The sequence below is a fragment of the Pteronotus mesoamericanus genome, unplaced genomic scaffold, assembly GCF_021234165.1.
Source record: "Pteronotus mesoamericanus isolate MK-2021 breed Mesoamerican mustached bat unplaced genomic scaffold, CSHL_Meso_final contig_90, whole genome shotgun sequence".
Classification (NCBI taxonomy): domain Eukaryota; kingdom Metazoa; phylum Chordata; class Mammalia; order Chiroptera; family Mormoopidae; genus Pteronotus; species Pteronotus mesoamericanus.
This window is the reverse complement of record NW_026555277.1, coordinates 29,391,536-29,445,292: the sequence shown is the minus strand read 5'-3', so window position 1 is coordinate 29,445,292 and position 53,757 is coordinate 29,391,536. Positions and strand designations below refer to the sequence as shown.

General features: G+C 48.9%; 1 protein-coding gene and 1 long non-coding RNA gene across 3 annotated transcripts; one reads left to right on the top strand and one right to left on the bottom strand.

Moving 5' to 3' along the window:
• Positions 1-26,184: 26,184 nt before the first annotated feature.
• Positions 26,185-34,940, bottom strand: COMMD9 (COMM domain containing 9). Of its 2 annotated transcripts, XM_054585896.1 has the most exons (6): positions 34,864-34,940; positions 33,299-33,424; positions 31,282-31,421; positions 29,425-29,459; positions 28,483-28,586; positions 26,185-26,992 (listed from the first exon to the last, which is right to left on the bottom strand). In XM_054585896.1, exons 1-6 carry the CDS (start codon positions 34,912-34,914, stop codon positions 26,852-26,854), a joined length of 597 nt encoding a protein of 198 aa, XP_054441871.1. In that variant the 5' UTR covers positions 34,915-34,940; the 3' UTR covers positions 26,185-26,851. The 2 variants fall into 2 exon arrangements, with proteins under 2 accessions (XP_054441871.1, XP_054441872.1); XM_054585897.1 differs by lacking the exons at positions 26,185-26,992; positions 28,483-28,586 and adding an exon at positions 28,700-28,988 and having other exon boundaries at positions 34,864-34,927.
• Positions 32,256-33,766, top strand: LOC129080460 (uncharacterized). The gene is made up of 3 exons (XR_008530184.1): positions 32,256-32,305; positions 32,725-33,076; positions 33,616-33,766. It is a non-coding gene; the product is annotated as an uncharacterized LOC129080460 (long non-coding RNA).
• Positions 34,941-53,757: the final 18,817 nt, after the last annotated feature.

Below are 53,757 nucleotides of genomic sequence, written 5' to 3'. Positions count from 1 at the left end.
CCCTAAACTCATGTGTCATAGTTTTTGCCTACCCAGCCGTAGTTTTGGCTCTCGAGTCAGAACCTATTTTTCTCATGGTTTACGTAAACTGGCCCCAGTTCCCTCCCCTCTCCTCCTTCAGGCCAACAGCTGACTCAGAGGTGGCCAATGAAGAACTCTCACTCTTTGGTTCAATGATGGGCGATTGTCCCAACCTAGGCCAATGAGTGTCCTCCTTGTCCACAATTCTCTGGAAAGATGGTATCTCTTCAGTGGAGCTGAACTAGTTGCTAGCCTGTCCATTTCTCCTTACACCTGGGCTTGCCACCTGTAGGCAGGGCTCCCCTTTGTTTTTGCCTCTGTTCCCCCTGCATTACTTTTCTCTCCTCCTTCTTCTCACCACCTCACAGCTGCTGCCTTTTCATGGCCATTGATGTTCCCAAGTCTGTGCCCGCTGCCTTTGCTTTCTGCATCCCTCCACTTCCTCTTAGTCTACCTGGGAGAGCAGAGGCCTTGTCCCCTTTCTGTGCTCCTCTGTACCCAGTGCCTGGGATATTTCCACGTAAGACAAAAAAATCATTAAAAAAAATGATTTTTGTCTTTCTCTGAGCTTTCCGTTCACACTTGCCAAGAAATGGGAGCTGATAAGTTGAGCCCCATCAGGTCTGCGTTTGGTCAGGCAGCCCACCATGGTCAGTGCATTCTGGCCAGTATATACTAGGGCCACCTGTTTATGAAGGACTCCTTGCAGGAACCTAAAGCTGCCAGAAAGCATTGTTTTTATTTTCAGGCACAGCCTATTCAGTAAAAATAAGCTCTGATGGGCAGATTCTGACCTGACCCCCTGATGGCCGCTGCCTCCTGGTAGTTCTGCTCTTGTGCCATTTCCTCCCCCTAAGTGGGGGCTGAACTCAGTGACTTGCCTCTAACCCGGAGCATACAGTCAAAGTGATGGGATGTCGCTGCTGTGACTCAGTCACTGAAGGTGACCTCTGTCTTGCTGGTATTCTTGCTCCGGTTCTTCTTCTATGCCTGCCCTGATGGAGAGGAACTGCAGGCCACCTCCAAATGACTGCTGGAAACTGAAATCCTAGGAAGAGCCACATGAGTTGGTAAGTGCCCCTGTCCCAGCAAACACTTGGCCTGAGACCATGCTGTTCCACACCTGACTTCAGCCTGTGAGAGACCCAGAAGCAGAGGACCCAATGCAGCTGTGCCTGGTTTCTCATCTATGCCAATTATGAGATGATAATTGTTTGTAGTCAGTAAATCTTGGAATCACTTATTATGCAACAATAAATAACTATACACAAGCCAGATCATATATCAACTCAATATCATTTCTACCATTATTTCTTAATTGCTACCTCTATCTTTTTTTTTCTTTAATCCTCACCCGAGGATATTTCCACTGATTTTAGAGAGACAGGAGAGGGGTGGGTAGGGGGAGAGGGAGAGAGATTCAAATCTGGAACTTGGGTATGTGCACTGACCAAAAACCACGCCTGCGACCTTTTGGTGTTTGGGACAACGCTCCAACCAGCTGAGCCACCCCACCAGGACTTGCTAGCTCTTTCTTAATTCAGGTCCTCCGGGGCCGGGCTTTTGGGTGACAAGGCCAGCTCCCCCTCAGGGGCAGGGGCAGGAGAGTAAACGTCTGCAGGAGATGCCCCAGCCCCGGCTGTTTCCACTGCAGCCAAGACTGCGGCTCCCAGCGTCCCTGGTCTCGCGTGCTCTGTGGCACCGGGGCTGAGCACTGAGGCTTCATTGCCCCGGGAGTTGGTGCAAACCCTCTGGAGAGAGTCTTGGGGCCAGCAGGTGACAGTGTCGGTAAGAGGATGGCTTGGGGATGAAACCTCCTTCACTCTCAGAGAGTGGTCTGTGTTTGGCCTCAGGTGGCCACCAGGTGCCTGAGGCCAGCCTGAGCTGCCTGCGCTCCCAGGCTCCCACCCCTGCTTGAGTGATGCCTGTCCACGGAGCCCAGGAGGCTTGACTCCTGAGTCCCTTCCACCCTCAGCCAGAGCCAGGGCACAGGTCTTGCCAGCACAGGGTGAGGCAGAGGCAAACCGCTTGCTGCTCTTCCCCAAACCAGCTCTCTCCTTGGGAACACCAAGCACCAGAGGAGGCCCCAAACAGAAGACAAGCAAAGCGGCCCTGTTGAAAGAGAGCGTCCTCCCAGTCCATCAATAGATTAGGTGGCTCCTCAGAGAGCAGCCGGGAAACCAAGGACGGCAGAGCCCAAGGGCCTGATGTGTCCGTCCTCCCCAGGCGGCCGGGTGAGTGGGCGATGGGGGCTGTCTCTCCCCAGCAGCTGCAGTGGGCTTGCCGCCCCATCCGTGGGTTGTGTCTGAGGGCCTTCCCTCTGCCGACCTCTGGGCTGTGGGCCAAGGGGGTGGCCTGGGTGGGTGGGGTCAATGTGCCCTGGTGGGCCCGCAGAATCTGTGAGCTTGTCACTCTCGTTTGTTACAGGAGAGTCCCAGGGTAGATTTCGGCCACTTGCTGGGGGCAGCTCCCAGAACAAAGCAGTCCAGCCTGGCTGCGGCCCTGAGACCGAACCTATCGCAGGTCACTGGCAGTGTGACCTTGGGTGAACTACCCCCCTCCTGGCCTCAGTGGCCCCTTCTGTAAACGTGCAGTAACTTATTCACTCTGGGTCAGCGCCTGCCTTGAAAGGCTTGACAGGGTTGGGATTTGGGCGCGATTAGTGAGACACTTGCCTTAGGCATGAAATGTAAGTTGCCAGAAAGCTCAATAACCAGCAGAAAGAATATTTTAGTGCAAGGTTTTTAGAAATCAAAGTGAACTCAAAAAAAAAAGTTAATGCTGAACAGCCCTGGCCGGCTGGCTCAGTTTGGTTGGAGCATCGTCTGATACACCAAAACGTTGAGGGTTCAATCCCTGGTCAGGTCACATATCTAGGTTGTGGGTTCTATCCCTGGTCGAGGCTCTCTCTCTCTCTCTCCCCCCCCCTTCCTCTCTCTAAATATATCCTCAGGTGAGGGGAAAAAAAAACTTAATGATGAACAAAATGTCACAATTCTAAGCAAAGACAGAACCTGCTGAATATAGAGTTGCAAACATTAGCAGCCTTTCTGACAGGCTTCTCCAAGGGCCTGGGGAGGTGGGTCAGAGTCCCTGATGGCCAGCTCAGGCCTAAGTTCAAGTGCACCATGTCTCATGCAATGGCTAGACATCCAGGCTTGGGGGTCCCGCAGAGCCTCTTCTGAGACCCACCCTCACACTTGCCAGTTCTGAGACCACTCTAAGCCTCCGCTTCCTCCCCTGTGAAAGAGGAAAAACATAATACACTATCTCCACCAAAGGGTTGTTGCAATGCAGGTCACCTGACCCAGAGTAAGCGCTCGGTCATTGTGGTATCATTTAACAAACGTCGGAATCCACATGAACAACTCCCTGGACTGGGCTGAGCATAAAACGGGCTGGCCTTTTGCCGCTGCCTGCGCGCTGCCGGCACGAGCCCTCCAGAGAAGCTGCGTCTGCCAGCTCTCCAGTTCATCAAATGCACAGCTGGCCCGGGAGCCCCCGGGCTGGGGCTGCCTTTCCTGCTGTGTCTGCTGCCATCTGGGCATCAGAGGGAGCACAGAGGGAGGGCCGGTCGCCGAGGCAGGAACAGCTGGGGCAGAGGCCTGGGAGAGTCCTGGGCTGCAATCTGCTTGCTGCACACTCATTTGAGATGCATGGTTTTTGGCAAGGAACAAAATAGCATCTCCAGGGTAGAGCCAGGCACTATAGGACTTCCTTTTTGGGATGCAGCAAGCATGGGGATTGGGCCCAGTTTTGGCCAGTGAGCAGCACCGATCGCTGAGCTGTCCAGTGTGAGGACAGCTCAGGTTACTCCAGCAGGACAGAGGAGGGCGTTGACCATTTGGGGTAAACTTGTTCCTTCTGATGCTTCTGACATGAGATGCAGGGAGAAGGGCCTTGAACAGGAGTTACGAGTAAGTGACCACATCCATCTGTTCGTTTAGTAAGCTGCAGGCACTCCCCTGAGCGCAAGGGTGACCTGCAGGAGAGGAGGAGCAACGTTCTGGCAGAGGGCAGGGTTCTCAGACTTGACCACGTCTCAGAATCCCCTGGAGGGGCCGAGCTCTGATGTGCTGGGTCTGGGATACGGCCTGAGGGTTTGCCTTTCTCACAAGTTCCGAGGCGGTGCCGATGCTGCTGGGGAGGATGCCCCCCTCGGAGAGGCACCGACACTAGTGGTTATGGGCGCTGGGGCCAGGCTGCTGGGTTTGACTTGAAACCAACTTGGCTATTACTGGCTGTGGGATCTTTGACAACTCAGGCTCTGTGTGAATCAGTTTCCTCACCTATAAATTAGGGGTGATATTGGTAGTCCCTACTTCATGGCTTCTGAGTGCAAAGCTAGTTAAATCACTCAGCAGAGCCTGGCTTGTAGGAAGCCCTTAATGTGCTTTAGTGATTATGATCTGGAATGTTTAAACATTTTACAATAGGAATTATTACACACGTGCTTTTGTAAATAAACTCAAGATGAGTAAAAAAAAAAAAAAAAAAGCTCCCTGTGTATTCAAACATGTCCAAAATGTTGTCATATGATTTCAAGAGGTTTACAGATCCACAAACACTCATCTGTCTTTATGTCCCTGGCTTCGTAGACTATAGCAGCCGCCATTCTGGAGCCTCCACTACATTGCATGAAGTGTGGCAGATAATTTCTATTCTAAATGACTTCATTAAGTCCCTATAATCCCTTTGGAAGTCAGTCATCATCATTCCTATTCTATGGACAAAATAATTGAGGCTCAGAAACTTGCCGAGGGAGCCTTGGAGTCAGGATTTGCACACAGACCCGTCAGACCCTACATCACATGGCTACTGTTTGCTTCCTTAGAGCTATCACATCACCAATGTATCTAGAAGAATATATTTGGCAAAGTTGAAGTGCTTAGCACTGTGGGGAGGGAGAACGGTTACCCTTGACCTCAATGGTCTTATATCTAACTGAGGAATCAGGAGGAACATAAAATTTGCAAAATAGTACAAAATTACAGACCAACTAATGGGTGTGGCAGAGAGTTGACATGATTCCCCAGACGTTCATTTGTTCTTCACATTTCCCAGCATCCCCTGCATGTCTCTTAAGGCTGAAAGACTGGATCCTGGCCAGTGACTGTGGGTGGGCATCATATAAGTTACATCCAGGCTTGACCCTTATAAACGTGTTTCATGATTACTCCTTTCTTTTCCTTGCTTCCCAGCAGTGATTTTAGAAGCCATGTGTTCCAGGTGGCTTAACTCAAGATGGAGGAGGACCACCCAACCACTATCAGACTGAGGTGGGAGGGAGAAATGAACCTCTGTGGGGGAAGCCACTGATATTTCTGGTTACTGCAGCATAATGAAGTTTCTCCTGACTAACCAAATGGGAGAGCCATAGTTGTGAAGTGAGGAGTTCCAGGAATACGAGTGAGTCCTGAAATATTTAGGTGTTGAGTCACCGGAAGGTCTCATTCTAGCCCTGGTGAGTCAAAATATTTAGGGATGGGTCCTGGGAGTGAGTCTTTCTTTCTTTCTTTCTTTCTTTCTTTCTTTCTTTCTTTCTTTCTTTCTTTCTTTCTTTCTTTCTTTCTTTCTTTCTTCCTTCCTTCCTTCCTTCCTTCCTTCCTTCCTTCCTCCCTTCCTTCCTTCCTTTTCTTTCTTCTTTCTTTCTTTCTTAATGAGGTGATACTGAGGATTGGCTAAAGTTTGGGGAGGCTGAAACTGTGATCTTCTAGGTACCCTAGAAAGTCTCCCATGACAGAGGCACCAGCACGTGATCATCTAGAAGACAGGCTGGGAGGGAGGGGGAAGGCATTGCCTGGGCTCAAATCCTGCCTCTGCCTCCTTCTACCTGTGCAATGTTGTGTAATTTTAGCATCTACTTCACAGGGTTGTGATGATTATAAGAGTTCATGCATTAGTTATCTCTTGCTGCATAACAAATTACCCCAAAACTGAGTGGCTCAAAACAACACCATTTATTATCTCTCACAGTTTCCATGGGTCCAGAATTCAGGGGTGTTCTACTGGGCTGTTCTGGCTCAAGGTCTCTCACAAGGATGTCACTCAGATGTTGACTGACACTGCATCATCTGAAAGCTCAAGCGGGGCTCAAGTGGGGCCTTCACACACTGTCCCTTCCACCATATAATTTCCTGCTCACACACATCAGCCGTAATCCAATGTGGGAGGGGAATAAAAAGCATAAGAGTTCTGAAGGTGAGGACCATTGGGTGCCATCTGCGAGGATGGACAGAATTAGAATATCATCTAATATCTGAAATGCTTCACATAATGCCTGAGAGGATGAGCATTCAATAAACATTAGCTAATTTTATCACGAATAGAATGATCAATAAGCTCTAACTTGGAGCTCTGGCTCCTCTACCATCTTATTGTTCTTCCCTTATTCCTCAAGAGCCCTCCTTAGTAGAGTCCAACTCTGTACACAGCTGTGTGCTTGTTGGGCTGAGCACTAAGCTTCCAAGGGGCGGGGTTCCCATCTGGGTCCTTGAGAGGCCTGGGGTAGAAGTACTGTGATGGAGATGTGGAGAGATGCAGGGGAGAAAAAAACTGATGAACAATGAATTCCTATATGGGATGTCCCATTTAAGAAGGTCTGTTTGGCATTGCCTTGCTTCAGAGGCATGGGCTGGAGTGGTGAACGACACAGTGTCTGGAGCGAGACTGCCTAGAGGAAACTCCAGGGCTCATGATTAGTAGCTGTGTGACCTTGGGCAAGTGACTTAACTAAGGCTAATACAAATACTAATAATAGTTATTACTATTCACAAAGTCATTTGACTATGTAATATGTAAATTCAATATTCTAAACATCTAAAGGCTCCAACTACTGTCTGGCTCATAATAAATGCTCGAAATTATGAGCTATTATTCTTCCTTCTCCAATCAACCAGGGATAGAGGTCAAGGACCAGATAAAGAGACAAAGAAATCAAGATTTGTGTGACGTCCTCAGACCCCCACCCCTGACTCCTCAACAGCCCAGTCACACAAAGCTAACGATCAAAGGCCGCCTTCCTTCCCCGACTGTCCCCCAGACTCCAGTTCCGTTGAACTAGACTGAAAGTGTGTCCTTGATACCGTGAGTCACCAAGCCGAGCTAGACACCTTCCGCGGCTCACTTCTGTGACTGTACGTCTGGTAGCAGTGTTCCCCTGCCTCCATATTTTCTGTTTTTGTTTCCCTTCCCTAGTTCCTTCTGTTTGTTTCAGACAATCCCGGGAGTTGCTGAGCGATCTCCCTTCCTTCGACTGCGGGGAGACAGGGAAGCAGGCTGAGGCGGAGGGGCCTGGCTAAGGAGGCAGGTGGAGGAGATGAAAGGGCTCCCCATCAAAGGAGAAAGGGGCGTCAGCTGGAAGGTTTCCCATCCTCGGAGCCCGGGTCTGCGCTCTAATTTGTGACCCTTAGTTCAGTTTCAGAAACCAAAACGAAGGGGCTACTGGGCCTTTGACTGACGAACGTGTTTGTTGAAAGGGTTCAGAAACACCGACAAGACACAGCTCGCCTGGAGCTCTACAGAGAAGGAAGTTCAAGGGGTGGACTCCACAGGGAACATGACAAACATGGCTCTGGATATCCTGGCGCTAGTGTCTAGGGGGAGGGGGCAGACCACACCAAGCAAGATCGTTGCGCATGTGTGATGCGACAAAGACGGCCCTGTCACGGTGCCTGGGGGGCTACGTTGGGTGGGGCCGTCAGGAAGGCCTCTTTAGGAAGGGCGTGTTTGGGCTGAGCCCTGAGCTGCCCTGTGGGGTCCAGGAGAGAGCATTCTGGAGAGAGGGATGGGCCCATACCAGGGGCTTTAAGACAGATCAGAGTGAACAAAAGACAAGCGCCCCCGGGGGGCAGACAGGGACTTTGAGGCTGGGATGGGCATGCCATTGTCATGATGAGCCGTGTGCAGGGGTAAGCAGAGGACTGATCGCCCCTGACCGTTTGGCCACCAGGTGAAGAATGGATTCTAGGAGCAACAGGAGCCGTGGTGTGGCCCCTTAGGGTAACTTTAGGAGTCTACTGTTACCCCAAATTCATGATAGTGGTGAAATTGGAGGAAACGGGCAAGTTGGAACTATATTGTGATCATGGTCCCAAGTGAACTTGCTGTGCCCCAGATGCGGGCGATGAGGAAAAGGAAAAGTCAGACAGGTTCAGGGGTTCAGGGCTTGAGTCCAGTGGGCTGTCCACCTGCACAGGGTCTGTCTCAAGGCCACTGACCCTGTGAGCTGACCTAGCAGTTGGAACCCCACCGCTGCAGAGAAGAGAACCTCTCCTTACAGCTCCCAAGGGACCAACCTCGAAGGACATCTGCTTGACGATGCTGCAAAGTGGGGTCCTGAGGGAGAGGGGACTGGGTACAGCCAGTCCCGCACTGTCCAGAAAATAGAAAGATTGGGGGAGAGGCCCTGGGATAACCCCCTCCTCCCAACATGAGACCCTCTCTGCAGCCTCGGGCTCAGCGGATGAGAGGACTAGGCCACCAGGGGCTGGTCTTCTTGAGCAGCTGCCCCCTACACCCAGCCATTAGTGTAGCACTTGGAAAGCCAGAGGCCTTGGGAGGATTGGAAGAGAGATGTGCGCTGGGTCGGGCCAGGAAAGTATGTCGTGAGGACCTGAGGTTTGTGCAGTGGGGGCTGCCGGGCCCTGGCAGCCCTGGGGTAGGTTATCCATGGTGCCGGAGTTCTTGGTGTGGATGGAATGCAGGGCCCCGTCACCTGCACAAAGTTCAAGGGCACAGGGACCTGGAGGATGCCTGAAGGAAGCGCAGGTCACCACCCTCGCTGACTTGACCTCCTCATCACCCTCCTTCTTGCAGCCCCACCTCCTGCAGGGGGAGCTGCAGGGCGGCCTCTGAACACCACGGGAGGGTACCATTCCTGGGGCCGCTGTGCTGGCTGGGAGGGCGAGAAAACAAGGGAGACGGGGCTCCATGGTGCCCGAGACTTGGTTCTCCCTGGGGCTCCTGGCCCCAGGCTGATCCCTCCTCCAGTAGCCCATGCAGAGAAAGGATTTGCAAAGGAGGTGTTGAAAATGTTCTGAGGGCTTAAAGATCAAAATCCACTTCAAAAGTATAAAAGAATTAAGAGGACTGTGTTCAGGAATTTGGAAAACAGAGATTTATTTGGAGAGAATTGTTGGCAAGTCCATTCACTCACACACTCACACACTCACACACTCACACACTCACTCAACAGTTTTTGAGATGCCAGCAATATAGCCAAGAGGGAAAAAAGGAAGGAGGAAGAAGAGAAGAGGAGGGGAAGGACTGAAGGGTATGAAGGAAATAAGGGAGGGAAGAAGGAAGGAAAGGAAAGGGGAGGGGAGGGGAGGGGAGGGGAGGGGATGGGCCCTGCTATATATAGATGTTACACCGCCCCCAGAATTCAAATGTCTAAACCTAAGTCCCAGTGTGACGGTATGAGGAGACGGGGCCTTTGGGAGGTGCTCAGGTCATGAGGGAGGAGCCCCCATAAATGGGATCAGTGTCCTTATAAGAGACCCCAGAGAGTCAAGCTGAGGTCACAGGAAAAAGACAGTTGTCTATGAACCAGGGAGCAGGCCCTCACCAGACACCGAATCTGCCTGCATCTGGAACTTGGACTTTGAGCCTCCGGAACTGTGAGCAGTAAATTTCTATTGTTATAAGCCATACAGCCTGTGGTATTGATATAGCAGCCTGCAAATAGCAAAAGGTGATAACAACCTAACCGTCCACTAGAAACTGGCTAAATTATAGCCCATCCGGACAATGGGATTCTACGTACCCTAGAAAGGAATGAAGAGGCTCTTACATACTGATTGAAAGAGACCTTCAGGGTAGATTGAGTGAAAAAAGACAAGATGTACAGAGCACACCATTTCTTGATTAAACTTTGACCAGACATTCCCTGTAAAGGCTAGATAGCAAATATCTCAGCCATTGCAAGCCACAGATGACCTCTGTTTCATATTTTTCTATATTTTGTTTTGTTTTGTTTTCTTATAACCTTTTAAAATGTAAAACCCATTGTTTGCTCTCAGACTATACAAAAACAGGCTGTGAGCTGGCCTTGGCCTTGGGGTGATCTGAGCTGCCGGTTGGCTGACCCTTGGATTTAAGTCTCTCTTTGAAAGAATAACCAGGCAACTGATACCATCAGCACCCCTGCCGAGGGGACCCTTGGACGGGGCATGACAGAGAGCTTTCATTGTGTGCACTTTTGTACCTTATGATAGTTTTTTGATCATGTAAATGTATTACCAATTAAAAAATAAAGTGAACCTTGGCATTAAAGTAGAACTTTTTTCTCTTCACCAAGGTCCCCAAAGGCCAAGCACAGAACAGTAAATGTCACGTATCCCTGTATTCCATGCTGAGACAGGATTTGCAGAGGAGGTGTTGAAACTGTTCTGAGGACTTAAAGATCAAAACCCACTTCAAAAGTATAAAAGAGTTAAAAGGCACATGTGCAGGAAGTTGGGAAGTGGAGATTTATTCGCGGGGAGTTGTTGGCAGGCTACGGGGCTCATCTGGCCCCCTCATTGTCACGGGGATGGATGGCGCGCAGCCTCTACCCGCTCCCCGGAGCCTAATGAGGCGCTTCAGGGAGGCCGCGCCCACTCCTTTCCATCCTCTATTCTTGGCCGGGCCGCCCCTTCATCGGGCCGCCCCTTCATCGTAAGGTGCCTCCGCCTGGCGGACCCATCTGGGGCAGCTGCCTACTCAGCAGGGGCTTCAGGCCCCCTGCATTCCTGGCGGTGCCTTCGCCTAGATTTTGACTTCTGTTCTCTGGGAGAGGACCCTTCTCTACACTGTCAGTTTTGAGCTTTAACATTTCCAGAAACGAAAAAACACTTGACTCAGGCCCGAAGGCCTTTAGCAGTGTGACCTCCAGCAAGTTACTTCACCTCCCGGTGCCCCTGCTCCCTGGCCCAGCAGACGGAGGGTGCCTGCCCACCGCAGGCCGACTCCCGGCGCGGGGCGCTGAGGAGAATTTCTCTGCCCTCTCAGCAGACTCATTGCACAGGTCCCAGCGGGTGGGTCAGAGATAGAAATAGGCTTCTGAGTTTGCCATGGAGAAACTCAAGCTGCTCAGGAGGACTCTGGTCAGTGTAAAGGCGCCTAGATGCCTTCGGCTCCTTCTCGAAACCCCACTCCCTGCCCCCACCCCACTCCCACGACAGAGTCTGAATTTATGCCAGGATCAAGGCTGAGCCAGAAGCCCGCACCCAGAGCAGCACACCCCTTGGCACCTGGGAAGAGCTTCCTGAGGGGGCCTGACCCAGAGACTCAGAAACACCTCTTCAGTCCTGGCAGCTGCCTGGTGCTGGGCTTGGCGGAGTGGAGAATGCAGCACAGAGCCACTCAGCAAGGAAGCAGCAAAGATCAGTTCCATCTTCCAGATGCGTGTAGCAGCGTGGGGAGCAGAGGCTGGGCCAGCAAAACTCCCGGGCAAGCTGAAGGCTCAGGTCTTTTCCAGGGAGGGGAGTGGGCGTGGGGTAGATAGACCCCTCCTGGTCACTCAGAGAGGCTTCTCATTCATGGGGGATGTCCCCTGGGGGGCTTTTGTTTGCATCTTTTTAAAAAACATCCTCACTGAAGATATGTTTTATTGATTTTAGAGAGAGAGAAGGAGAGGGGAAGAGAGAAAGAGAGAGATGAGAGAGAAACATTGATGGGTTGCCTCCTGTATGCATCCTGACGAGGGGCTTGAACCTGTAACCTTTTGGTGAATGGGACGACACCACAACCAACTGAGCAACCCGGCCAGGGCTTTTGGTTGCATCTTAGACATGACATGAGTGGGACAAGCTTTCTGGTCCCCAAGACAGCTTTCACTCAACTTTGCACGGAGGACATACCATGTGCCAAGTTCTGAGCTCAGCATGGGGGACCGAGGGGCCTTGTCCGGCTGCCGGATCTGCTTACTTTGAGGACTTGTTCTCTTGAGGATTCTGTGCCCCACCCAGGTCTGGGTCAGCATTCGGGGGGAGTTAGACCTCTGGATAGTCCTTCCCTGCCACCTGGCCCTTCTGATACTGAGCTACTCCCTTGATTTCTTGGTCCAAAATTTAATCCCTAGATGGTGTCCATAGTTACCAGACTCCTTGTGGAGATTACTGCGTAAAGTATATAAAAGTTTAGTCACTGTGTTGTACACCTGAAACTAATATAATAGTGTATGTCAATAGTAATTAAAAATAAATTTTAAAAAATTAGACCCCACAGAACAAAGCACTGCCTAGGATTGTTACTGAACAATCCTAGGACCCGTGGCAGGAGGGGGGTGCCCAGATGCTATTACCAAAACAACACCCTCCTTCCCCGGGACCCCTCGGTTGTGGGTCCCTTGCCTGCCACCCTTGGACTTATGGCTCCGAATGGCAGAATTGTCCAGTCAGGGGTACCGTCCTTCCGAAGAAAAAGAACGGAAGTCTGGGGCTTGGCCAAGCAGGCCTCTCGCGGGTCTCAGCACCATCCACTGTGTCGCCGCAATCAATAGCTCTTAATCCATAACCATGTGTGTGGCACCTTCTCCTGGCCCACTGGCAAGAGTCCTTTCTCCCCTCTTTCTTCCCCCGCGGTCTTCACACTGTTCCCCAGAGTCTGTGTCCCTTTGTCTCTCCTTCCTACAGGACCCTATGTCTGTCTGTCTGTCTGTCTGTCTGTCTGTCTCTCTCTCTCTCTCTCTCTCTCTCTCTCTCTGCTTTTAAACCTTCCTGATTAGCTTTGGTGACACGCAAAATAATCCTCTTTGCAAATGAGGAACAAAGCTATCCTGTTATTGACATGCAAACTGACTTCTCAATGGCCCTGCTCAAGGCTCCCATCCCCCATGGTGCCCGCCCTGGGGTGGGGAGAATATATTTTTCTTGGACACCCCAATCTCCAGACCCCATTACAAAATACCCTTTGGGGGGGCCCTGGCTGTGCCCCGTTACAGGATCATGAAGGCCATTGTGTCACCTGTGGCTTTTTCCCCCCACCCAGGCCTGTGCTCTTGTCTGTACTGAGGCACTCAGTCTGGTCTGAGGTAGGGGCCGCTTTGCGTGGAATCGGGGACTGCTGTCCCACACAAGCTGGAGCCTAGGAGAGGACCCATAAGACTTGGCCAGAACACTGGTCATGTGGTTGATAAGCAGGACCCAATAATGACTGTGAGGGCCCCTGGGGGAAATCAGGCCTAGAAGTAAATTACACTCCTTGCAGCAGGCTTTGTTTCTCCCTCAAGCTCTGTTAGTCTTTTATCAGATAACCAGCTCAAGGCTGGGAAGGAAATTTACAAAATTCCTGGACCCTGACCCAAATCCCATCTGGCACCATAACGTTTGCTTATCTCACACCCAAGCAATTTGGTGTGTTGCTGCCATTATCTTCTTTAAACATCACCTGTAAGCTTAAATTACTGATGTAATTAGATTACCTATACATTCCTGCGACCTGTCCCCGACTCGGAACCCTCTCAATAAAAGCCATTTAGCACGGGGGTCCTTGAGAGAGAATCGCCTTCCACTTTCCTTGACAGGCAAACGGTGTCTGGAACGACTCTTTCTTCCATCCGCGGCAAATTGGGGGACGTTGCGGGCCCGAGTCCCCCATAGTTTGATCCTTTCCATCTTGACTGGACCCTCATACGCCCGATGAAGAAGCCGGAAAAGGCGAGCTCATGTGAGGCTGTGAAGGGGCAGGGGTGGGTCCTGTGGGGTTTGGAATGCACCCTGAGGACACGGGAAAGCACTGACAGGCTCAAAACAGGGCAGGGACACAGGGATCTTCCATTTGTTTACTTTGTTCAGTTAACACAGACCTGCTGAGCACGTGCTCTGTGCAGGCCCGTGTGACACTCGAGATAAATTGTTGAACAAGGCAGACAAGCATCTCGTCCTCATGGCGCGTTCCAGTGGGAGACAGACAACGGACAGGTGAGATAAGTAATGTACACATACATTCATTAAATTAATAAGACTTCATCTTGGGGAGTGGGAGGGAAATAAACAGGATTCTGGGATTGAGAATGAAAGAAGGAATCCTCTTTAGAGAGAGTAGCCCAAGGAAGCCTCTCCAGACAAGGGACTTTCTGGCTGAGCCCTAAAGAAGAAGAAGCTGGGCTTCTGAAAACCAGGGGAAAGAGGCAGGGGAGTGTGGAGGCAGCAGGTGCAAAGGCCCTGTGGCGGGAAGAGCCGAGAAGACCTTCGGACTGATGGGAAGTCGGTGTAATGAGGAAAGCGGCAGGAGCTCGGGAGGAAGAGGTTAGCAGAGGCCGTCACACTTAGAGGCTACTGAGAAGTGACGGTGTAGTGAACCGACCGGGTGCAGGGAAGGAGAGAAACAAACTCATGTGAGGATATTTGGAAGGTGGAACCAATGGCCTTGCAATGGACTGAATGCGCTGAGGATGGTGCGGCCCCTGGGAGAAGGAGGAAGAGGCAGTGATGTTCCTCACATTTCTGGCTGGGGCTGTTCTTTGCCAAAATGGAGGAGCCTGGGAAAGGGGATCAGCTGTGGAGGCTAAACAAGATCCAGTTTCCTTTCTGGAAAGCACTGAGAAGCTGGACACGCCCAGGGCAGGGAGCCAGTTCAGGGCTGATCGGGTCTCCCAGGGGAGAGGTTCAGATGAGGGCGACCTGGGGCAGTGTCCGCGGGGGTGGTGGGAAAACCAACGTCCCTGCTACCCAAGCAAAGAGCCTCTGCCTCTCCCAGTGCGAGGGGCTGCTGTCCGCGAGGAGGCTGAACCAGCCAGCTGGGGAAGCAGTGCTCTTTGGAGAAAGTTGAAGGGAAAACCACAGTATGGAGAGGCGTATAGGTGAGTGATGTGGCACATGGGGTCCCAAGAAAGACCAGGCAGAGGCTGCAGCTGCGGATGATGAGGAAAGGGAGCACCATCTGGGCAGGGAGAAGGCCATCCTGGAGAACTGATGGCCCAGGAGCCAGGGTTCACAGGGGAAAGGCAGGGTGACCCTCTGCATCCAGGGTGACCTTCCTGTGCGGCTTAGGATGGAGCATTTGGAGAGGCCAGGGCATCACGCACTCTGGGATTCCCACCCTCTATGCCACCGTGATCTCCCCCTCGAGAGGGGTCCCCAGCCACGCAGTGGAACCACCTCTCTTCTCCACGGCCTCCATGCCGTGTGGCAACACCCGCTCCAGCCCACAGGCAAGCCCAGGCAGCAGGGAGAGGGGCTAGCCTCACAGCCGTGGGGGAGAAGGAGGTGCCAATCTGTCACCTCGGGACACTGTCAGGATGTTCATTCACTCATTCCTGCCTGCACACCTCGATGAATACCGACTGAGCACCTGCCCGTGGTGGGCAGTGTCCCAGGCACTGGGGACAAAATAGTGGACACGACCCAATCTCTGTCCTTGAGAAAAGGCAGGCCAACAGCAGCATGATGCTGATTCCTTCCTTCCTCACCCTGTCCCCGTGTCTGTCCCCAGAGCTGTCCAGGACCATCACCCAGGGCCCACTCCCTCGGGCCCCGGGACCCTCCCAATGTTCTGATGTAAGCCCATTTCTTTCATCGTGTCTCATGAGACAAAAGTGTAGGGAGAAATCAGGTTGTGAAGAATGCTGCCTGACATTTTTCTGAGTTTGGCCTTTATTCTGAGAGTATTAAGAAGCCAGTTAAGTAGGAAGGGCATTAATTTCCATTTAAAGAAGACCTGCTGCTATGAGGAGGAAGGGTGGCAGATGAGGAGAGAAGGGCAAGGCTGAAGGTAGAGAAACCAATGAAGAGGATTTGGAAGAATCCGGACAAGAGATAACAAGGGCTCTTCTCTTCCTTTCCTTGCCTGCCAGTTCCTGTCACACCCAAGCCACTCTCAGAAGAGAACCGCTGCGACTTTTGACCTGTGGAAGGGTTTACCCCAGCAGAGGCCTCGGTAGGTGTTTGAAGTTTAACCAGCATTGATTGGGAAGCTTCCATTCCTCCGACACCTTCATGTATAATTAATTCCCTCTAAGCTGCATTGCCAGGAAAAATTAAACTTGACCTCTCTTTCTTAGAGGTGAAGAAACTGAGACTTGGCTCCAAGCCCCCCTGATTTTGAACCTTCGCTCTACCACCTGCCCAAGGTATTGTTAAAAAGAAGCAACAGTCCAAAATGGAGCCACTTGGGCTAAGCCCACAACAACAAACAAGGATTTAAACCCTAAGCTGATTAGAGTTACAACTTCTCCCAGGAATGTACTGTAGTTTTAACCAGGCAGTCTGGAATTTTCTGCTAGGCACCAATGAGATCATCTACACTTGGGGCTTCCCATCCCCAGAGGAAGATGAGGTAATCCTCCGGATAGGCCCTTTTTGTCCCCAAAGGGAGGTGACCTTGCCTGAAATCATCCTTTATTATTATTTGTTTGTTTGTTTATAACTTCCTTGTCCTGCCTTTTAAAATATTTCCCTTTCTGTAGCTCTCTGCAGTCCCCTTCTACTTGCTAGATGGGATGTTGCCCAATTCATGAATTAGTTCAGTAAAGGGAATGACATCTTTAAAATTTGCTCAGTTGAATCTTTATTTAAAATAATAGCTTAAAATACAGTACAAGCCCTTGTGGGCTGAGCCCTGGACTTGCGTAGTTAGTTGCTCCTAATAAAGCCCTACTCACAAGCGTCATATCTAACAGGCCTCAGTGGTGGGATTTCTGGTGCGCACCACCCAGGGACAGACGCAATGAGGAAACAGGGTGTCTTGGGAGCTGAGCCTTGGTAGCAGGCTTGAATGGGCCCCCCAGTGGGCCTGCCCAGCCTCCGACTCCCTCCTTCTCTCTCTCTCTTTGTTGCTCTGGGCCTGTGGGGAAGAGTTCTGTAGGGAAAGGGCCTGGGCGTGGGGTCTTCCTTTGCAGGGGGCTTCTCCCCTCGCCCGTGTCCCAGGAGTGGCCGACCCCACCTTTCCCATCCTTCTGGCCTTTGTTTTCCGTCTGAGGCCGGGGTGGGACGATAAGGAGAGCGGTTGCGCCACCTGCTGGCAAGGCTGGGCAAGCTCTAGCTGCGCCCAGGTGCGGCGTAAGCAGTCACATTTCCCGTTCTGTGTGGCTTTCGGGCATAAGCACAATATTGACTCGCCAAAGAGGATATGACAAGTGACCTCTTCAATAGGAGTAACCTTGGGAACGGAATCCCATCTCAGCTGCTGGCAGGAAACAGGGCCCACAGGGCTGACTATTAAACTGTGCCCGCAGGTGAACAGCGAGGAGTCAAGGCAAATACATAGCCAAGTGCAATGCAGCGTGATGAGAGGAATGAGGCGGGCTATACAGGCAAAGAGAGGCGGTTAAGCTGACTTCCTAGGTCGCTTCCGGGGCTGCTCCTGAACCCCGCAGGGTGGACGGAGAGGAGACATTGAGACGGGGGATACCTGGAAGCGTGCGCTGCCCTCCCTTCCCGGCCCAGGGCTCCTCTCTCTCCGCCTGCACTCTCCCGGAGTTGGACGGAGCTCGGCGCCGTCCCTCGGCTGGCCCCTTGGAATCTCTGGTTCTCGGACCCTGTAATCGCGGCCGGAGCTCGGCACGCTGCTGTCGCCCCGCACTATCAACCTGCCAGCGGCTTCCCTCCTGCCTTCACGCAGGGCGCCGCTCCCTTCCTCCTCTTACCCCAGCGACACTGGAGTGGCTGGGAGGCTGCTGGGCGCAGCCACCCGCATGGCACAGATCCCGAGGTCCGTCAAGGCCAGAGCCGGGTGGCCAGGTGGGGGCGTGGTCCCAGCGGGTGAATCCGGGCCCAGCCGCCACAGGCCCCACCGCGGGTGTTTGGCTACATTTTTTTAGGGTGAAAGGACACGCTGCTGAGTTAGCCTTAGGACGAGCGGGGCAGGTCAACGTTAATTCCGTCTGTCTGCCATTCTAATCAATTCAATAGAATTCAACCCTCACTTACTACTACAGGTCAAATCCTGCGTGCGTTTGTGGAATGGGCATTTATTGGACGGTCTGCTGGGTGCCAGGCACGGCACTAGCTACTGTGGATACCCAGCTAAGGAGACATGGTCTCCAGCCTCAAGAAGCAAGTCCCCCACCCCTTCCCCAGCACGCACCCACACCCGGGCAGCCTTTCCGTTCGCTTCCTCCGGGAAACCGGGTCTAGGAAAGCAACAGAAAGCCATGTTAACCTGCTCTATTCAGCCTCGTCTTTTAGTCACGAGCCTCACTGGCTTGCCCGCCGCCCTGTGGGCTGTGGCTAGACCCATGGCTGCTCAGCTGGAGAACGTATTTCCCAACTTACCTGGTAGCTACATGTGCGCTATGGGACTGTGGCCAATGGGATATAAGTGGAAACACCGGGAAGCCCCTGGCTACATGCTTCTCCTCCTTTTTCTTCTTCCCCATGGGCTGCGGTATGGACTTGGAGTGTAGTGACTTTGCTCACTGGTGGCTGGTGAAGCAACGAGATGCAGGAAACCTGGGTGTAAGGATCATCCCCTGGGGCAGAACTGTCTCATTTCCTCACACCCTCTACCAGCCCAGATGTCCACGTGAGGGATGAACTAAATTCCCCAATCCATGGGAGCTGGCTGTTGTTCAAGGAGCCAAAACAATATCCCAATGCAACGAGGCTCACTCCCAGAGGGTGAATAAACCAAGGGAATGGCTGGCATAGGCGTTTTGCCAGTTCCTGAAATCCTAACCAGAGGCCATCCCTGAGCCGCGGATCTAGTTTGCAGCTAGGACCCCAGTTCCCGCTGACGTCCTAAAGTATTTCTCAATTCATTCATCGTTCACCCTGTGCGGGTGTACTTCACTGTGTGGGATGTGTCCAGGGCCCTATGACTAGTGCAACATTGATACCAGCAGCCAACGACACCCCCTTTTTTCAGTCAGGAGTCTACTTCCCACTTCACTGTCAATCTAGGATGTGCATTACCTGAATAGATATCTTATCTCCACTCGCAGATAAGGCATTGAAAACCCATCAGAATCTTTCCCCAGAGCCCAGGGCTGACAGCAACTCAGCCTCTCAGACTTCCCTTTATGAGCTCTTGACATTTCCTTAAAGGAAGAATGATTCTCTCTCCTGGGAGATTAGGGTCCTCCGGCACCCACCAGGGAATGCTACTAGGAAGTCTCTTATCCTTTCTTAAAGTAGTTGTTAAAAGGACAATTAAACCGCAGAAATGTGAGCACTGAAGAAGTACAGAAGTCACCATCATGCAGGTAAAAGAATGTTTAGGAATTAGCAGTACGTGGAAGTCAGGAGGTTCCTAGCTCAAACAGTTCTTGTAAATGTTCAACCACTAGAAAACTTTCAAAATGCCAGGTAGTCAATGGTTTCTAGATTCAAAATATATCTATATATATTAAAAGAGTAACAAAAACCATCTCTTATTTCTGATACCTCAGCTTCTTGAACAAAAAGATGGAGAGCCTGTTGCACCACACTGGACTCATTTCCTGGAAATTTCTAAATACCAGACCACAGAGCTTGACTAATGACTTTTGGATGGGGCGCCTGCTGTGTGTTTGGAGAACACTGGCTGGCGTGGGAAAGACCCAAACGCCTGAGCCTTACGTCAATATCTTTGGTCCTGAACATCACCACAAAAGGGAGGCGAGGAGGACAAGATGACCCGGATAGAAGTGGGAAGGCAGGTTGGATGAGGAAGCGCTTACGGCCACCGGATGAAGGGAAAGCTCTGGTTGTCTGGGCAGAATTGCAGGTTTTCTTTTCCCTACACTGAGGCAGGAAGGGAGAAGCCAACAAACAGCCTTTGAGTGTCAAGACTCAGACCTGGATCCCAACAGAGGCCTGGACCTGGCGGAGCTGCCTTGGCAATAAAATGCACAAACACTAAAATGAACGGATGCTCCACTGTCCTGCGGGGGCTGGAGCGGCAGGAAGAGATCCAAAAACTACTTAAAATGCTTTGCCACACTGCTGACAATGTTTCTCATGAGAAAGGGTGCTGAGGTGGCAAGTATGTTATTATTCGCAGTTCTTTCATTTGTACATGCAAACCAGCTTAGGCAAAGAAAAGGAAACTTGGTTCAGATGATGGGGACAGCAGTTATCAGAGCTAAAAGCAAACACCCCGTTTTCCTTTCTTCCTGGCACGTGGTGGGATTGGCACTCTCTGCCCTTTTGAAGTTAGATGTGACCATGTGACCTGCCTGTCACTTCTGGGCAAAAGCTTTAAGAGCAAGGATGCAATCTGCTGTATTCCCTTGTCCTGTCTCGGTGATTGCGAAGGCACACGCTGAGATGAAGTCTGCAAGGTCTGGGGCCCCGTAGTGACCACAGCGAGTAGGGCACTCACCTCCTGTCCCCCACCTCCACCAGCTGTGCAGCCAAAATAAACTTTGGTTGTATTCAACGCCACTGCAACCTGGGAGTTGTTTGCTACTGCATCACAAGCTTGTATTGAGTGGATTTCATTTTCTGTATTCCTGATGCTCTGGAATCTGGGGTCTTGATCCTGAAGAGGCTGTTCCTCCTAGGGTGAGCTAATCCCTAGACTGCAAACAACTCCCCACGAGTACAGCTTTGATACACAAACCAGCCAACCCGTAGTCACACCTGCAGCTACAACTTTTTTAAAAATGTATAAATCATGTTTATTCTATTACAGTTGTCTCACTTTTTTCCCCTTTACCCCCCTTCACCCATCCCACCACCCTCCGGCCCCGTTCCCACAGTCAATTCCCACTCTCTTGCCCATGTCCATGGGTCATTCATACATGTTCTTTGTCTAGTCCCTTCTCCTTCTTTCCACCACTGTCCTCTTTCCCCCTCCCCTCCGGTCACCTTCAGTCTGCTCCATGTTTCCATGCCTGTGGTTTATTTTGTTCATTAGTTTATTTTGTGGAATAGAGTCCACTTATAGGTGAGATCATGTGGTATTTGTCTTTCATCAGCTGGCTTATTTCACTTAGTTTCATATCCTCCGGTTCCATCCATGTTGTCACAAAAGGTAGGAGTTCCATCTCTTTCTTTCTTTCTTGCAGGTAGATTTTTAAAATTTTTTTAAATGTCAAAGTTAAATATAAAATATTAAAAAATTTAAAACCATTATAAAGTCTCAGCAATTAAAACAACATGACACCAGCACAGAAATAACCAAGTAGATCAATGAAATATAATGAGCATTCTAGAGACAAACGTATATATCTAACAATGTAATATATGATTAAGTTGATATTTCAAATCAATGGGTAAAATAAGGCTTATTCAACAAATAAGGTGCATGGACCACTATTGCTTGAAATAAAACAAATATAGAGCCCTATTTCACACAGTATACAAGAAATATTCAGGTGAGTTAAAAATCAATATGTAGAATCTAAGGAGTTTTAGGAGGAAATACAAAATAATATTTTTCTTACCCTGAAGTAACATATTCAAACCCAGAAGCTATAAAGTAAAATATTGACAATATGACTATATTAAACATTTAAGACTGTACAGTAATATACATATAAAAAAGTTAAAGGACAAGTAATAGAATAGGAAAGTATTTGCAACACATCTAAAAAAGGGTTAATGGTTTGTTTTGGGGTTCTTTTAGGGAAAAAATTCTACAAACATTTAATCAAAACAGGGATAAAGAATACCAAAAAGTTATTTAAAACTTTTTTAAAATAATAGAAATAGGCAAGAAATATACAAAAGCAGGTTTAGTTTCAACAACTAATAAAGGAACAAATAAAATAACACATCATTGTCACAATAAGATTAATAAGTATTAAAAAATATTGGTAATATCAAGTATTGGCGACCATGAAAGGAACTGGGTATTCATAGACTTTTTTTTCTTCATCTTCTTAAAGCAGTCCCTTTAGCATATCTTGCAATGCTGGTTTGGTGGAGGTGTATTCTTTTAGCCTTCTTTTGTCTGGGAAACTTCTTATTTCACCTTCCATTTTAATTGAGAGCCTTGCTGGGTAAAGCAGTCTTGGTTGCAGGCCTTTGCTTTTCCTGACTTGGAATATTTCTTGCCATTCCCCTCTGGCTTGCAGTGTTTCTGTTGAGAAGTCAGCTGCTAGCCATACCGTGACTCCCTTACATGTTACTACCTCTTTCTCCCTTGCTTCCTTTAGGATTCTCTGTTTGTCTTTGATATTTGCCATTTTAATGATGACGTGTATTGGAGTGGGCCTCATTGGGTTCCTCTTGAATGGGACCCTCTGCGCTTCCTGGACTTGTGACTTTTTCTCTCCTCCAATGAGGGAAGTTTTCCATCATTACTTTTTCAAACTGGTTCTCTATTCCTTCCTCATCCTCTTTTCCTTCTGGTATCCCTATTATATGGATATTATTACATTTCAGCTTGTCCTGCATTTCCCTAAATGCCTCTTCATTCTTTTTGAGTCTTTTTTCTTTTTCTTGCTCTTTCTGGGAGCTTTTTTTTCTACCTTGTCCTCCAGCTCGCTGATTCGATTCTCAGCTTCATCTAGCCTGCTTTTGATTCCTTCTACTGTGTTCTTCAATTCAGAAATGGTATTCTTCATTTCCTCTTGTCTCTTATTGATAGTTTCTATGTTCTTTTTCATGCTGATATAGTTTGCAGTAAGTTCCTCATAATTTCCTTGTAGTTTTTTGTAATTCTCTCTGAGCTCAATGAGCTCATTAAGCTTCCTTAGAACCGTTGTTTTGAACTCAATATTTGATAGTTTACTTGCCTCTATTTCATTTAGTTCTCTTTCAGGGGATTCCTCCTTTCCCTTCAAATGAGGGGTATTTCTTTGTCTTCCCATTATTTGCAGGACTCTTCTTTTTTGCTTCTGCTTCTTAAATTGATCTCTCTTGATTTCCTCACTTTGTGGTGTGAATTTCTATGGTTGGAGACCACTGTTTTTACTTTCTGGATCTACCTCTGACGATGTCAGGTGCTGACCCCGTCTGACCTTAGGCAGTCTGTTTGAGGCTTCTAAGAATCTACTGTCTGTGGCTGTCTCCTTCAACTGTTAATCTAGTCTCTCTGAACTCAGTAGATCACCCTTAAATAGCTCAGGGTGGGGAGGAGTACCCCCTGGCGGTGGGGTTATTGGTTCCTCTCATGCTACTGCCGTATAGCGGGGGGGCGGGGGGGAGTCTGCACTGGGATCCCGCCAGCTACTCTCTCCTTTCTCTCCCCAAAGCCTCCCTCTCCAGTCTCTCCTCAAGTGTCTCCAGAACTCTCTGCACCCCCTTTAGCCAAGGATCAATTGTCTGTGGCTGCCACTCTGCACTCAGCAGGCAGCTTAGACAGCACAGGGAGGGGTGGAATCCCATCTGGGGGCGGGGCTTTGGGGTCCTCTGATGCTGCTGCCACTCAAGGGGAGTGGTCTCTGCCTGAGCAAGATGGCTGCTGCCCCATGGGGAAGGCATCAGCACTGGGACCCCGCTGGCCACTCTCTCTGTTCTCACCCCAAAGCCTCCTTCCCCAGTCTCTCCTCAGGTGTCTCTAGCCGACTCTGTCCCCACCTTTGCCGGAGACCAGGGTAAGTGGCTTCAAACAAAAATTTATGTGTTGGCCCTTTAAATGGTTCTTTGCGTCTCCAGCTGCCTGTCTCTGGCAGAGAGCAACCTTGCCGCTTTTTGCAGCTGGCTGTTTTCTGTGTAGTTTTTGGGCTCTGGTGCCATAGGCTAGAGATCCCTGCTTTTGGTTTAGACCCCACTCTTCTCAGGGGGATCCGACTGGCCATTTCAATATCCTTCTGGTGCTGCCGCCCGTGGGCGCCCCGCCTGCCTTCTTGAGTCTCTACCACATTCCTTACCAGTCAGATTGCGCTAAAGCCGATTCTTCTGTCTCCAAGGTTACAAGGTTCCTCTCTCGCTTTTGTTCAGTTGTTTGTTCCAGGTGATTTCTCCACAATTTAGTTGTAATTCCAGGTTGGTCCTGGGAGGTCAGTGTGACTTCCACTCACTCCTCCACCATCTTGATTCTAGATATGACTTTTATCGATTACCAAGCAAATGCTACCCTGGCCCTGAATCACCCAGGACCACATACTGCACAACTAGGGACCATTCCTGTAGCCCAGGGCCTGACAACATTATCTAAAGTAGCCAATCCTAGGCTTAGTGCACCTACCCTTCTTCACCCATTCCTTCCTGAGAACACCCCAATAAAGCCCTGCTGCCCCCAACCAACCCCAGCCCTTCCCTACGTGGCCCTTTGTGCCTGCCCATGCCTCCTGTGTCTAGGGATCCAACAGTATAAACATCTTCCTTCGTGACAATTATTTGTGTGTGTGTCTTTCCATCCCTGATTGAAGCGAATCCTGGGCACGTTTTCCATCCTGATGGGAACACTGGGAGAGAGATGGAGGTTGGTATCAGGCACACTGGGTTCCCCCCACTTCACAACCTCCAAGCTCTGCTTTTCTCTCGGCTAGCCTCTCCAGCAGGTGCACTTTCTCTGAGTGGGAAGATGGTCCCAAGCATCCCGGCCTCACTATCAGAGCCAAGGCAGGTAGTGGTCTTCGCTGCTGATTACAGTAGAAAAAAGTTGTAGGGGAAGACTCAGATTGGCCCAAGTTGAGTCATGTACAATCATGGGACAATCTCCATGGGGCACGCGTACTGATCCACACAGAACCAAATGCTCAGTCCCACGGTCAAGCCTGTGGAAAAAAGCCCTGGGCAGCCAGGGACACAGTTGCCACTGAGGTTTATCATTGCCCTTCTGTGGGTGGCGTCTGGACACCCAAACCGTGCTGCTGCATAAAGGATAGCACACAGACAGTACTACTAGGAAACCAGGCAAGTACTGAATGAGAGAACTCCCTTTGAAATCAATAGGTAGAAGTAGGGTCAGGCCAGCCAGTAATACTGTGCCCAAAATCCATCTTCCCTGACAGTGGTAAACAAGCACCTTAAATGAGCACATGAGAAAAAGGGGAGCAATCGTTTATTGAATTTTCTAGCTATTGAACACCTTCTCCACATCATGCTCCCTGCTGGTCTGTTTAGGTGGATCTGCGTACAGGAATGCCCAGCTCCCCAGCACCCACGTTGGGCTCCCTGCTTCAAGCTTCTTTTAAAGAGGCCCATAGGATGAGATTTGAAGATCTCTGTGGGTCAGAGACCCCCTCTGAAGAACAACAGAGAGGAACGAAGACAAGGCTCTCAACCTGAAATAGCGAGCTGCCTTCCATGGTCCATGAACTCGTCATCGAACGTAAAAAACATAATGTTCATTCATCTCCTACAGAAAGGATCCACAGCCCTCATCAAAGACTCATGGGTGGGGCCCCCAAAGGGTTAAACACTGACATTTTAACAGAAGGTAGCTCAGCTTCCAGGTGCTAGAGGACAAAGCGGAGTCTGGCATTTTTTTCCTTGACCTTCCTGGTGTCTCACCAGGTGGGCCGATTTCTCATCTCTACCTCAGTTCTTGTATTTTCCAAATGGAGCTTAAGTCAGAGAACTCCACATCCCTTGCAGAGCCCTGTGTGGCAGAGAAAGCTAGAAATATCTGGGCCCAAGTCCTAATGAGGCCATTTACCAGCAGGTGACTTAACCTCAAAGAGCTGACGTCCTCATCAGCTGTGGGAGGATAACACCGTTATACCAGCCCCATTACAGTAGATGAACCAATGAAAGCAGAGTGCTTTCTACTTTCCTTCCCATTAATAATGAAGGCTAACATCATCAAGCCCTTCGTATTTGTCGTAACAGTATTAAGTGCTTTTAGGTACGTTAAGTCATTTAATTTAAAAGTTGGGGAGGAGGGAGAATTGAGGCTTAGAGGTCAAGCCCTCACCGCCCGCCCCCCACCCCCCACCGCCCCATGAAGCGGTGGAGCTGGCTTCCGCCCCTGGCTGCCTGACTCAAATCCATCCCCTTAACCCAGGCTTCTCCCCCGCCCATCTCTTCCCACCCCCACCACCCAAGGCCACTCAGAGAGCAAGCTACAGCTACTGGAGCCATCTGGGTTGGGGCAGGGGAGCCTTACACGCTGAGTTCCTATGACACGTCAGGCATGTGACAGACGATCTTGTTTGGTTAGACTGGAAAGAGTGCTTTCATGCCATAGCTCTTCCGACAAGCACATGCTGTCAACCTTGCTTTTGCTCTACCTGAGATGCAGGGAGGCGGTGAGGGCTGTGTGCCTGGTTTCAGGTCACACTGTGGTCACGAGCTTAGCTGGGAATTAGGAAGTTGGGGTCACCCTTATGAAGGACAGGCAGCACCAGCCTAAGGCAAGAGACTCAGGCTAAGGGCAGAAGCTACAAGGAATGTGAACAGCATCATGAAGTTTTCACAACTGTTTATTCTCAGCCTCCCCCCCTCCTCCACCCTGGGGTGGCTGCATTTGTGAAGGGGGCCCCGGCTTCATGCAGAAGGGAAATGGCCCCCCTTTCAGACTTCCTGTGCCAAGAGGCAGCCCAGCAGGGCCAAGGGAGCTGCAGAGGCTCTGGACGTAGGGCAGGTGGGCCACACTGCAGTGACCCTGCTCTGTGGGGTCTGCCCAGTTTCTCTGACAGAAGTGGGAGCCACCGGTGTTGCCCACCTGATTCCCTCCACGTGCTCCAGGGCTGGGAGTGAACCAATCTGCGCCAATGCTGGTAAGGAACTCATTGGGCAGGCTCTCCAAGCGGCCAAGCCAAGGCAGCGGAGGAAGCAAAGGTTCCCTCGTCTGCCACTGTGGTAATTAAGTCACATGTATGAGCCTTTCAAAGATGTAGGAGCCTTTCGAAGATGAGGCTTCTGCTCACCAGCCCCAGAAAGAGGACAGAGAAGATGAGTGAGAACAGCGTGGGGGCGTGGCTGCTGCTTCCCAGTGCAGCTGCGCCTTCTGTGCCTTCTGGTCGGCAGCCCCTCTCGTCCCTACCATCCCGCCTGTTGTTGGCTGCAGCTGCTGCAGCGGGGCAGCCCACCCGGTGTCGCGAGGCGCTCCACTGCTGACAGCAGCTGGGGCTGGCAGCTGGCCGGGGTCATTTGTTGGCTATGGCAGAAAGCTGGTCTCGGATGCGGCCCAGCCCGTCCAGCATAGTGTCCAGTGTTTCCTTACTCAGCTCCACGGTGACAGCTGAGACAAAGGGTTTGTCCCCGCACAGACTGGGATCTTCTTGGATCTGAAAAGAGAATATGGTCTCAAAGTCAAAACCACCTCACTCCCAAACGCCCTGTGGGTGATCCCTGGACCCGTGAGCCCCGCCCTGTTCAGGGGAACCTCTGAAGAGGGCCTCTCTGCTCAGAGCTACAGACAGTCCAAGCCCAGGAGTCACTTGGCAACCAGAGAAGGAAGACGCCGCCGCCGAGGCTGGGGGTCAGCTTCCATTTGCAACGAGTGCTCAGGGCAGGTGTCAGGGAAGCCAAGGCTCACTCCCGCCTTGGCCAGCAGTCAAGTGAGAAAACATCACATGTTCATACTGGCAGTTTATACAATGGGCACTAGGGGTACAGAAGGATCCAGTGGGATGCAGGACAAATATAGGGATGGGCAAAAGTAGGATTATAAAGAACTCTGTGCCAAACTGTGCTTGAGCACAGCAAGTAGACTGTAAGAATGTGTACATAACGGAGGGCGGCAATTTGAGCACTTCTCAGTCTACCTAATAAAGATCTGTAATAATCATAACCATACGAACCACTGTAAACCTGCTTTTGCCCACCCCTGTATTATAACTTCTATCTTTTTAAAAAAGTAAGTTTTACTAATATGTAATAACTGAGTTGTTACAGGAACCTTTACATTTTCATCATCTTGTAAGTGTTGGGTTTCTGAGTGGCTAAGTAAAAACAGCCTCCTGTTATGTGGTTTTAACTAAACAAACCCTTAAAATGGAAACATGGCTTAAAAAGATTCCTGAAGAGAGCTCTCAAGTGATTCCCTGGCCGGTGTGGCTCAGGTGGTTGGGTGTTGTCCCACAAAGTGAAAGGTCACTGGTTCGATTCCCAGTCAGGGCACATGCCTGGGTTATGGGTTCGGTCCCTGGCTGGGGCAGATTATGACAGGCAACTGATTGATGTTTCTCTTTCACATCAATGTTTCTCTCCTTTTTCTTACTCCCTTCCCCTCTCCCTAAAAATAAATAAAATCTTATTAAAAAAAAAAAAGAACTGTAAAGTGAAGATAACACCAAAGAGGCAAGAGCATGGGGACAAGAAAATGAAGAAGTGACACATCTCCAACTGCTAACAGGAACTCTGGATCAGCCACGTTCCACGTAGTGACAACCTTATCACACTGCATGAGAAGGCGGCTGAAGTGTACCAAACCATCCAGAAGGCCATTTGATATCTGAGCTCTTATTCTTAATACTAAACTTTCCCCTAAGGGTATAAGGTAACCTGTAGGTATTGGCAAATAATTTTTAAAATTTATGTTTTGTGCTTGTCTTATTTTAAAATTTCCACTCTCAGTGTATGCTTTATCATGTCTACGTTAATACAGTAGTACACATGTACTTTTTAAATATTGTATTTGGGGGGAGTTCAAGTTTTTTTATTTATGGAGTTAAAGATCCCCAAGCTCTGGAGACCGGTATTTTCGATGGCCCACAGGAGCGCCGAGTCAGTGCCACCCCTTCTTTCCTCCTGGTGAGGATGACAACAGACGTACCTTCATCTGGAGCAGGCAGGTGGGGACGGCCATGCGGCTGATGGTGTCGGAGGCGGTTTTAATGTCGACTCTCCAGTCCAGGTCAACCAGGCGTGGCAGAGAGACTGTTGGGGGTGGGGGACAGGCCAGCTCAGAGCTCACACTGCCAGTGTTTACTGAGCCTTCGCTCTGTGACCAGCAGCTCTGAGGGCTGTCCGCGTGTAACGCGTCTCAGCTGCACTGCAAGTCCCTGAGGGGGGCAGACAGGCGGGGTCCACTGCTCCGTGCCACCCGCACTTAGCACCAATTCACGGTGGCAGTGTCTCCAAGCCTCTGCCTGGACACCCAACCCTCCAGATGCCAGGGCAGAAGGAGAAGTGACACAGGTAGAGAAGATGAGGTTGTGGCCTGGGTCTTAGGGAAAGTGTGGCTTTCACAGTAGTGGACAGAGCTTTTGCTTGACAAACAGACTTGGCTTGAAGATGGGCTCTTCTGCCTGCCTGACCTCTGAGCCTCTGGTTCCTCATCTGTAAAACAGGGATAATCTTAGCCTAGTTCCCAGGGTTGTTGGGGAGAGTAAATGACTTAATGCAGGTAGAATTCTTCAGCATGGTGACTGGCTCCAAGTAAGTTTCGTGATCATTTATTAAACATACACTTTCATTCAGTCTTTCAAACTGATTTTAATTATGGTTTTTTCCTAATGGAAATGTCATTATTTGAAGTATTTCACTTAATGTCTTGGATATTTATGTTTTGTTTTGTTTAACAACATGCCTATATTAAGTTTATAATAAAAAAAATTTAAAAAGCAGAATCGAAAAGGAAAACAACACGCCCTGTTCAGTTGGGATTAGGTTACCTCACTCTGATTTTCGGTTAAAAACTCTGGCCACCTGGCAGATTCAGGGCTGGGGCTGGGGAGAGGAGCGAGGAGGACAAGGCAGACTTCTTGATACTCACTCAGATTTGCTTGGGCTTCAGTTCTCCAAGTAGATCTGTTTCAGAGAGAAAGAGCAGGTAAGAATGATGGCAAGGGGGTGAAGACAGCGTCTTCGGACGACAAGAGGGGCCCCTGGACCTGGGCCTCTGCTCTCCCACTTTGTAACCTTCAGGCCTGTAATCACCTCTGACAGGAAAGGACCACAGAAATAACCTCATTCCAAGGAGCAGTTCTTTGCTGTTTGCTTTGTTAAAGCTTAGTGACCTTAAGGGCACAAGTGCTACTAGTTTTCACAACTTAAAAAAAAAAAAAGGAAAAGGCTTAATGCATTGTAACCTTATCGTGCCATCATTCTCAGACACAAAACAGAGAAAAGGGCAACCTGTTCCCTTTTTATTGTGCATCTACTACACAAGGCACTGCATCTTATTTTTTAAACTTTATTTATTTTTAGAGAGTGGAGAAGGAAAGGAGAAAAAGAGGGAGAGAAACATCAATGTGAGAGAGAAACATCAATCGGTTGTCTCTCTTACGCACCCCAGCCAGGTCGGAGCCCGCAACCCAGGCATGTGCCCTGATCAGGAATCGAACTACCGGCAATCCCTTGCTTTGCCAGACACAACGCCCAACCAACTGAGCCACACAGGTCAGGGCCAATGCAGTACATTGTATGCCAAACACACCCACACAGGCCTGTCTAATGCTACAGCAAACAGTAGCACAGTGAGATGCCAAGCAGAGTCAGAATACGATGTGATCACATATCAGGAAGCTCCTTTATAAACAACAAAATCCTTCAACAATAGGCATTTTCTGTTACTATTATCAGAGAGGTCTGTTCAAACCTGCTGCTAGCCAGTAGTTCATCAAATCTGATTAAACTGTATGTGTTTTAAAAGGTTTTGCCCAGCCACAAAAATATACAGATAATCCACAAAAAAATAAATATTGATCAAAAAACATACGAAAGATATTGGACATGACTAGTAGCAAAGATATACAAATCGACGTGAGGTACCATTTGCCATGTGTGAAATGGAAAAAATGTTAAAAAAAAAAAGGTCCCTTAGCACTGGTGACAGGTTCGAGCAAGGCCCACTCGTGTCTTACTGGTGTAACAACAGTCGGGCAACCCTTCCGACGGCCAGCGCGACAGCATAAAGCCAAAGCCTCAATGCGTCCACTGCCTTTAACCCAGCAATAAAATAATGAAGCAGGAGAACAAAGTTCTATGATGAAGTGTTCACAGAAGTGAAAATGGCCAATAGCATAAATGTCTAATACTTGGGAATTTCTTAATTATATTACACATAATTTCTTCATATAATGGATACATTTAACCATTAAAAATGTTATTGAAGGTGAGTATTTATTGACCTGAAGCACCATTAACACTGTGAACTTCAAACAAGCAAGTTATAAAATGGCATTGTCCCACCGTGTTAAAAACAAAACCGCTAACCTCTCTCTAATTAAAAAAGCAAACAGGTCTTGAAAGGCTAACCCTCTGGGCCATAGAATTAGGATTTTCTTTTTGCTTTCTTGTGTTTGCTTTTCAAGAATGAACCTATTGCCCTGACCAGTGTGGCTCAGTTGGTTGGGCGTTGTCCTGTGAAGTGAAAGGTCACCAGTTCAATTCCTAGTCAGGGCACCATGACATGGGTTGCAGGTTTGGTCCCCGGTTGGGGCACATGTGAGAGGCAACTAATTCATGTTTCTCTCCCTTTCTTTCTCCCTCCTTTCCTTGCTCTCTAAAAATAAAAAATATATACATATATATTTTTTTTTAAAAAAAACAAAGAACGAACCTACTCTTTCTAGAAGAGGAATAAAACAATATAGGCCTTACATGGAACTCTCAAGAAATGAGCACTTACACGTGTTCCAGGATGATTTTTGTCAGCAGGTTTTTGAGGTTCTGGTGGAAATTTTCAGGAAAGAGAGCCAGAATTGCCTCGGCGGAGGCCAGGTCACGGAACGCCGCCAGCCTGGTGAGGCGGTGCAGAGCCTGGAGCAGCTGCAGGAGAGATGGGAGCCCTGGGCAGTAAGAGAAAGCGGGCAGGGGACAGGGGACAGGGGCAGGGCTCTATGCCCGCCTGCCACACACTGCTACTACAGCCACTCAGCACAGCCTCTGGGGTCCTGAGGCCTCTGTTGCAGATGCTGGCCGATGCCCGCATGCCTCAGCCTGTCCTGAAGTTTAACCCTGCCCCCCCCACCCCCACCTTTAGACATAGGAAGCTATCAACTTGCCAGAAACTTTGCTTTCCAGCAAAGAGTTACTAAGTACCCTTTCCTACTACATAGAGTCTGACCTTTAGTTAACTTCATAGCCCAGGGATTTTCAACCGGTGCGCCCCCACACTCTTTAAAACACGCAGTAACTATTTAGTCAAGGGCACCAACCTCTTTTCCCTTAGATTGTGAAAGAAAAGGAATGACAACAGTCAGCACAAAACAGCCATTCATTGTGAATCAATCAAAAGTATATCTATTTTTTTTTTTAATCAGATGGGCAAAAAATATATATATATATTTTCAGGGTGCTGCAGAATTCTAGCAATCCGTTTGTACGCGGAGCTTCCCAGAGTGTGACTGCGTGCGCCAGGCCAGAACCCCAGGCTGTGGTTACTAGACTGTTACCAGTGGTATTGGCTCCTGTGGGGTTTGGGCGTTGAATCCAGAGTGGTAGGAGCGTCGTGACCTTGCCCCTAGACTGTCAACCTGGGAGGACAAACAGAACCAGCAGCTCCAGGCTGGCTGTGTGTTCTGCCCTGTGGAACGAGAGCCAGGAGGCTGTGCTCCACCCTATGACCTTCCAAGTGAGTCCGTAGCCGGTGTGGCTACGGTCGTTGAGAGGACAGAACAATGCTTAGTGGAACCTCGGAAGACTCTCCGAAGGTAACTTCTGCTTTGGAGCATTCTCTGATGCTTTGGGAGGTTGCTCGGCTACAGACAGGCACAACCAGAGGTGAGGGGACGTTAACCCTTCACTGAGGAGGAGTGGGACCTGGTGAAGAAATGCCCTAATCTCTGCCCTCCAGAGCACAGTTCTGGGGGATGTTTCACGTGGTTTCTAACAGGCTCCGAAGATTGGGACCCAGGTGCCCAGAGAAGAAACCGCTCATTAACATGCACCCTTTTATAGGTCTGTCTCTCTTCCCTGTTTGATTTTCCCCACTTTCTCTGTGGTGTCCAGAATCACCTCCCAAATGACTACCTGCACCCAAATCTTTGCCTCAGGGTCTACATTTGGGGAACCCAAAGGAACTTTCCAACTCAATTTGATAATCTTACTTCTGCCTTTTACTCTTTTGCAGCTAACTTCAATAAACAAAGCTCCAGAGTCAAAAATAGTAATAACAACAACAACACAGGCCAGTTTGGATGAACTCCTGGGTTAGGGCGCTATGTAACGTGAGTCCCTTTACTCTTCCTCTTGGCCATCTGCTGAGATCAGGTGAGGTCCAGCCGCACGGCCTCCCTGAGATCACTCAGGCCTGGGAGCTTCTGCCCAATGATCCCTGAGAAGCTTGCCTGGGCTATCAGACCAGCAATTAATGAGCATCAGCGAGTGACAGGTTGGGAAAGAAAATCATGAAAAGGCTGGCTCTTGGCCACACTTCTAGGTAACAAGACTGAAAAGGAAATGATCGGGAGCTCTGATGCTGGGTAAGTTCTCCCATCCATGCTTCATTTACAACAAGGAAATAAAGATTCCAAACAAAGGTTTTTAAGGTCACTGACGTTAAAAAAAAAAATCTATTTTGTTTTAATATCAATAGACATTTAAGGGGAAAAAATTTCCTTGGACACAGAAATGACTGGAAGGTCAAGGAAAAGACTAAGGAGTTAGAAGCCCCGTGGCCAAAGGTCATTTCTGACCACACTTACTTGTTCTGCCTCCTCTTGGGTCACAGACAAGCTGGAACACGTGATATCCAAGAGTTTTTTCGAGCAAAGGGCTGAACTGGAAAAGCTCTCTTGGCATAGCTGTCTGACAACATCTTTCGAGGAGGCCTAGAAATTAATTCATAGATGGAAAAGAAAATAAACAGTCAATGAAAAGAGTCCAAGATTTGGAACACAGTATTGTCTCTATATGATGTAATGGTGTAACACCCTTGAGACTCCAGATTTAAAGGTGAATAGGGCACTTTCATTTCTGGAAAGATGGATTTGAAGTACTTTTCCTTCTTCTTCCTGTTAAGTACAACAAACATCCCTGGGAACTAGATAGAAAACAAACCCAAGATGATTCTGAAAGAGGAGGAGAAGACAGACCTGCTCTGGACCACATGACCAAGGAATGACATGGTGGTGAGTTCCACGGGTTTTCTTTTTGTTCATCTATCTCAGACATTGAGCTAAAGGAGAGGGCAACCAAGGATGCTAATGGGTGCAGAAAGAAAAAAGCTCCAACAAATACCTGCTCTCTCTCGCGAAGGGTCCAAGGAAAGGGCAGCCTAGCAAAACAGAAAACCTTAGACAATAACTGCTCTACTCCAGCCAAACACCACAATAAATGTGGCCCTAACCCTCACCCAGCATTATTACTTCTTCATTCATTACTACATCCAACGGCTATTTATTAAGCACATGCTGTGTTGGGGATACATCTGTTGGCGATACATTTGTGAATAACATTAGGTGCCGTTAGGGATGAAGAATACAAGAGAATGCTGGGAGGATGGTTAAAACAACAGAGCGACCATTGCGTGGCCCAATGATTAATGTTGTGCCATGAATGATGAACTTGTGCCCCGCAAGACTGCTGAGTATAATTAGCTCTCTTCATCAGGTGTTTTGGGGGGTGGGGGGAGTCCCTCATGGATCTTACATTCTTGTGAGAAAGACCAATAAATGCATAATGTCAGCTAATGATAAGAACTAGGAAGGAAGATAAAGCTGCCCCTTCCTACGGGGGAGGTCAGAAGTTAAGCAAATAATTCTAATCCATTATTTAATTTGATCCTTACAAAGTCCCATGAAGTACGTCCCTTTCGACCTTACAATCTTTCAAATGATGATCAAAAGAATTTTTGGGCCCTCATAAAGGTCAAAGCAAATACAGAAAACCCGCGACTCCGCAGAGCAAAGAACGCACACTATTCGGTGTTGGGCGGACGCATGGAGAATTTCTCCTCTAGGCAGTGTAGAGGGGCTGCTGGATGCAATCTGAATTGGCCACATGGATAAAGCAATTACCACCCTAACGCACGGATTAGGAAAGCCAGCAGCGCCTTCACAACCATTATCTTATTTGTTCCCCCACCACTGTCAGGCCGGTGTTAATTTTGTTTCTTTTAAACAGCTCAGAAAGAGGCAACGACTTGCCTGGGGAGAGAGGCAGTGGCAAAGTCGTGGCTCCAAATGAAGGTCGTTTATCTCCGTTCCTGCTACATCTAAAATCCCAGGGACAAAGGGCCTCCTCACGCTGTCCCCACCCTCCTATTTACCTTCAGCAGGCTCTGGAGGGCTGCAAAGTTTTCCGCAGTCAACGCAGCCATTTTCCCCGGGTCATGTGACTGCTTCGCTGCGAGACGTGCGATCACGTGCGGTCACGTGGTCCGTGCGGCTGCGTGGGCCAAGCCAGGGTGCTGTAGTCCTTTAGGGTGGCGGAAACTGCCTGGCTTGGAGCCCTGTGAAATGGGGAGGAGCCAAGTAGGGTACACGGCTGGGTGGTTCAGTCAGAGGACTGACTAGAGAGCGGTGGGATCGGAGGACGCGGGCACGGGATGGTTCTCAGAAGAGGAAATGACTTAGCTTGTTTACTTACCGGACCAGGGAAACCCCTGATGTTCCCCTGACCCAAGCACTGCATGGGCTGGCCGGTTTGAGGAATGCGCCTGCGTTGGCAGACGCCGTGGAAACGTAGCCACTGGGCTGCTTGGAATTAAAATGTGGCTGTGCACATCGGAATTCTTGAAATTTACCCCTCCGCCCCTTTTCGGAGAATGTAAAATTGCTTTCGCGTGTAGTTTCTTTATGTGGGGGGTAGGTAGGAACCGGTACTATTTGCCTTATCCAGACGGGGAAACTGAATCACTTGGGGGTTTTAGTGACTTTTCTGTAGTCCTGGGGGAGATCTGTTCTGAAGAGCAGATGAAGAAGCGACTAGGAGAGGGTACCCGGGAGGGAATCGAGTGAAAAAAGTGAAGGGATTAAGCAGTGCAAAGTGGTAGTTACAGAATAGTCAGCAACCTATAGAAAATATAGTCAATAATACGGAGATAACTATGTACGGAGCCAGGTGGGTACTTGAAACATCTGTGGACCATCTGTAAAGTGCAAGACTTTTTAACCACTTTGTTATATATCTGAAACTAATACAGAATAATTTTGAATGTAAACGATAATCGAAAAATAAAAAATAAAAATAGATATTACCTACTAGGTTCCTATCACACTTATGGGGGGATTCATGGAAATGATTTTAACAAGATGGCTATAACGTGGCAAGTGGTTTTTAGTGGGCAGTACAGGACTCTGATTTTTTTAAGGAAACACCTGTCTCCTTTTGTACCTCAAACACACAGCCTCTGGCATTTCCCTTATCCACCTTTAGTATCTGGTTGACTCACTGTTTTTTCTACCCCCATTTCTTTAGCAAAATTTGGCTCAAAATTTTAGCATGATGATTTCATGCTACAGAAAGAATGCCTAATTGTGATATTCCAGAAGTTGGTAAACTAGTAAAGGACGTTTATTCCAATGCCTCCTACTTCTCTCCCTCTTCCTTCTCTCTCTCCTGTTTTCTGTGGGGGTGTTGTCCAGGCCCAAGGAAATAAACCCAGGTTATCTCAGGATGAACCCATACCTGGACTAGAAGATTTTAGAACCACATTGACATGGAGTCCTCAGTTCACCTCTTTTCCTTGGCCGCTCTCTTTTCTTTTCCAAGGATCCACGTGGCTTGATTCTTATTTTCCTCCCATGAGCCACTGTAAGCTCTAGGTTTAACTCCTGCCTGTATCCAGAGGGGCCAGCCTCGTGCCTTGAATGAATTGAATGTGTGTTCAATAAACACCCAAAAAGTGGTTAGACTAAGATTACTTACTGTGACTTTTGTGAGGGGTATTGCTTTTACAAGTAGGATGTGCCTTCTTGTCTGACTTTTGAAAAGTGAGCAGTGTGGTCACCAGTGTTCAAGACGTCCCCCAAGGGTCCTTGCCTGCTGGTATTCACAGGCCTTTATAGCCTCTTCTCACATTGTGCCGGCATTGGTCTGTGTGACTGACATCCAACGGCAGGAGTGGTTGTGTGTTGCTACTGAGATAAACTATAAAAGGGAGCACCTCCCTGATGCTCTTTCACTTGGCTGCTCTCTTTTTCTTGAAACTCTTGCTCTAGGGAAAGCACGCTGCCATGCTGTGAGCAGTCCCCTGGAGGGGTCCATGGGACAAAAAACTGAAGACTCCGGCCAATAGCCAGCCGGCCAACGGCCTCATTACTGAGTAAGAAGCTGGTTCTCCAGCCCTGGTAGAGCTTTGAGATAACAGTACCCTTGAGCAGCATCCTGACTATAACCTCATGAGGAGTTCTGAGCTAGAAACACCCAGCTAAGCCACCCCTGGATATCTGGCCTTCAAAGACTATATGATTATCAATATTTGTTGTTTAAAGCTGCTAAGTGTTGAGGTACTTTGTTACACGACAATCATAACGCATGTGGAAGCAATAAAGCAGAGGGACTTTAGAATTCAATCTCAGTTTGAATCCCAACTTGACATGTTATTAACTGTACTTTGAACCAGTTCTTGAACTTCTCGGAGCCTGTTTCCAAATCTATAAAATGATGTTGCTCACGCCCACTCAGAGAGCAGAGAGCTGAGTAGTAGGTGCCACCTCAGTGGGAGGATCCCAGCTCTCCTTGCCCTCATGGGCAGGTCAGAGATGAAGGGGTCCCCTGGGCTCCCGTCTGCCAGACAGGGCCTCAAGCCTGCACCGCGTCATCCCAGTTGGGTAGGCTGCCCAGACTGCTGCTCCCACGTTGCTTTTACAAGTTTGCCTATGGTCTGGGAAGCTTCCAGCTATTCCTAAACCATAAACATTTTCATGGGAAGAAACAAAACAGCATGCTAGAGTTCATTTCCTGGATTTGGTCCTGCTGCCTGGTTTTTCTTAAGACTAATCTGATTTCTTTCCAATTCGGGGTCTATCAAACTGTGCTTTCTTTTATTTATTTAATAAACTTACTATTTTCCAGCCTCCCTCTAAGCCTCTTACACACTTACTGATTTACTTCCCGCAAGAATCCTATGTCTCACACACACACACACACACGCACGCACACGGAATACTATTATTTTTCCAATTTTACATAGGGGGAAACTGAGTTACAGAGAAGTTTAGTAACTTGTCCAAATCACACAGCATAAGAGTGGCAGAGCCCCTATTCAAACTTGAGCAGTCTGACTCCAGAGTCTGAGCTGTTAACCACCAAACTGTACCCGTCTCCTCAACTTCTTATAGTTAAAAACTCATGCTTCTGTCTGGATGTCATACTGCCTTCCCAGGGGCAAAAGCAGTGTAGGGGTGCTCCCGGAAAATTGACCCAGTGGTATGGTGAGAGACAGTACGATGAGAAGAAGGAGTAGCTTGGGCCTTGGGAAAAGACCCAGGTTCAATTCCTTGTTCCTGTGTACTTGTGGCGAGTTACTTCATCTCTCTGAACCTCAGTTTCCTCGTCTGTAAAATGGGAACATCAATAATTAAAATATCTTTTGACTATTAGGAGGACCTTCAGGATGACTTATATCTCAAAGGGAGAAGGACCTGGCGACTGTTCTAGCCACTGGCAGCACCGAAGGGCAGCGCTTGCCCGTGCTGCGGGAAAGAGTTCGCACCAGGGCGACCAGCCAGCTCAGTTTCCCTAGGAATAAGGGATTTCTTGGGACACAGGACTTTTTGTGATAATACTGGGACGGCCCTGGGCAAAGCAGGCCAGCTGGTCACCTTTGTTTGAGCTCTGATCCTCTGAGGAAAATCATCCTTTCAGAGTGCTTGTCCTGTGTACTCCAGTGGGGCTGATGTGAAGAGAGCAATATGGATGCAGAAATGTTTTAACTGAAGGCCGTCAAGGGTAGCAATCTTAGTTGGGAGTTCTTTTTTTGTGGTAATAATGTTACTGTGATATAATTCACATATACAATTTACCCATGTAAAGTGTACAATTGAATGGATTTTAGTGCATTTACAGGGTTGTGTAACCATCACCACAGTCCATTTTAGAACATAATTATCACCCCCACAAGATCACCATGCCCTTGAGCTATCAACCCCCGAACTATGCGTCACACCCCAGCCCTCGGCAACCGCTCATCTACTTTCTGTCTCTACAGATTTGTCTGTTCGGGACATTTCGTATAGATGGGATAATCTGCTATGTGGTCTTTTTTATTTTTCCCCCCAATTACCCCAATATTTTTGAAGTTCATTATGTTGTATCATGTATTAGTTCTTCATTCCTATCAATTACTAAATAATTTCCATTGTATGGCTAGACCACATTTGGTTGATCCATTCATCCATTGATAGATATTTGGGTTGTCTCCACCTTCTGGCTATCATGAACAATGCTGCTGTCAACACTCCTGAACAAGCGTTTTTTGATTTATGTTTTCATTTCTCTTGGGGGTCTATATATCCAGGAGTGAAGTTGTTGGGTCACGTGATAATGCTGTGCCTAACTTTGCGAGGAAATGCCAGACGCTGTTTCCCAAAGGGGTGCACCATTTAACATTCCCGTCAGCAGGGTGGACGGGTTCCAAGTTCTCTGCCTCCTTGCCACACTGATCTTTAGGTCTTTTTGTTTACAGCCATCCCAATGGCTGTGACGTGGCATCTCACCGCAAGTGGCGTTGTTTTGGAACTGCATTGGCATAGCAAGCGCATTTCCTCACGTAGTCTGCTTAGGTCCATTTGATGACCATGATAGGGGCTTAAGTCCCCACCACTAAGTTCCGACTGCCCTCTGGATCAGAGGGACACCTGCGTGAGGTGGTCCTGTAGGCCGGGCCCCCCTCACTGTCCTGGTTTCCCTTCGCCTCACCCCCATTTCATGGGCTGAGATGAGGGTGGTGTCCAGGGACAAGGGGCTGCTCTGTCTTTTTGGTCTTGGGCTGTTAGCCAGGGCGTGGCTTTGAGGGGACCTGACCGGCTCACCAGCAGACCACAGACAAATTGGGAACAAAAGGATGGATGATGACAGGCATACCCCGGCTTGGAAATGTCATCTGTGTCCAGGTCCCAAGCTGCGTGATTTGGGGCCAACTCTACAGTAACAATGTCTTAGTTAATACGGTATCCAAAAATAGGGGAGATAGGATGTAAAAATTCAAATTTCTGGCTCTTTAAAAACGTTTGACAGGCCTAGCCACGCTGTTCCCGCCTTTCTACGTTGCAGCAGTTGGCGGGGCCTGAGTCCTGGCTGCCCCCTGAAGCCCGGCGTGGAACCCCCGCAGTCCCCACTACTGTTTGTGTCACAGCTGGCCCTCTCCATATGTTTGTCACCTGCCTTATCCCTGAGAGTATCTGTCAGTGCCAATGTCCCTCAGGGACCCAGTGGGGTGAACATAGGCCACAGTGGGCGGCAAGGCTGAATTTGGGTATTTGGGATCCTGGGTTTCCAGCTGCCTCCGTGCCATCTCCTCATGAATCTAAGCCAGTTTTGGGGTAATAATGGCCATCTAAGTTGTCACCCATGGTTCGTGAATGATTTCTATGGCCTAAGCAATGTTCGAAGAGTTTTGCATGTGTTCATTCACTTAATTCTGACAGTAACTCCAAAACAACCCCAGTTTTCAGGTGGGTAACCTAATGGTCAGAGAAAAAACTCTCACCCAAAGGTAATTAGCAACAGAGCCAGAATTTGAAGGCAGGATGCAAACGAGGTCTTGTTGCAAGCGTGCTCATATTATGTTTTTGGTCCATTATGAGGTTTTGATGGAGGACACAACATAAGGGTCGATATGGCCTGACCCGCTGCTGCTAATACGCGGTGTGGCTGGGCCATGGTCCCTGCCAGGTGCCCCGTCACTGAAGCCCAGATTTGGAGGAGGCGATAAGTGTGCTTGGAGGGGTGATACCTGTGATTCTTTTCGGCCCTAACTGGTGTTGAGTCTCTGAAAGCTGGTCAGGGAAAGGGAGGGAGTGAGGACCCTCCTTAACAGGTGTCCCCTGCCCCCACTGCAGAAGACCACGGGCGGGGAGGGCAAAGCTCCTCTCCCAGCTCCAACGGCCTGGTGGCTGTGATTCGTGAATTCCAGAGGCATCAGACCCAGGGGGGCACCGTGGCCTCGTTTCTCATCCTCCGGTCCCCAGGAGTAATACAGAAGTGGCTGATAGCACCCAGCATTGTCCTCACACACACAGGGCCCTATTGTTTCCCCAATACACAGAGAGGAGGCTGTGACAATGGCCTTGAATGGCACTTCACTCTCCTTTCTCCAATGCTACACTTGTTTTCTCAGTTCTGGAATCAGCTAAACAATTATTTCCTGCGGGGTGTATCTGCTTTTCATCTTGACCACCCCTTTTCTCGTCGGTCTTCAGACACCAGGTAGTGGGAACGCGTGCGGAGCCGGGTTCAGAGGGAGCTAGGCCTGTTGAAATGCCACCTTCTCAGGAGGCCGGAAGGCCGGGGGGTCCTCACCCCTCCCCTGCAAGGTGGGACCTGCCCCGGAGGAGGGAACCAGGCCAGCTAACACAGGAGAGAGGCTGTGAGCAGCTGGCGGGGCGCGGTGGGAGGCAGTGCTGAAGGCCCAGCCTCAGGAGGATGGATTTCTGGGTTCAAGACATTCTGCCAGCAAACAAGCAACAGCAACTGAGGTCACTCTGCCCGTCTGACCCCCCATTCAATGCCTCTGATGTCTTTTGGGGACCGGAAACTTCAGGACCCATGTGAGTTTATTGAGATGCCTGTTCCTTTAATAATAGCTGCCATTATTATGCTCTGACTGTATTGCATCTGCATATGTGTTACTATATGTATCTTTATTATCTATCGATAAATAGATAAATATTTATCTGTTATAGCAAACACTTATACAATGTGCTTCTCATTTTTGCTTGACTCAAACCTAGGCAGGCTGGTTCTAGAATCCATGCTTTTCGTCACCACACCTCTTGTATAATGTTCTTTATGATAAACCAAGGCTCTCACAAGGTTTCCCTTTGGGATGAGTGATGTGCAATGATAACCATGTGTGTTGAATCTTCTGTCCTGTGCCAGGAAATGTTTTAAATGTTGGCACCTATTTCCTTATTTATCTCCCATGGTGACCCTACTGAATGGGTACTTTCATCCTATCCATTTTGCAGATGAGGAATTTGACGTATAGAAAAGTTAAATAACTCGCCCAGGGTTGCAAGTGGCAGAGCCAGGATTTGAACTCAGTTCTCTCTGAAGAGCTGTGTGAACCTCAAGCCTGCCGAGCCCTGAGGCTGGTCTGGAGTTAGTGTCCTCTTCTGGGCCATGAGGTGTGGAGGGTGGCATTCTGTCCCGGGTTTGGTGGAACCTGAGTTGTCTGTTCGAGGACCACAGATGCTCTTCAATAGTTTGTTGTCGTTGTGAGCGTTTGTCTTGCTTAAAAAAAGATGGAATTGCTTAATGTGACAAGGAAGGAGTTTAGAATGACAATAATTGCTCAGTGAATGCCATCTCTTACTTGGCCAGAGACTGGGCTAAGTTGCACCATGTGTAGGAGGGTGTATGTTAAATAAACAGGACTCACAGGGTGTTTTCAGGAAGCCATCTTGCGTATCTTTTCCCCTAACTTTTCTTGGTGGAACCCCACTCTTTCCTGGCCCAGGGATGAAAATTAGGGGCTGGACCGGGACTCTCGGTCTGCCTTGCTGGTTCCCACACTGTCTCAGTTCAGCAACCGATGTGTCTGAGTCTGTGGACTAACCCAGACCTTAAAACTTTGTTCCAAGTAGACACCCCTCTTCCTCCTCCAGCAGGGGCCTGGAGTCAGGAAAGGGGATCGGTGGTCAGCCCCTCACTTCCCACTTTTCCACCTTATGCTTCCATCTGGCTCACAGAGGATTCTTGAACCCAGGTGGGGAGAGGGAGTAGGAGGCGGCGGCGGGGAGAGGATGGAGAGGGGCTGGAAGTTCCTACTTGGTTAATGATACTCAGATAAGCTGGCATCCCACTGGCTGGCCTGGTGGGTGTTTAGGCCTGATTTCTTCGTCTCCTGGCATGATTTTGTGAATACTTCAGAGGACAATTCCTGAACTGCTGGCCCCTTGATGCTGGCTGCCTGAGACCCTCTCCTGGGTCCCCAGCATCTGAGTTGACCTTGCTGGAGCTGCCACAGCAAATGACATAGACTCGGGGTCTGAAACAGCAGAAACTGGCTTCCTCACAGTTCCAGGGGCGAGACATCTGAGGTCAAGGGGAGGTCAGGGCTGGTTTCTTCTGAGGCTTCTCTCCTTGGCTTGCGGCTGGCCGCCTTCTCCCGGCGTCCACACACGGTTCTTTCTCTGTGCGCGAATGGCTGCTGTATTCTGTGGGTCCAAATCTCCTCTTCTTATAAGGACACCGGTCAGATGGCACTAGGGCCTTATTTTAACTGATCGCCCCTTTAAAGCTCTGCCTCTGAATGCAGTCACATTTTGAGGTCCTGGGCATGAGGGCTTCCACACATGAATTTGGGGAGGACGCGGTTCAGCCATGCCAGGTGCGGTAGTTTCTGCTCCTCCTGGTGGCCCTCTTCGAAAGGATCCACACACCCCAAGGGGTTGCCCGTTTTGACCCTCTGGCTTGCGGAAAATACCCAACTCGTCTCTACTCTGGCAAATCCAAAGCCAGCACCCCCTCCCTGCAGTGGCCACTCCGTATGTGAGGCTTCTTAGGCTTATGATTCAGACGTCTGTCCTGGTGAGTCCCCAGCTCCTGGGTCACAGGGCTTTTGAGGTCGCTCTTGGGGAGTCAGGAGCGGGCAGTTGGGATGTGATGAGCACCCCTTGCTCACTCAGGAACTCCTCCTCTGCTCTCCCATTGTCTTCCTCACCCAACGCTCTGGTAGGCTGGAGGCGCCGTTAAAGGGAAGTCACCTTCTTTCACAGGCCCTGCAGGAGGCTGTCACGGCTCACCTCGGAATGCTCATTAATATCTCATGGTCTCAGCACAGCCTGGGGCTAAAATAGTGTTTCCACCCTGCTGCGCATGCAACCCCTCGTTTAATTTCCGTGAAGAACCCTGTGGGAAAGGGAACAACCTCATACAGCCGAAGGGGAAGGCGCTCGGGAAGGTCAAGGCCTCACTCGGGACAGACTGTTCAGCTCCCAGGGGCGAGGGCGTGGGCGTGGGCGTGGAGATTCCGGCTTTGACCCACTTCACCGTCACTTCCTGGGCCTCCGCCACCAGGTTCCTAGAGGTTTGCTCGCCGGGTTTTGTTCTGTGCTGGTACAAACATCCCTTTGAGCAGAATGTTATAAAGGTAAAAAGGTAAAATTCCTGCTGGTGCTTCAGGTGTGGTACGGGAGCTGGTGCCAGGGGTGACGAGGATGTCAGGAACCTTCTCAGGTACAATGTGAGATGAGCTCCATGGACCGAGGCTTCTCTGCTTGAAGCCCCTAGCCCCTCCCCCAGCATAACTGAAGCAATGGCATAATGATAGTGAAGTGGAATATCTTTCCTGGTGGATGTGCATAAAAGCATTTGTATTCTGAGAATCCTGTTCAAGGCAAAAGAGGCCATATCATCTCAGCTTCTGTTTTCTAGGAAGTACTTTACCTAAAGACAACTTCAAAATATAAAGATAATCATTTCTAATAAAACTTTTTTTGTTTTGATTTTTAATTATTTTCTTTAAATACAAACAGTCCGGGTGCTGTTGCCCACCCTTGCACAGTTTGCGAGGAAAGGGGGGACAAGAAACAGGTCTGGCAGCCGCTGGGAGGCAGCGTGCTCAGGCTGTGTCCGGCCCACCTGGTGGCAGCACTGGGTTGCGCTGGGCTAGACCGGGGTCACCCCGGGGGCCCAGGGAAAAGACCCAGATGGAATAGGACTGCAGGTGACTCAGACCAGGGAGGAAGGACAGGATGAGATTTCTGCTCATCCACTTAGCAAGTGCTTAATGAGCACCAATAATGCCCAAGGCCTCTGTGGGCATTCTGCCAGGGAGGGACAGGCCGATGAATGGGCCCTGAAAGAAGCGACATCTGGGCCTCTCTCTGGGTTCTCAGAGGCAGGCGAGGCGCTGGAAGGTGGGCCTTCCAGGTAGGGGACTGGAGGCACGGAAAAGTAGGTGGAGTTGAACGGCCAGAGGCCAGGGGGGTTGGGAAGAGCAGGGGCCAGAGCAGGAGAAGGGAGGAGGTGGTAGCTGTTGAATCAGTAGTTGAGGCTGGACCCCGAGGGTGCACAGCAGGGCCTGAGGAAGAGAAGCAAACTGAGTGGCTTTGCCTTTAGAGAGCAAGCTCTGAGGCAGGACAGGGACACGATGCAGCATTGGAGGTGTTGAGACTCAGGGAACTGGGTGAGGGAAGATGAAGGGCCGAACCGAAGCCCTGGCCTCGAGAACGGAAAGGGGAAGGGGTCAGGCCAGAGAGGGTATGGGACCCGTGTCGGCTCAACCAAGGGAGGTGTCTAGAACGCCCCACTGGTTTCTGAGCTGGGGCACTAGAGAGGTGCCGAGCCATTGCCAAAGGGTGTGTGTGCACATGCGCGCAGCGTGACAGCGGGGCTGGGGCTGGAGGAGGCTGGAAACCCTTCTCAGCAGGAGGAATTGGGGCACCAGGGTTGTTCTGCCAGGAGCTGAGTGCTGGGGAGAGGGAAGAAAGGGGACGCATTCCATTCCTCTGAACGCTTGCAGCCCGTTGGAAGAAAGCAGGCCAGTGAAGGAGCAATTCAAATGCAGTGTAGCAGAAGGGCTGGGGAAAGTTGGATCTGGATCAAGTCTTTAGCAATATCAGAGAAGGATTCATTTTTGGGGGTATGATTATGGTATTGTGTTTTAGGTGGGAGAATACTCCTCAGCTTTTTTATTTTTTGGAGATGAAAGTTAAAATGTTTAGGGGTGAAAGGTCACAATGTGTGTCTTTTACTTGGAAACTAAATAAATACAGAGAGAATGATAGAGAAAGAGAAAGCAAACATGGCCAAACGTTACCAACTGTGGGACTATCAGAGAGCTCATTCTACTACTGCGGTGTTCTTTTCTGTTTGAAATCTTTCATAATAAAAAATTTAAAAACACAAGGTAGCAAGTGCATTGACGGGAAGTAAGGGCTCTGTGGGAACACAAAGGAAGGGCTCCTGATTGGAATTTGGTGAGTGAGAGACACTTCCCAAAGAAAATATCTTCCCAGACCTGAGAGATGAGTGGCCAGTGGACGGGGCATAGAAAGAACATTGGGGAGAATGTTCCAGGCAGAGGGAACTGCATGTGTGAAGGCCTACTAGCCTGTTTGGCTAGAGGAACAAAAAAACATTTCACGTGATGAGTGTAGAATGTGAAGCACGGAGTTACCAAGAGGTGAGAAAGGACAGGTGAGCAGGTTCTGCAAGGTTTGGGCTTTGTCTTGACACAAGTATAAGCAGGGCGACCACATTCCAGAAAGGCTGCTTAGGGAGCAGTTGTAGAAACCCAGGCAAGGGCGATGGTGGCTTGAACTAACAGGGCAGGACAGAATTATTCTGGAGTGACATCGACAAGACTTGGTGACTGAACAGTTCTGTGCATGGTGAGTCAAAGACGATGCTCAGGCCGTGCCCCACGGAGAGCCTGCCCTGTCTTGGCATGAGAAATGGATACAGAAAATGCGGAGATATACCCTTCCCAAGCCTGGAGAGGCTATGAGGGGAGCCCTAACATCCCCCTCACCTGTGAGGAGCAGCCTGCTGTATGTCCCACTCACGTTCCTCTTGTCCTGCCCTCTGCTAACCATCATTGTAGGTGCAGCTTGCTGTTTTCATGGTTCGAGTTTTGCCACCTGCAGCTGTTGTCATCTGGAAGTCATTCTTGCCCCTGCAGTGTCCTGGCACAGTGAGGCCGCAGCCCGCCCCTGGTGTCTTTCCTGATTGTCTCCAGCCCACCTAGCCTTTCCACCTGAGCTGTGTCACCGGAGTCCCTTGATCCTTGGGGATGACAAATTAAACAAATATTGAAAAATGATAGAAGGAGAAATGCTTGGCTGTGTCCTTCTATGCCTATTGATTTTTAAGATCGTTTCAGGCATGAAAACGAGATTTACTGCTGGCCTCTTGACATTGGATTCCTGTTACCTGAAAGAGCAGCTTTTTAATCAGGCCAGGGTTGCCCTGTAGGAGTGGCCTGTCTCCCCACCCTCGGTTGGTTGACAAGGATGTGAAGAAATTGGACCCCCATACACTACTGGTAGGGATGTGAAACAGTGCCACCACTTTCAAAGAAAGTTTGATAGCTCCTGAAAAGATTACACATGGAATTACCATATCACCCAACAATTCTACTTTGATATACGTATATACCCATGATAAATGAAAACATGTCTACACAAAAGTCATACACAAGTATTCCTGACAGGATTATCCATAATAGCCCAAAAAAGAGACCCACAGGTTCATCAACTAAGGAACATGTCAACAAAGCAGTATATCTATACAATGGAGTATTATTATTCAGCTTTAAAAATACATGAAGTGCTGATCTATGCTACAACATAATTGAACCTGAAAGCATTATGCTAACCAAAAGAAGCCAGTTACAAAAGACCACATATTGTATGATTTCATTTACATGAAATGTCAGAATAAGCAAATCCATAGAAACAGAAAATAGATTGGTATTTTCCAAGGGGCTGAGGTCATGGCAAATGACTGCTAATCAGTATAGGGTTTCTTTTTGAGGGTGATGAAAATGTTTTAAAATTGTGGTGATGGTCACACAACACTGAAAATACTAAAAACCACTGAACTGTATACTTTAAGGGGGTGAATGGTATGGTATGTGAATTGTATTTTAATAGAGCTGTTTTAGAAAAATTTATAGTACTTTCCTCAGGGGTTTGGGGGATTAACCAAGATGACCTAAACATGCATTGGACAGTACCAGCGCTGTGTAAACTTTATCTAAGAATCCGCCTTAGACACTTACTAAGTATCTAAGTAAACTTTTCCTAAGAATCTGGAGGAAGAATTCCTAGAAGTGGAATTTTTGAGTCAAAGGGTCGGTGCATTTTTTTTTATTTTAAGTTTTTAGTTTTAAAAGGCTGCAATGTTACCCTCCAAAAAAGTCTTCACCAGTTTACCCTCAGAAGTAGAGTACAAGGATGTCTGTTTTTTTCTTTTCTTCTTCTCTTCAAAGAAGCCACCAAAAAACATCTGGAAGAACACACACAAGCATCCAGTGATTCCTTTGGGCGATGGAGTCATGCGGGAATTTTCTTTTCCCATATTGCTTGTCTGCCTTTTCTCGTAAACAGAACATGTAATAATTATGTATTTTAAAGCAAAACTAAATGCATCCCCCATCTACTCTTTGCATTGGGACTTTTACCTTCTCCGGCTTTAGTGGTCTGGGTGGGAAAACTCATAGGTTTACCCTAAAGAGACATAGGCCCCTCCCACTGTGAAGGTTTTATTTTCTAGAAGAAACAGCCAGAGGGCAAGAACTGTGAACACAGAATTGCATTATTGGCCAGGCCTGCTTTTCGTTGCTGAATGGTAACAAAATGCCCTGTAACAAAAGTCATACCTGTGAGTCATTGACGCCCATCCCAGGACCAGACGCTGCAGCGTTTAAAATGTTTCATATACATGGTCCCTTAATCCTTACAACAACTCTGTGGCATGGGTACTGGTGCAAAAATGGGGTTCAAGATCTTAAGTGACCTGCCAAAGACACACTGCTAGTAAGTGGCTGAGGTAGATACTGGTTAAGTGTCAAGAGTCCTGATCCAGGGTATTATATTATGTCATTTACAAGTAAGGATGTTGCTAGGCAAGCATGAGGGGAGGTTGAGACAGCAGTTCAGGGATGTCCTTGGGACACTGGTTCTATTTTTCCATTTCTCTGATTGGCCGTCTTCCTGTTGCTGTCATCTTCAGGAAGAAATGGGGTTCTGTCAGTGATCTCTAGACATAGCGAGGGTCAGCGAAAGAAAAGAGCATCAGTTTCTTTCTACAGTTTTCTCCTCAGAGTGAAGAAACTTTTTCCAGGATCTCCTCCCCACTCCTTCCAGCAGTCTTTCCCCACGGGTACACTATTTGTCTCATTGGTCCATGCTAGGTCACTTGCCTATTCCTGAACCAATCCCTGGCAAAGGGAATGGAATTACCTCGGGCCAGTTAAGCTTCCTCCTGGGATTTGTGTTGGAGGTGGGTCATTTTTCTGTGAGCAAATTTAGGATTCTGGCGGCATAGGCAGACATGGCTCGCCTCTTTGCACAACCACATCAAAATTACAACTAAAACATAGAACAACCATCACTCAGAACTGTCAGAAATCAAGTTGAATGGAAGACTGACAACTATGGAATTAAAGAAACCACATCCATCCAGACTGGTAGAAGGGGCACAGGTGTGGAAAGGGCTGGTCCCTCACCCACGTGTGTTGGATAAAAATTCAGGAGGGAGATCTCGGGAGTGAGGAGTCCCAGCCCCACATTAAGGTAAGCAGGGTCGGCTTTAGCTCAAGCGGTTACTTTGTCATGACAGACACTATAAAACAAACTAAGTGAACTAGAAGAACAGAGACAGAATCATGGATATGGAGAGTGTTTTGATGGTTGCCGGATGCGAAGGGGTGTGGGGGGATGGGTGAGGAGCTGAGGGGATTAAGAAGCACAAATAGGTAGTTGCAGAATAACCATGGGGATATAAAGTACAGTTCGGGAAATGGAGTAGCCAGAGAACTTGTACACATGGCCCACGGACATGAACAGTAGGGGGAGGATTGCCTGAGGGAGTGGGGGGTGCCGTCATCTTCAGGGGCACAAAGGCGGGGGAATCAGAACAACTTTAATAGCATAATCAATAAAATAAAATATAATAAAAAACAAAGAAGTAAAAGGAAACAGGTGAAAAAAATTAGGTGTCTATTTGAAACGGAGAAGGGGAAATAGATGCTGAGGAGTTGGGTGGAGGAACCGATTGCATTTGGCATGGGGAGAGACTCCAAGGTACGTTGTCGAACTCAGGCATCTCTATTTCCGGTTACTCCACTCCTCTGCATCTTGGCCAGAACTTCCCTTCCAAGGCTAGAAATTAATGGTTTAGGATGGAGCTTATAAGTCGCCACATCTGCCCTTTGTCTGTGTCTGCAGGCTCCATCCTCTATGAGGGAGGACTTGAAAGCTTGATTTAGGGGAGGTAGGAGGAGTGAAGTCGTTGATATTTTAAATAGCCCAGTCTCCACACGACAGCCTCCACCTTGGGGACCTCTAGTCTGGGAGGCTGCTGCTTCACTTTCCCCTGGGGCCTTTCAGGAGGGGTCGTTTGGGCAGCTTACAGGGCTGCCCTGACGAATGGGACAGCATCCGTTTTTAGCTTTAGAGGACTTCGAATAGAAGATGTGCTTGACATCCCTTCCCGGGAATCACATTTTTAGCTGACGCGATAGATGTCGAGTAGTATTCAGCAAATCTTTGCTTGCCAGCCCTGCACGTCAGGACACAGTACACTGCTTGCCCCACTGGCTTTGGGCCTGGTTATTGCCTTGCTTTAGCCACTGGCATGGGGGCGGGTGTGGCTCCAGCAGACGCTTTCAGGAGTGCTTGCCCCACATGGCTTCTCCTGTGCTCCCATAACCATCGTGAGAACAGCACACCTTGGGGAGCCACTGCCCCTTCTCTCTGGGCCCCAGAATCAGCCACCTGGGACAGACCCAAACCCACACTGAATCAGAGTTGTCCCTGCAGACCTGTGACCGAGAAAGAAGAAGTGCTTGTTGCCCTGGCTGCTGTGGCTCAGTGTGTTGGATGTCGTCCCACAGACTGAAAGAGCGTGGGTTTGATTCCTGGTCAGGGCACATGCCTGGGTTGCAGTTTTGGGTCCCGGTCGGGGCACATACAAGAGGCAACTGATTGATGTTTCTCTCACACATTGATGTTTCTCTCCCTCTCTTTCTCCCTCCCTTCCCCTCTCTCTAATAGTATGGATGAATGAATGAATTTTAAAAATATACTTGTTTTTGTAAGTCACAAGGTTCTATTTTGCAGCACTAGCTTCCTGCTACAGGTGGTACTCCTGAGAGTTGCCTAATGGGTAGAGATGGCGTGGTGGGATGAGCTGTGAGAACATGTCCCATCTGAGCTGTCTCTGGAACAGCCAGTGTTGAGTATGTAGCTCGGGAAGGGGAGGAACTGGAGGTTATTTTGGTGAGTTTCTTAGAACTGCCCAAATTCTAAGAACTTTCTATAAACTCTTCTCTGACCCATTTCCACCAAAATAAGCTTCACGGCCAAGAAATGTCTAAACACCGTGTTTCATCATCAGTGCTCAAACGTAGTTGGATGCAGAGGAAAGGGCGCTGGACATGGTGTGTTTTTGTACCACAGTTCGGCTCATGTCTGTGACTTTGGGTAAGTCAGTGAGTCTCTCTGAGCCTCGCTTTCTTCACCCGCAAGTTGCGAGTGGTTCTAAGAATAAAATGATCATGTACATGTATGGTTTTCAAACTGTACCATAAGGAGACGTGAGATAGGCGAGACAAGGCCAGTAAATGGTGTATTTCCGAGCAAGTGACCACGGTGGGCTTGATCCTGCTGGGGAACACTGGGAAACAGTGGAAGATGCATCCTTAGAGTTTCCCCAGCTGTTCGGGTAGGGAGCTGGGTTATTTATTTAATTATTTATTTACTTATTTTGGTCAGTCATTGGTTGAAAGTTGCTGGGTGGTGATGGTGGTATTAGTTACTGAGCCCTTCCAATCTGCCTTGTGCATCGACATAAAAAGTTGCAGCCAGAGAAAGCATAAGGCAAAGTGAAGCAGATGCCTATCATTGCAGGCCAGGTCCATGTGCCCTGAAGTGGCGCCACCCAAGAGACTGTGAGCAGGGCACCAGCATCATCAATGATAGGGAGCGAGGAGGGAGGAGGGGGGAGAAGATGGCTTGAGAAGGCAGTGACTGAGTTTAGAGAAGGCAAGAATGTCAAGACAAATCAAAAGGAATCCAAATTGTCCTCATTCACATTTTTTAGTGCTAGTCTTCTTCAAAGGGGATAGCTGCCTGGCATAGCTATTTTCAGTAAAAAAAAAAAAATGTTAAAGGTATGTAAGAGAAGAGACACATGTTATTTCCTCATGACAAATCTAACACTGATGTGACATTTTCACAACTGCAGGGCTGCATCTCTGGCTTGGATCGGGGAGGGCTGGGGACATACTATCTCAGTGGAAAGGAGTGCTGCTTGGCCCCCGATGGCCCAGCCAGAGAGACAGAGGCCTGCCTGCTTGGCCTCCTCTTGGGTTGGTAGGCGGGGTGGGGTTAAAGGTGATGTGATCTTAATGAGCCCGTGAAATTACAGTTTAAAAAATACTCTATGTATAGACTACCTAGTTCAAGATGCCACTTTTTTTCCTGGGTTGAGGAGAAATGAAAACTTTAGAAAAAGGCAAATATGGCCGTCTCCCCTGGCATGGCAAGCTCTTCATACACAGGGGCCTCTGCCGCGTGTTCTTGGCTTCTTTGCTCTAATGGGCTGTAGTGGTGGGTAATGCCGGACCGTTGGGATGCCCAGCAAACTCCTTCTTAACCAGCTGAGATACAGACACAGGGGTGGAAGTTTCAACTTATGAACAGAAAAAGGCTGAAGTACACCTGAATGTCTATTAAGTAAATGTAGTACATCCATAAAGTGGAATACTATGCAGCTATAAAAAGGAACGAAGATGCTCCCTCCGAGGGCATCACATGGAAAGAGCTTCAAGAAAATGGGCAGGAGTGATGAGAGAGTGGCATAAATTTGCAGAGTCTTACATACACACAAAGAGAGTTTGGAAGGAATTACAAGAAAATACTAATAGGTGGAGCTTGGGGATGGGAACAGGGTGGGCGGGAGACTTTGCATTGAATACCATTTTTGATAAAAACGTAACTATAGCGCCTGTGTATATCTAGCGATCTAGAGAGTGACTCAGAGAGGTGAAGGATTGAAATAGTTGATTTACCCCTCGTTGTGAGTCACCTGGCTGCCTGTTATCCTGACTTTGGGAAAGGGAGAAAGAAAAGGGCAGGTAGGGAAACGCAAGAGGGTCCAGGTGAAGACCCGAGGGTGCAGCAGTGTCCCCTGTGCGAAGGTGGGAAGTACCATCTCCACCTGCTGACTGTGCCATCGGTGTGCTCTCCATGCCTCAGTTCACGGGGTGGCACTGAGCAGGGGCTGGAAATATGGCTGCTAAGCTCTGAGGCAGCCTGTGTGCTGTGTAATCTGTGGGCACAGCTATTCATTGCCACCCGCTTGGGAACCAGTTAGGGTGGCGGTTAAAAGCACGGAACCCAGCATCGGAAAAACCCTACATATACGTCCTGGCTCTGCCACTAGCTAGATACGTGGGCTTGAGTATCTAACACCCGCTCTGAGCTTCCGTTTCTTTACTTATAAAACAGGAATAATACTAGCACACACCTCACTGTTAGAAAATGTCAATAGAGTGCCCAGGTTTCATCTGGCCTATTAGAGATGCTCGGTAGCTTTTGGTGTTTATTTTCACTAGTTTAGTCATTAATTTTTGTGGCCAGGAACATAGACCTTGAGTCTTTGTACTTAAGACAGAGCGGAATCTACAGTTTCTCGCCTGGGCAGGGCACCCTGCACCTTCCTGACTTCGCTGGCTGACGCAGCGGCGGCCTTTCCATTCCAGCTTCGAAGGCTGGTCGGGGGCTCTCTGGAGGAGCGACTCTGTGGCCAGATGTGTCCTCTCGGGTTCCAGAGGTAACGCCAGATGGTGGCGTGCAGCTGTGCTCGCAGAGCGTCAGTGTTGATTCCCTGCATAATTGCAAAGCAAATGGCTTAATGGTATTGTGAAGATGACTCTAAAAGTTAATGGTTCCTTGAATACAAGAGTCCCCCTCTCACCTCCTAGCCACACCAGGTTGTTAATTCTGTCTTCTTTCTGTCTGATGAAAGGAAGCAATGGCCCGGGCTATGCCCTGGGTGAGAAATTTACTTGGAGTTCCATTTGTGATGAGCTAATTCCAATTGTGGCAAGAAAAAATAAAGCAGGTGTTAGCCATGTTATTGGGGATTTCCAACTTTTAATATTGTTATGTTTTTACTCCCCCCTCCCACCTTTTGAAAGAAGTTTTAAGCCACACCAATGTCCAAGGTTCAAAGAGTTAAGTGTGTTTCAGGTTTTGAAAACGTTTAATACATCAAAGACAGTTTTGTCCTGGTCGCCATGTTCTGGTCAGAGACAAGC

Bases quoted from the DNA above. Each gene is read 5' to 3' on its own strand.
- COMMD9 (XM_054585896.1), bottom strand. From the start codon at position 34,914: ATGGCTGCGTTGACTGCGGAAAACTTTGCAGCCCTCCAGAGCCTGCTG. The intron at 33,425-34,863 runs GTAAATAGGAGG...ATTAATTTCTAG, and splicing joins CCCTCCAGAGCCTGCTGAAG to GCCTCCTCGAAAGATGTTGT. The intron at 31,422-33,298 runs GTAAGTGTGGTC...TCTCTCCTGCAG, and splicing joins CCCAAGAGGAGGCAGAACAA to CTGCTCCAGGCTCTGCACCG.